Source organism: Pagrus pagrus (genome assembly GCF_965226575.1).
Source record: "Pagrus pagrus genome assembly, chromosome: 21".
In the NCBI taxonomy this organism is placed as follows: Eukaryota; Metazoa; Chordata; class Actinopteri; order Spariformes; family Sparidae; genus Pagrus; species Pagrus pagrus.
In genome coordinates this window covers 1138684-1209982 of record NC_140208.1, presented here as the reverse complement: position 1 = coordinate 1209982, position 71299 = coordinate 1138684, and the positions used below count along the sequence as shown (strand labels likewise).

General features: G+C 45.1%; 4 protein-coding genes across 6 annotated transcripts in view; 2 read left to right on the top strand and 2 right to left on the bottom strand.

Annotated features, from left to right (window-relative positions):
* LOC311250160 (neoverrucotoxin subunit alpha-like) overlaps nt 1-3998 on the bottom strand; it is a 5826-nt gene extending 1828 nt beyond the window's left edge. Inside the window, exons 1-3 of the mRNA XM_084341734.1 lie at nt 3940-3998; nt 1345-1444; nt 1-983 (exon numbers count right to left, since the gene is read on the bottom strand). The exon at nt 1-983 is cut by the window's left edge and continues 463 nt beyond it. Coding sequence (XP_084197860.1) covers nt 1-983; nt 1345-1435 — 1074 coding nt within the window. The 5' untranslated portion in view covers nt 1436-1444; nt 3940-3998. The remainder of the gene's footprint in view (nt 984-1344; nt 1445-3939) is intronic.
* Nucleotides 3999-11510: 7512 nt separating this feature from the next.
* Nucleotides 11511-15423, bottom strand: LOC311250656 (hydroxycarboxylic acid receptor 2-like). The gene is made up of 3 exons (XM_084342528.1): nt 15333-15423; nt 13984-14607; nt 11511-13118 (listed from the first exon to the last, which is right to left on the bottom strand). Exons 2-3 carry the CDS (start codon nt 14395-14397, stop codon nt 12423-12425), a joined length of 1110 nt encoding a protein of 369 aa, XP_084198654.1. The 5' UTR covers nt 14398-14607; nt 15333-15423; the 3' UTR covers nt 11511-12422.
* An 8508-nt stretch (nt 15424-23931) lies between these two features.
* Nucleotides 23932-63333, top strand: stxbp4 (syntaxin binding protein 4). 2 transcript variants are annotated; one of them, XM_084342517.1, is made up of 22 exons: nt 23932-24212; nt 24417-24490; nt 24686-24781; nt 25179-25248; nt 25945-26019; nt 32205-32290; nt 33110-33263; nt 33764-33896; nt 34714-34820; nt 35428-35653; nt 36410-36491; nt 37900-37979; nt 38880-38976; nt 39934-40058; nt 41244-41333; nt 41433-41498; nt 47857-48036; nt 50005-50121; nt 50366-50415; nt 52848-52984; nt 61316-61373; nt 62143-63333. In XM_084342517.1, exons 2-22 carry the CDS (start codon nt 24418-24420, stop codon nt 62291-62293), a joined length of 2253 nt encoding a protein of 750 aa, XP_084198643.1. In that variant the 5' UTR covers nt 23932-24212; nt 24417; the 3' UTR covers nt 62294-63333. The 2 variants fall into 2 exon arrangements, with proteins under 2 accessions (XP_084198643.1, XP_084198644.1); XM_084342518.1 differs by lacking the exons at nt 61316-61373; nt 62143-63333 and adding an exon at nt 53144-55082.
* Nucleotides 63334-70689: 7356 nt separating this feature from the next.
* LOC311250660 (hepatic leukemia factor-like) overlaps nt 70690-71299 on the top strand; it is a 14565-nt gene continuing 13955 nt past the window's right edge. For both annotated transcript variants that reach the window (XM_084342533.1, XM_084342532.1), the window contains exon 1: nt 70690-71044. In XM_084342533.1, coding sequence (XP_084198659.1) covers nt 70927-71044 — 118 coding nt within the window. In that variant the 5' untranslated portion in view covers nt 70690-70926. The remainder of the gene's footprint in view (nt 71045-71299) is intronic.

Below are 71299 nucleotides of genomic sequence, written 5' to 3'. Positions count from 1 at the left end.
TTTTTCACGACTGAATGGAGACTTCTTTCTGTCTTCAAGGAGTTTCGCTACTGAGCTCTGGTCTTCTTTACCTGCACGGATGGAGAGAAGTTTTTTCGCCATGGTCGTCTTGAGGTTACATACGTAACGATCACAACAGTTTTTGAACTTGTTTAAGTCGTCTTGGATCTGTGGAAAATTCTCCACCACTGCGTCGTCCAGAGAATCGTTGCATCTCATTTGTATTTTTCTTAAATCTTCAAGAGCGTCCTGCATCTTCCCCACTAATCCAACACTGATCTCTCTCTTCAGCTCAGCTGCAGCAGTGTCAAAGACCTTCAGAGGCATCAGCCAGACCTTCAGAGGAACAGTATCTGTTCCATTTTTTCTCAGCAGCTTTGGAAGTTCTGCATAGGTCTTCACTGCCTCTACAAATGTTGTAGGGTTTCTTTCAAGAATGAAGTCTCCGTAGAATTTGCAGGAGAATTTCTTGATCAGTTTTTTTTCTTTATCAGTCAGCTTGATGTCAACTTTACCCTCAATATTAAATGAGGGGATCTTCTTGATCACAGCCTCCATGTGGCCCTGGATGTTCTGAACGCTGCTGGCTTCTAACTTCTCACTGTCAAACACAAAGAAAGCATCTGCCCCATAAAGGATTCCTGTGACTACATGTGTTGCTGTGCCCTTCTTGATGACATCTTTCTGTTGGGCGTTTAGGGTTTCATGTTGAATCACTGATAACTGTTTGAAGTGTGTGGTAGCTTTGTACTGACACGTCACTCTGCTCTGATTCTTGGATTTCTTCGTATCATTCAGATACTTGGCAGATCCTCCAACTTCAATCAGTCCACTCATGAAACTGGCCTTCAGAGAAGCTTCAATATCCATCAGAGAGGACTTGGATTCAATGGAGTCGGATGCAGAAACTTTAAAGTTACTGGTTTTTTGAGACGTTTCACTTGTCTTCTCTTTTAGAGTATTTTTATCCCACAATGTCAAACCTAAAGAAATTGGAAAACATCAGTTGTGTCATAAAGCAGGAAATCACTGTGGACTTGGATCTTGGATCGGGCTTCATGATGTGGTCAAAGAATCATATTTCAATTATGACATGATTAGAGAGGTTAGAGAGAACGATCGATTTTGGGTCAGAATTAAAATTTTCACTGAACAAACTATTAAAATCAGGATGATGTGACATTTGTTGGGGTCCAACCAAACATGAATGAGTTAATCTGAGAACTAGATTCATTGGCCAGGGACCAGAGCAGCTCAGACATTTCCTGAACCTGTTCACAGATATACTATATACAGTACTGTTTTAAATATAATATTAGTTTATATGTCAATGTCAAGACTTACCTGGGATCAGTTCATCTTTGCAGGCATCATAGAGCATTCCTAGGGTGAAAGGTCGACCCAGGGCAGCGATGTTCATGACGTCTGAGGTCATTTCTTCAATCTGTTCAAGAGACACCACAACCTTCAGGACTTCATTTACACTTAAAGCTGCTGTGATATGTTTTTTTAGTAAAATCAGAGTTAAATAGCTCAATATTCCAACAATAATCCCTGTTATAGGGCTCCACCTGACACTTGGTGCAAAGCAAGTGTCAGGTGGTCCAGGTGTCCAGAGACCAACTAAATAAACTGGAAGAAAAAGTGATTTGAAAATATTTTTTAAAATACCAAATAAGTCTGGAGTATCCCCTAATATGCATTTTTTCTCTTGTCCCAGACCCTTGGTGACCAAATTGAACTCCAATAAAAACTGTCAAAATGACATTTAAATCTACTTTCTTTTGTATTGTTTTGTTCATAGATGTCTCTTGTAGATGGGGAAACATTTTTTTAATAAAACATAATGTTTTAAATAAGTATTATTATGCAAGAAACCCGTGTCCCACAACTTGCATGCAACCCTGTTACCTTAAACTTTTTAGCATGGTGAAAGAAGAAGAAAAGGGTTAGCCACATCATAGACTGGAAGTGACATCATTAAACAGTTTCCCAACAGCATGGGTAGAGCAAAGGTATGTCCTCTCTTATATTTTTCATATTTTAATAACATTGTCAGCCTTGCTTGAATGTCTCACTCTACCTCACACAACCCTGTTATGCACATTTCCAGAATAATATAAATACTTAAAAAAAAACTTTACTTGTTTACTTACTGTTTGTCATCTTGGTAAATGCTAACAGCTAGCTAAACAGCTGGCATAGATTTGTGAGAAAAAGCTTTAATTAGCATGTATTTGCAACCCTGTTACCCTGTTTGGTAACAGGGTTGCGCTAGCAAATATCAAATGGAACATGTAATACAAAAAAAATCCTTTTATGCCTGAGATGAGCCAATAAAGCTTTTTATAGTTTAATACCTATTATTGATGAATATGTAGCAGAAAATTGTCAAATAGAAGGTACATTTTTTGAAAGTTCCGAAGCCCAAATGTCCTCCAATTTTGGAATGACCCACATGGTGTTAGCGTGTTTAGGGCGTGTCCAAGTCCATTTGGCTCGTCAAACAGCAGATAGTCTGGGCACAAAGAGGTTGTGTTTGGTCTCTGAATTAGTCATGGGTGTGTTTTGGGCGGAACATAAATTAAACCAATCAGAGGTCTTCTCACACTCCCTTCAGGAGCCAGGTGAGCCAGGACCTGGAGCATTTAAACAGGCACTGGTCTTCGCTGAGGGACGGAGATGTGATCCTTGGCTGCTGGACCCTCTGCCCCTCCATACCACCATCATCTGTCCCATCAACAACTCTGTTTGACTCCAAGTGCAACTGTCCACCGTGGTCATATTCATATGTGAGAAGTGAACATGTAGTCTTTATTTTTATTTATAGTAGTATTTTATTCTATATTTCTATTATTCTGTTGTGTGTTCTATCTTTGCTGTTGTCTTGTTTCAGCATCTGTAAGCTGCTGTTACGCCTGAATTTCTGCGGTGAGGATCAATAAAGTCTCATCTCTTATCTCGATGTAAAACCAGGCGACCCAGGGTTCAAGTTACTCAGGAGCAAATAGGAGCTGAGCTCTCATTAAAACAGTAAAATTACACATATGTGTGGTTCACTAATACATGACCATCAACATTATTTTAATCACAAATAATGAATTTTTCAACGTAATGAGTATTTTTTACATTAATGATATAAATGGTTTAAAAGCAACATGTGGTGTGTGCACTGTCACACCTTTTCTGATTTAAAAGAATTAACTGTTGTGATCTACTTGACACGATCGTTGCAAGCAGTGGGCTGCTGAGTATGTGTCAAAGTCATAGACATTAACCACGTATAGCAATATCCCAGACTCCCTTACAAATCCAGTGATTTTAAGAGTTGTTGCATAATGAGGAGAAACTTTACAAACACTGAGAAACAGCTATTGCAAATTTTATATTGTTGGTCCCTTCTTGTAAATTCGGCATTAAATGCACTACATTAAGATTGTTTCTCACTTGTGAAAAGTGTCAGTTTGTCACAGCATTGCTGTAAAAGCTGTGTGACCTTCATGTTTAAAGTGCATCCTGGCTGCTTCTGTGTCTGAGGTGAGTCGTACCACCCAGCAGCTCTTTGAACACACTGTTTCTACTGGTTTTAGCATTTACACTAAATAAATGAACACATGACAGCAAACAAGTCAGATTATACAAATCCAGTAAACATTAACTGGTAGGCTACTGCTTTGGGGGGAAAAGAAAGTGGAGAAAGTCACCAGACTCCCTTAGAAAACGCTCAATTTTAAGACTTGTTCATTAGAAGGATCTGAATAAACTTTGTGAAACACTGTCTGCAACATATTCTTATATATTTTGGCTGACTTGTTCATTCAGCAAACATCAAGAGACGTTACATGAATGTTCCTCTCTGTAACACAGACTGGAGTTCAGAAGAAGTCTAAACACATACAGTATCTGTTTCTGTCCCCCATCAGCCCAGTTTGTTCTCACCTGGTGAAGTTGTGCAGATCGGCTGAGTCGTGTCTGAGTCTTCTTGACTTCCAACTGGAGCTGCTTGTCCGATGATTTCTGGTTCTGGTGGGCTACTTATATACTGTAAGATGCTTTCTTCCACCGACTCCTCCCATGACACACCTTGACCTATTATTTCTTTACGTAACCGACTTCAGGATTGAGACGTGTAGTCAGGCGATAATTATTCTTTAAAGAATGGGGAAGAGAGAGTAACTTAGTGTGCTGCCTTCTCTCACTCCTGCCGGACTTTTACTGAACCCCAGTATGTGTTTTAACTCTGTTCTTTATGCACATACCGCTTCATAAACCTACGTCTCAGTTACACAATCTCAAAACAATAACACAGTCTCAAATAAAAATGATCATTCATATAATAACAGTCACGCTGCAACAAACCTCGTAGCCTTGTAACCCTCGCTTTCTTTGTTTTGTTGATGAATGTGGAGAGTCAAATTAGAATAAACAAACAAACAATTAACAACACTTATCACTATATCAGTACTAACCATAAAAACGACTGCCATGTTTATGATTTATCAGTGTATTTGTCACAGCTTCAGTACCACTACACTAACTCTGTGTACCTCTGATAGAGCCTGGTGCTGGTGGCATACGATTGACTTTAAGTATCCACTCTGGATAACGTGTATAACTGCACATCATACTCAAACAACATAGAATGACATACAGGTCCTGCTCTATGTCTATAGAAATGTAATTCACCATTAAAGAAGGCTGATATACATCCTACAGGTAGCTGTGGAAGACCAGGACAGACACTGGGCAGCCCTTAATCTAACACAGTTCACATATTATTTTTACTATTTGTTAATGTAATATTTTTCATTGTTTTTACTGTCTGGAGAATACAGTAACTGTGTGAAACAGGCAGGCATAAGATACAAGAAGGCGTTCGTGTGATTTTGGATCTGATATGGCAAGTTCAGTTCAGACATTTTATTATCACAGATGGGAAACTTGATTTACTTTAGACTTTAGACTTTTATTTATCCCACATCGGGGAAATTTACTTGTTACAGCAGCAGGTAGAATTACACAGAATGGCAGAGGTAGAAGTGGTAGTAGTGCAAGATATGGTGGTGTTAAGGTGCTTATGGTGCTACATTAAGAGTTTTGGATGGAATGCAGACGGGATGAACGACCTGCGGTAGCGTTTTGTTTTGCACCGTGGGTGGAGCAGTCTGTTACTGAAGGAGCTGCTTAGGGCCCCCACAGTCTCATGTAGGGGGTGAGAGGGGTTGTCCATAATCGATGTCAGCTTGGCTAACATCCTCCTCTCACCCACCTCCTCAATGGAGTCCAGAGGACAGTCCGAGACTGAGCCAGCCCTCTTGACCAGCTTTTGAGTCTCTTCCTGTCCCTCTCTGAGCTTCCACAGCCCCAGCAGACCACAGCGTAGAAGATCGCTGATGCTACCACAGAGTCATAGAAAGTTTTTAGCAGTGACCTGCACACACCAAAGGACCTCTGTCTCCTCAATAGATGGAGACGACTTTGGCCCTTCTTGAACAGGACATCTGTGTTGTGTGTCCAGTCCAGTTTATTGTTTATGTGAACACCCAGGTATTTGTACTCCTCCACGATCTCAATGTCCAAACCCTGGATGTTCACCGGTGCAGTTTGAGGAGCCTTCCTCCTGAAGTCGATCACCACCTCCTTTGTCTTACTGGCATTGATGCGCAGGTGGTTCAGTTCACACCAGGTGACAAAGTTGGTGATGACCTTCCTGTACTCCAGCCTGTTCCCCTCTGCCACACGTGCAACGATGGCTGTATCGTCGGAGAACTTCTGGAGGTGACAGCTGTCTGTGTTGTAACTGAAGTCTGATGTGTAGAGTGTGAAGAGGAAAGGGGAGAGCACTGTACCCTGTGGAGCTCCTGTGCTGCAGACTACCACATCAGACACACAGTCGCGGAGCCTCACATACTGCGGTCTGTTTGTGAGGTAATCGGTGGTCCATGCAGCCAGGTGGCAGTCGACTCCGGCTCTTTCCAGCTTCACCCTCAGCAGTGAAGGTTGGATTGTGTTGAAAGCACTGGAGAAGTCAAAAAACATGACTCTCACAGTGCTCCCGGTGCTCTCCAAGTGTGAGAGTGACCTGTGCTGCAGGTAGATGACAGCGTCATCCACACCAATGCCAGGTTGATAAGCAAACTGCAGGGGGTCCATCTCACTGTTCACAAGGTGTCGAAGGCGGGTGAGGACAATCCTCTCCATGGTCTTCATAAGGTGCGAGGTCAAAGCCACTGGCCTGAAGTGGTTGGGCTCCCTGGGGTGCGCAGTCTTGGGGACAGGAACCACGCAGGATGTTTTCCACAGGAATGGACTGAGGCTCAGGTTGAAGATGTGCAGGAGAACTCCAAAGAGCTGATCTGCACAGTCCTTCAGCAGTCTGGGGTTGATGCCGTCAGGGCCAGTGGCCTTCCTCGCCTTGGTCTTCCTCAGTGTCTTCCTCACTTCCTCTGCTGTTATGAGGAGGCTGGGGGTGTTGATCGGACCATGGAGTGATTCCTGTTGAGATGGGTCGGGGGTTGGGTGTGTTGGTCGTTCAGGGAGGGAGTGGAGGGGGGTGGCGTGGTGTGGGGGTGGAGGAGGTGTACACAGTGAAAGCACAGTAGGGCCTGAGCTCTGGTGAGTGGGGGAGGGAGAAATGGCACAGTCAAATCTGTTAAAAAACAGATTTAACTCATTTGCCCAGACCTGGTCTCCAGATTCAGGGCCCCTTCCACAGTCGGGGCACAAGATAAAAAACACAGAATACACAAAACAAATGCACAAAAATGTTTCCTGAACATTGAATATACAAACAATAGGACAACAAAACCATGTCTAACATACTAAATCACCTGTGCAGATTAAGCAGAGTTATTGCACAAAGGACTTTAAACTCCTATTGCACTTGAACCGGTGAACTCTAGATCTACGGGCTGAGAGTTTCAAACATAAAGTAAACAGGGTGGTTTGTGCAATCTAACATAGACCTTAACTATGTCCGGAATCCCGAGCAGGGGAGAGGCCTGAAAGCTTGTTTCATGAAGAATGATGATGCAAGTGAGTCGTAAAGGTTTGACAATGTGTCCATTTTTGTTGAAAAATGCCGTATTCAAAGCTAAAGGTGGTCCAACAAAATATTAGAGTGTGACTTTATTTTGGCCGAGCAGTGTAGATGGAGGACAGATAGAGAGTCCACTGTGTGAAGGAATGCAGAAATACTAGTCTGACAGAAACTCTCTTCTGACTTCAGGCGTGTACGTTTCCAGACACAACAACAAGTGAACATTTTGTTTTAAGGAACAAGGAAATAATGAGACAACAAGGAACTTAGTGCTCTTCCTTCAATTGTATCACATTAAAGTTCAGTTTAAATGAGTTTAGAGTCCATGAGGAAATTCATTCCTGCAGTCCAAATAAGGATACAAACCTTATAGTGCTACAACGCTTACAACAAAAAATCACTCTTCTTAAGAGGAAACAAGGAATTAGGAATACAAACGTGGGAGCTCGTGGCATGAATCAAGGCAAGACTGTGGTCATAGGCTGCAGGTACACAAACGAACAAAATACTCTGGCACAGGACAAAGGGAGACACAGACTATAGGGGCTGGCACCATAGGACTCTCTTTTTTAACTGGTTATACCTGGCTGACATGGAAAGTGGGGTGTACGCGAAGGGACCGAGGCAGACGAAGCCGTACTGCTGCAGGGCCGATGACCCTGGTGATGGGAAACAGACCCACGAACTGTGGCGCCTGCTTCTTGGAGGGGATCTTGAGGTGCAAGTCTTTGGCTGAGAGCCACACTCTCTGGCCTGGCTGATATGCAGGAGCCGGTCGTCTCTTGCGGTCTGCCGCCTTCTTGACCCGATCCCCCTGTTGGATCAGCACCTGGCGGACTGCTGTCCAGATGCGGCTGCAACGTCGAATCATGGCATGGGCAGAGGGGACCGACACCTCCGGTTCATTATCTGGAAAGACTGGGGGTTGAAAACCATAAGCACACTTGAAAGGAGAGAAACCTGTGGCAGATGTTGGCAAAGAATTATGCACATACATAACCCAGACCAGGTGTTTGCTCCATGTTGAGGGATTCTGGGAGACACAGCACCGGAGGCCTGTTTCCAGTTGTTGATTAAGGCGTTTGGTCTGGCCGTTGGCCTCCGTGTGATACCCCGAGGTCAGGCTGGCCTTAGCTCCGATGAGCCGGCAAAACTCCCTCCAGAACCGGGACACGAACTGGGGCCCCTGGTCAGAGACGATGTCTTTCAGGAAGCTGTGAACCCTGAAAACACTGTTCATCATGATCTTCGCCATCGCTTTGGCGAGGGCCAGCTTTGGCAGAGCAATGAATCTAACCATCTTGGAGAATCGGTCCACCACTGTGAGGACAGTCGTATTACCTTGGGATACTGGGAGCCCCATGGCAAGTTCCATGGATATGTTGGACCACGGTCTGGAGGGGATAGGAAGTGGCTGCAATAGGCCCATGCGGGACCCAGAGGACGTCTTGTTACAAGCGCAGACCGAACATGCCTCCACGTGCTCCCGAACCCCCGGCTCCATGGATGGCCACCAGAACCGCCGGGAGATGGCGAACATTGTTCTCCGAACTCCTGGATGGCATGAAAGCAGCGAGGTGTGAGCCCATTGAATCACCTGCTGGCGCAACTCAGCAGGGATAAACAAACGATTATCTGGGCACCCACTCTCTCTTGCGGATCAGGTGATAGGCGTTGCGAAGGTCTAACTTGGTAAACACTTTGGCCAGCTGGAGTTGATCGAAAACAGAGGTCATGAGAGGAAGAGGGTAACGATTCTTTATTGTGATGTCAGTCAGTGGGCTATAGTCTATGCATGGTCTCAGGGACCCGTCCTTCTTGTCCACGAAGAAGAACCCGGTGCCTGCTGGTGATGATGAGGGACGGATTAGGCCTGCTTTCAACGAAGTAGTGAGGTACTCCCTCATGGCCTCTCTCTCCGGTCCGGAGACAGAGTATACCCTTGGGTATGGTGGAACCTGGGATCAGATCAATGGAGCAGTCGTATGGGCAGTGTGGGGGAAGTGACATGGCTTTGGTCTTACTAAAAACCTTGCGGAGCTGGTGGTAGCAGGAGGGCACCGAGTTCAGGTCCTGGTACTCGGATTCTGTGACAGGGTTGACAGAAAACAGATTAACTTCCGCTACACCCTTGCTCCGGGCTGAACCGAAAAAACAGTCTTTGCCACAGTCTTCCCCCCGCCCTTTGATTTCTCTGGATCTCCAGTCTACCTGGGGGTTGTGGCGAAACAGCCATGGTTGTCCCAAAATCAGAGTGTGTGAGGCTGATTTGAATAGGTAAAAACAAATGCGCTTGTCGTGGTCATTAATGTGCATGTGGAGGGGTTCAGTGATGTGTGTGATGAAAAATAGTTCTTTCCCATCTAGTTTATATGAGGATTTTCAATCAGGTTTTAGAGCACATCATAGCACAGAGACGGCACTGGTGAAAGTTACAAATGACCTCCTAATCGCTTCTGACAAAGGACTTGTCTCTGTCCTGGTCTTACTAGATCTTAGTGCTGCATTTGATACCATTGATCATCACATTCTACTACAGAGACTGGAACACTTAATTGGCATTAAAGGACCCGCATTAAACTGGTTTAAGTCCTATTTATCGGATCGATTTCAGTTTGTACATGTTAATGATGAGTCATCCCTGTATACCAAGGTTAGTCATGGTGTTCCTCAAGGCTCCGTGCTTGGACCCATACTATTCACCTTATATATGCTCCCTCTAGGAAATATAATTCGGAAACACTCCATAAACTTTCATTGTTATGCAGATGATACACAGTTATACCTATCAATAAAGCCAAATGAAACTAATCAGCTTACTAAACTCCATGCATGTCTCAAGGACATTAAGACCTGGATGACCTGCAATTTTCTGCTGTTAAACTCAGATAAAACCGAAGTTATAGTACCTGGTCCTAAACACCTTAGAGATGCATTATCTAATGATATAGCGAGTTTGGATGGCATTAACTTGGCCTCCAGCACCACCGTCAGGAATCTGGGAGTTATCTTTGATCAAGATATGTCCTTCAACTCCCACATAAAACAAATTTCAAGGTCTGCATTTTTTCATCTACGTAACATTGCAAAAATCAGGCCCATCCTGTCTCAAAAAGACGCAGAAAAGCTAGTCCATGCATTTGTTACTTCCAGACTGGACTATTGTAATTCTCTATTATCAGGCTGCCCTAACAAGTCTCTAAAGAGTCTCCAGCTGGTCCAGAATGCTGCAGCACGTGTACTGACAGGAACTAAGAAAAGAGATCATATTACTCCTGTACTGGCCTCTCTGCACTGGCTCCCTGTAAAATCAAGAATAGAGTTTAAAATCCTTCTCCTCACTTACAAAGCTGTTAATGGTCAGGCACCATCACATCTCCAGGAGCTCATACTACCCTATCACCCAACTGGAGCATTATGCTCCCAGAACGCAGGATTACTTGTAGTTCCTAAAGTCTCCAAAAGTAGAATGGGAGCCAGAGCCTTCAGTTATCAAGCTCCTCTTCTGTGGAACCATCTTCCTGTTTTGGTCCGGGAGGCGGACACCCTCTCTACCTTTAAGAGTAGACTTAAGACCTTCCTCTTCGATAGAGCTTATAGTTAGGGCTGGTCCAGGACAGGCCCAGGCCTGTCCTGGACGAGCTCTTAGTTATGCTGCTATAGGCCCAGTCCGGGGGACAATGACACACTGAGCTTCTCTCTCCTCCTCTCCTCTCCATCTGTATACATTATGCCTGTATACATGCCCCATCTCTGCATGTCACTGACTTGCTTCTTCCCCGGAGTCCTTGTGCTTTCTAGTCCTACAGGCTCCCTTGGATCCTGGCCGCGCCCGGGTCGTGGATCGTGGATGCGCCCACTGCTATGGCCCTGCCTGATCGTGGATGCGCCCACTGCTATGGCCCTGCCTGATCGTGGATGCGCCTACTGCTATGGCCCTGCCTGATCGTGGATGCACCTACTGCCATGACCCTGCCTGACACCCACCACTACTGTCGCTAATATTAGTCACATCTCTGTTACATACGTTCCACTACTATTATCGTACTGCATTGCTACATACCATCCTTGCCATTGATCATTGCTACTGTTATCACTAGTAATCACATTTCCATGTGCATTTCATCATTATTGCTGTAATACATCTTTGTGTACTTTCACTCCTGTCAACCATCGCTTATAATCGAATACATTGTGATCTCGTTGATCTGCTCTGTACATGCGACATCTATTGCACGTCTGTCCGTCCTGGGAGAGGGATCCCTCCTCTGTGGCTCTCCCTGAGGTTTCTTCCACATTTTTTTTCCCTGTTAAAAGGGCTTTTTTTTTTGGGGCAAGTTTTTCCTCACTCGAATCGAGGGTCGAAGGACAGAGGGTGTCGTCTCTGTACAGATTGTAAAGCCCTCTGAGGCAAACTGTGATTTGTGAATTTGGGCTATACAAATAAAATTTGATTTGATTTGATTTGATTTGTTTATTTACATAAGGATCATTCTCATTATAATTATCATAATGCACACTAACAAACATATTTACAGAAGACAGTAAAAACAAGGTGAACAATTCACCATGTGATCATAGTGAAGGTTTTTTAAACTACAGATGTCATTATAACACAATTTAGTGAAGAAAAACAGCTCCAAATAAAACTTGAATAAAATGAGAAAATTATTTTTTATTTTCTTTGCTGACTTGAAATGTCACTCAGACTGAACAGACTGCGTGCACATTAAAGATGTGTATCAGTACACACTTTCTCTCCCTCTGTAGATTTTTAAACATTCAGAAATCTGCTTTAAAAGTGGTGTAAGTTTATTTTTCATACACAAGTGTGAGAAGAACCTGATCAGCTGATGTAGTTAATGATCCGTCCACTAGATGGAGCACATTACATATCACAATCTACAGTGAACCCATGAGCAGAGTTCAGAAGGTGAACAACATAACAGAGGACAAATAGAGCAAGAAGCTTAGTTCTGATCACAATTTGACATCCAGGCTTCTCTGTGATTGAAGAATCTGAAGACGCTGCTTGTTGTTTTTTCTCTGAGTCCGACCTCGTTTTACCTTTGAAACAGCAGCAGTAGGAGAAGAAGGAGTAGTAGTAGAGTTTCATATATACATATACAAATATACAAAATATTACAGGATGAATGTTGTGTAAATGTCTCTCATGGAGACGTACTGGAGCTTTGTAACATTACTGACAATATGTGCGATACAGTAAAAGTGGTGATTCCTCAGAACTTCACATTGGAACATCTTAGAAGCAAATCAAGAGTTTAAGAGGATTAATAAATAAGGACAATCAGAATTTTTTAGGATGTTAGATCAGAAAAAGAGTTTTTCTCAGCACTGCTTGGTCCAGTCATTACAGAGCTCATTACATGGCTTCACTCCCTCCGTCAGCCCTCAAGGATTTGAGTTCCTGCTGGGTCGTCGACTGACTTCCTGACGAAGAAGCCGTGTTCTCGCCGTCACCTTTGTCCTGCCTGCAGCGGAGGGCGCGGGGCAGCGAGCTGCAGAGGGCCTTCCTGAACATGGAGCTGGAGAAGACGTAGATGATGGGGTCGAGGGCAGAGTTCAGGAAGTTCAGCCCCAAAGACACGATGGTGAGCTGGGTGAACGTGTAGAAGGAGGTGCAGTCCCACGGGCGGTACGAGCGGATGACCCACACCCCGATGGTTGTCACCGTGGTGGGTAAGAAGCACACCATGAACACCGCCACAATGGCGGCACACACTCGCATCGCCTTTCGCACCTTGTCTGGTTTTCCTATCTGCCGCCCCTTTAGGAAGCTGGAGATCCGGATGGAGCAGAACATCAGCATGGCCATCGGGATGATGAACTCCAGGACCGTCAGGATCCGGTGCATGCTGACCAGGATGATGATGGCCCGCGACGCCTCTTTGTACGAAGTGAAGAAGAAACACTGGGTGGTGTTGTGGCCGCGGCCCTTGATGTGGCTGTAAGCCAGCATGGGAACCCGAGGGCTGATCACCAGCATCCACACGAACACTGATATGAAGGCCGCCTGCCTCTTGTTCATACGGTTGAAGCGGTGGTGAGGGTGAACCACCTGGAGCAGGACGACAGTCAGGATGCATCATTTTACAGCATTTAGGGCAAAAACATGTCAGAAAGCTGATGTTATACTGTCGTTTCCTGAAGGCAACCGTGACAGGGTTCATTTAAATTAGCAAAGATAAGTGAGTATCAGGTACACTCTCGATCTACTGAGCTCAGACTCCACAATCAAAATTACATTTCAACGTGAATGTCCTTTTTTCAGAACTTGTTTTTCAAGTTTCCACTTGTACCATTGTTAATAGTAGTCGCTGCACATTTAATCCATTTATCCAATACTTTTATTTACTTTATTTATTTCACTCTAAATGGCAACATTTACATTTTTAACTGGATGTCTTGTAATTCCTTCGAGCTTCTTGTCATCAGCCCCACACTCCGGTCAAACCACCACTCCGGAAAGACTTCGACCATCACGTCAGTAAACCGGTTCAATCCTGATTCTTTCAATGAAGAAACGTTTCAAAGATCAGATCACTACCATCCACCTGTGACTAAGAACGTGTCATTCACACATTCATCTTCTCTCGTCTTGATTTCTGTAAGTCACTTGTTTCCTGTCTTAATCAAGCTGCCCTGGCTCGAGTTCAGCTTGTACTGGAGGTGACTGCTCTGTTGCACCCAGACTCTGGAGCAGTGTTCCTCCTCCCATCAGATCAGATGAGTCTGTAGACTGTTTGTTAAAAACACACTTGTATAGGTTGTCCTTCCCATGCTCGTTTGTACGTTGCATGACTTTGTGCTTAGTATTTGCACTCTGTAACTTGTGTTTAGAAAAGCACAATATAAATAAAGTTTAATTAATGTGCGCCACAGTAACCAAACTATTATAATATAATGTTTACTCATTTGCTCACCTTAAAGTAGCGGTAAATTGCCACCACAGTCATGAGTGCGATGCTGGCCGAGCGGTTGGAAAACATCAGGAAGAGGTTGATCCGGCACAAGCCATCTCCAAACACCCAGTAGCCCCTGAGCAAGGCATCGACCCTCAGCGGCAGACTCACCAGAGCCAGGAAGTCGGCGATGACCAGGTTAAAGAGGAACAGGTTGTTGGGGTTCCAGGCCTTCAGTTTGAAGCAGAAGATCCACAGGGCAACTACGTTTCCCAGCAGCCCCAGTATGATGTCAATGGTGAGGACCGGAGGCAGGATCACGCCCTCCAGTTGGATACCGACTGGCGGGCAGCCGCCGCCTCTTCCGCCGCCGGGGATCGGGGTCGTCAGGTTTGAAATTGTGGTTGTGAAGTTTCCATTTTGTTCTGACAACATTTTGGATATTCAGTTTGTGCTTGTACCTTTTATTTAATCGAAATAGACGAATCAGTGTGGTGGTGACATTTGGGGATATGGTAAAAAAAAAAAGATATAGATATATTTTTAGGTTCTGGGGGGAGGGGGTATGACCACACTGAGGAAAGTTTCTGATTCAGGAAATTTACCACTTCCTCTTTCACCTTCCTGTTTTCTGTAGAATGAAATCTGTGTCAAAGAAAAACAAAACAAAGTATTTGTACATGAAGTTTCACTTCTCCACAGCAGTGCACAACAATGCAAGTCTAATGCACCAACACCTGATATCTGTTATCTATTAGGATTTAAAACAGTTCATCAGGAAAATGGATATTAAGTAAAGTGGTTTGTTATGGTGCTATATTATCTGTTTTCATTTTAAAGTGCAGTGCTCCACCTGGACGTCTGTTTCCAGTCAAATGAATGAATTTGCTGAATTCAACCATCCTGACAACTAATCACAAATGAACTTGAAAATATCACACAGCAGATAATCTTACAAATCACAGTCAAACATAAGAACATAACATTTTCTATCAATCATCCATCCATTTAACCACCATCGAGTTTTATTATGTCAGTAATATTAATATTAATAACGTTAGCTGCTAACTATACAGATCAGCCTAACATTCAGCTAAAAATAGAAAAATACATTTGTAGGCTAACATGAGCTAGCTGCTAATTTTAGCCAATATGAAGGCTAACATTTCATTTTCTATAGTTAGCAACATTAGCCAACAATTCAAGAAATGACTTTCTGCAAACACCAGCCGAACAAACGCTGTTTATCAAGAAGGAAGAAGAATGAAACGTTCATTAAATGCATTTTACATTAAACACACACACACACACACGTTCAATAAGATGTTGTACGTTTACCACAGTGAACTGAAACAACATCCAGAACTCACCAGTTTCCTGCAGGGGCCGTTGGAGGAGAGTACGGAGGGCCGACTGAGCTCCGTCTCTGTATTTACGTCCCTGACAGGAGGACGTTCCTCGTCGAGCCTGTCGTCAGACTGTTACCACACTTGTTCTAGTACAGGCAGTGAAAACATGTCGTATGTGAGAGCAGAAATCCTGAGTGACGCACATTACTCAAGACCTTTCAGCAGGGGTCCTATTTTTAGAAGTTGATATTCGACATTTCAGGATCAGAATCAACAATCAACACAGCACTGTGAATAATTATGAATTACTTTCTAAAGTCTTTCTAAAGACTTGAACCATCATAAAGCCATCATTCAGCTAAAATACTAAACACAAGTAACATCTCGTCTCCTTCCAGTACCGTGTTGTAGTTACTGTCCATATAGAAAATAAAAGCTAATATTAATGAGGATCAGTCAGCGTGACGGTCGGCCCTGGTGATTTGACTGCACTGCACCTTTAAAAGTCAACAGGTTCAACTTGAAAACTGACAGAAGTTGTGTTGGAGCCTCAGTCGGTGCCTCAGAGGTTTGTGTGACAACTAATCAGCTAAAAAAGATATTTTCACTCATATATTTAATATTTTACATAGCAGTGGAACAAGTCGTCCAGATTTCAAGCAACAGAGAGCCAAATAAGTTTTTCTGGGTCAAAAGCCGGTCACATCGCTTCATGTGATGCGTCACTGTTGAGGCACCGCAGGTCAAACGGTGACATTTAGAAACTGTTTCCTGTTTGGGTACAAATGTACGAACGATTGGAGGAAGTTTTGAAATGACAAGATTACCGTTGTTGCCGCTGTGTGTGACACGTCGTGACATCTTCATATGAGCTGCTGATGAACGAACTCTCTGAATTACAACATGTCACAATAATATGACTCCATATTCTCTGTTTTTAAACTGGCAACCTTTTACTTCTGCTTTTCATGGTGAAGAAGATACTGAGAGCACAAAAGAAGCGAGTCTGCCACAGCAGGAACAAAAGTCTCTTCATTCACCATCATCAGCTTTTCTGAAACAAGACGATGTATTTTCGTAGCTAACCCTGAAGTCAGCTGAAGTTCCCCTGGTTCCCCTCTCAGGGATTTTTGGCATTAGATTTTGGATTATTGCAGAAAATGATCCGAAGTTTATGATGCTGACAGGTTTTCCTCACAGATGAACTCCACTTTGTGATTTTTGAAGCGTAAATTAAATGTGTAGCAGTAAAAAGCTGATGTTAGGCTGTAAACAGACGGCATCACGGTCACGTGACTGAAACGTCTCCGCTCAGTGTTTGTTTGGCTGTTTTCACTTTCTGGTGCAATAATCAACTTTCACATTAACCCGACAAAACATGTCGGCACTTAACGTTTCTACAAACCACAGATTGTTTGAAACACTTTCCTTTAGTTCACTTTTCAATTGCACGTTGTAACAACGCGCTCAGCTTCACACTTGTTGAAATGTCGGCCTTCTCTCTTATATTTCCTGTTGTATCGTATTAGTTGTCTATTGCCAGTTTAAAGAGATTTTGAACATTTTGAGCGCTGTCGCTTGTATAAACCGCTGGAAGTCCGACCCAAACAGCTGATCTGCAGCATAACACAGTGCACAGCTGCGATTTTCCTGACAACAATGTAAAGAACAAAAGATGTTAAAAATATCACGTGCAGTTCATCTTTTAGTTGGCTGAAATACGTCTTGCAGCTGTCTACAGCACTACGAGCTGACCTGATGTGCTGCAGGTCATCCAACATCCAAAGACCCAAACAGTAACGGATCAGAACTCTTCTCTCATCTCCTGGATCGTCCCTGATACGGATCCTCATGACCTCCTTTCTCTGTCCTCTTTCCCTTCCTTCCTTCCTTCCTTCCTTCCTTCCTTCCCTCCCATCTGTCCTTTAATCTCACAAACATTTTGCATCGATGACTCATAATCTATTGTGTTCTCAGTCGGATGAAATTTGAATTTCAATCTACGTGAGCTGCATTCAGCCGTCTGCTCGCCCGGTTACTTTTAGCCAGCGTCGGCTGCAGATTTCCTCCCTGTGTGAAATGTTTACAGGTAATTTATCTCTCCGGATGTGTTTCTGCGACTCCACCGAGGCGACATCTGAAGACGTCTAAGCTCCTTCCAGTGTTTTTTAACTTTAATACTCTAATCTTTCCGCTGAAGAAAGGACACGTCTTCAGCAAATGTTGCCTTTCTAGTTTAAAGTTTCATCTCCTGTAAGGCTTGTGTGCACATGTGCTTATGTTGTGTGTCTTTGCACGTGCTTATGTTGTGTGTGTGTGTGTGTGTGTGTGTGTGTGTGTGTGTGTGTGACGGACGGGTATCAGCATGGATTAGTGAGTAAAGGTAAGCGTGTGTCTCTCCCTGTCTAGGCGGATTTCCATCCCTCTCCTCTTCTCCGGTCACACACCGACCTCGTTTGAACCGTCGCCGTCGTCTCATCTCATCCCGTCTCCTCCTCCGAACCACCCGCTGCCGTCTCATGGCGCCGTAACACTTTGCGTTCAGAGTGTGTGTGTGTTTGCGATTGGTTGGTTCTTTTTTTTTTTGTCTCGGACCGTCGTGCGATGCCATTACTCCCTCAGGACGCCGAGCGATTCGATGGACTATCTCTACTCTACTGGTAAGCCAGTTCCCCCTGCGCCCTCCCTCCTTCCTCGTCTCCTTCATTCCTTCCTTCCTTGTCTCCTTTTCTAAAACCCGGCTGTTGAGGTGGTTTACAGCCTTTGTTTTTCTGCCCCGTCCTCGATCTTCGGCTGCAGTAGTTCATGTAGGTCACAGACTTCAGAGGTGAAACAGGTCTACAGCATGTCACCTGCATGTCAGAGCTGTTTTAAAGGAAGATACCAACATTTTTAATAACAACGTTCATTCAGTCCAGTTCAGGCAGCTGTTTGTAGTTTTTACCGTTTCTGTTTGAGAGGGTTATTCTGTGCTGGAGTTCTTCTTCTTCTTCTTCTTCTTCTTCTTCCTCTTTTCAAAGATTAATGTCATGAGATAAATGTGGATGTCGTCAGGTAAAAATCTTGTATCTCCAAGTTTTCTAACATCTTAGTAATTACTCTCAACGACTAAATGAGTCAGTCTTCGTTCATCGAGCGTTTCACTGCCATCATTGTAAACCAGCGTCAGTTCAACAGCTTTCTAATGTAAACTGGAATTATTCACCATTTTGTACAATAATTGATTCATAACTCGGTTTAAAAATAATTTATAGACACAGTGAAACTACTTCCAGCAGGAGTGGGCGACACAGCCTTAAAATTATATCACGATATTTCAGGGAAAGTTGCGATAGCGATATTTCTGATCTATTTAAAAAAACTGATCGCAGGCAAAAGTTGCATTAGGTGCATTGACAGTTTCCGTCCTTTTCCAATGAGTTTCTGCCTAATTCGTAGTGTGTGTATCTGTTACCACAAGGTGGCAGCAGCAGCATCATATCTTTGCCAAACAATATGTAACCGCATCAGTAATCGCCATCCATCGTTTGCTCTGTTTGTCGTGCGGAGTGCAACCTGCTCGGCCGAGTCACGACTTCTTTACCTCACCAGCAGGTGTGATCTCCTCCTGACGAGTCTCCGCAGTCTGCTCGTACTTGACAGTGCAACGAGTCTGTCGTGGTCCACATTATCGTGCCGACTCTGTTGGAGGTCTGACCTCCTGTAGCCAAAACCACCCCTGGCTCCCTGTTTAGGTACGAGATCCTTGTCGGAGGCTGACGCGCCATGCTTGTGCTCGTACTGTTGTGGAAACGCGTCAACGCATTTATAACAACATATCATATCAATATCGTAACAACAATATGATAATGTCATGTTGGAGTTGGACCCAAATGCATGTGAAGGCAGGCAGGGGGCGCAGTGGAGGAGGTTTATTTCTCAGCGATGGCAACACGAGGAAACATCGGTGAAATTCAACGACAGGATCATTAAAACAAAGCAGATGACTCGATGACAACTTAAATACAAACTAAATAAACGAGGGGGTGAGCTGCAGGTGTGGAGGGAAAGCAGGTGAAGAAAACAGGATACAGGTGCAACATACACCACAAAAACCTAGAAAACACACGTACAAATAATGTGACAGCAGCGTGACGGATACGGGGCAGCCTGAACTTTCAGCCTTACTGTCGAGGAGCATGTGATCAGGTGAACCTGAGGCCGAGGAAGTTCTGACATCTTTTACTTCATCGGTGATACCACAGCGTAAAAATACTCTTTTACACCGACAAGTCCTGCTTTTTAAATGTTATTATACTTGACTGGATTAAAATGAGCGATGCCCACTGCAGCCTGTAAGGTTGGGATGACTCTCGCTGCTTTACGTACTGCTGCTAAGAATTATATTGTCATTTATTAGTGGGTTTATATTTTGTATTATTTTGATGTAATGAATCTGTGAAGTATTTGGCCGACAGCTGTCAGGACTGTGGAGAAAAAACGGAAACTAAGTGACACAAACTGGAAATACGCAAGGAAAGTACAAGTACCACTTCCGGACAGTGGATATCAGCCATGACACAATATAAATGTTCATTCTGTAACATGTTGATGTCTTTGTTATTACCTCATATGGAGTGAGGCAGGATGTGCACAGAGACATGAAGGTAAACCGGCTTTAGCTGTGCGATGACTCCAGAATCAGCTCACTGACGATTGATCTTTTCTCATCCGATCACCGGGTGATCCCGTCTGAACTGTAGCTGCAGCAGCGTCTGTTCGCCTCACGACATGACCGCTGATAATCTGTCAGCATATGGATCCGTCTGCACCAGCAGAACATCTGCTGCGCCGCACCGCGGGGAGCCTCCTCGGTTTGTTTTCCTCCCTTGTTTTTGGGCTTCTTGTTTTAATTTGACGCTCGAGCAGACGGGAGGGAAAGCAAACAGACAGGAGGAGATTAAAAAATGAAAACACCCAACAATGCTCTCAGAGAGGCAGGTCGTCATGGTCTCTTCACTAAAGAGCTTTTTTTAAACACAAAATTACAAACATGGGATCGTTTAATGGAAGGTTTGTGTTTGAGTCTGAGGAAACTTGTTCATGAGTAGACATTATATTTATCTACTCAAGGTCAAGAATGGACTCGTGCTTTCTTCAGACGACATGATATCAGCTCGATAACAGTCGGCTGTCGAGTTTCCCTACAAGAATTTATGACTATAATCGACCCAATCATCAGAATAAATGTCAGCAATGTAAACTTTACATTTCTGCATTTTGCAAATGTACGTTTACAAAGATTTAATTCTCAGTTTTATGTTGTGACGGCACTGTGCTCCTACTCTGGTCAGGTTTAGATCTTCATCAGGTCAAACTGTTTGACTGTCGCAGCCATATTCATACACATGTCGAGCTCAGCGATGGCAGGTGTGGTTAATCATCCGAACTGACCTGAGTTACTTTTAAAACTACTTGATAATCAGCGGAGTGCATCGGAAAAATACACGAGGAGCACTAAACCAAAAGAAACGTCACCAAACTCCCCGGTTTCCCTCGGCTCTCTGGACTGTTCTTCTTTCACCTCTTCCAGACAATTATTGTGGTTTTCTCGTCGCTTCTCAAGTAGTTTATTTAGTCTCAGAGTTTTCTTCAGTTTCAGCCAACAACTGCAAACATTTAGCAGCTAAACAGACATATGATGCCTTCAGGAGTTGGTGGAGCCTAAAGCAGAGCTAAAAGGGTGAACGGACCTACATTCATCACTCCACATGAATGATGTGGAGGTTTAAACATCTCCATATTCAAACTTTCTTTTATTTCCAAATTCAGATCAGCACATTGATCCTGATTGGCTCCCCTGCATATGCAGTCAAGAGTGGTCCAATCAGGTCATTTTGCAGCATTTGAAGTAAAGCCAAGTCTCAAGTATGCAAACATATTACAAAAAACAGAAGGTAAAATATCTGTAAAATAACTGTCTTCTGCATGAACATTTATCTGAATACACCAGTGATGATTTAACATTTTTACATTAACGTCTTTCTATCTAAATAATATGAAAAAAAATAAAGTAAAACATTTCTCTAATCTCTACTCTCTTCTTGTCGGATCCTAATGTTTGTTTCAGTATTTTAATCTTTGAGCATCCGGTCGCTTTGATTTCTGAATCAACCTACAAAACCTGTAAAATAAACTGTGTTGGTGGGAGGAGGAAGCCGTGTTGGTCCGTGGTGACCTGGTGTCTCTGCGGAGGTGTTACTGTGTGTCCCCCTGGCAGCCGGCCTGTGTGTGATGTTAATCACTTGTGGCAGGTAATGCAGATTATCAGGTATTAAGTGATCAGTTAAATTGCTCCCTCGTGTCACAGCAGTAGGCTTTGGTGCATGTTGTCGGCTGTATGTGGGGCTTGAAGAGCTGCTGCTGTCAGGTTATTCATGTGCAAACCAACATTTGTTTTGCAGTGCACGCGGGGCTGGGTCGATAAAAACATGAGGATGGGTGGGCATGTTGAGTAAATCTGGTACTGTTCAACTGTCTCGTGCGTGTTTTTTGCACCTTACGCACCAATTTGGCGACACGGCTCATGTGATACAGGGTCACGTACTGTACTTGGTCGTTGGCTGTGTGATAACGGATAGTATTATTTCAAATTAAGCCTCTCGGGAGAGATCAGAGGGACCTCACCTTCACCTTGGACTCTTTATTCATCCCCTTCGCTGTACATTATCCCTTATGTAACACACAGTATATGTGACCTCACAGCTCGCTTTACATGAAAGCGACAAAAGAAAGATGACGTCAGATCACTCAGGAAGAAGCTTGTGTGCACAAACATCCCGTTTTAAAAAAGAAAAAATCAATGTGTACTTGTGGACGAGACCTTCATGTGTGGCAGAGCAAACAGTAGACCTGAGAGCTGCAGCACTACGAGTTAGCTGGGTTGTAACAGAAGAGAAGAAGCTAAAGCTTGGCACACCTGTTCCCCAGCAGTGTGTACCGGCCCATCTACTCTGTCAGATCGTCCTGCTACTTAGCGTTCCAGCTTTAATCTGCGTCTGACTGTTTGAATCCCTGCCTGCTGCCTCGCTCCCTGATCCCTGACTGGATAAGTTTACAAGCAGCAGTCAAACACAAGTTTTAACTTTCCGTGCCCGCTCTCTGAGTCGTGCTTTTGAGTCCAAACCTGATAATTGTTTCCCATGAAGTCATGAAGGTGATACATGTTGCACTTTGTCTACTTAAGCAGGAACCTCTGCCTGCACCCAGAGGGTCCTATTTGTCCATTTCCTTGTCCTGTGAGCAGACGAACCCGAGCAGCCTTAAACCAAGCTGGATCAGCATGGCTCTTATTCCGACTCTCTTCCTCCCTGGGGCGGTCCGAACTGTCAGGATGGAAACAGGCCGTGGGCCGTGATGATCTCAAAGTCTGCTGCTTTTAATCCAACCTCCCTCTTTCTCCTCCAACGATGATGACAGTATTTCTGCCATAGGCAGTACGTGTTTCAGCAACAAAGCCGAAAAAATGACGCTCATAACAACAAAAATGATTTGGAGGAGCTACTGGCTGCTGCATCTTCATGCGCCGCTGTTGCCATGGCATATCTGTGGTTTATTCAGAGTGACCAGAACAAGTCTGAGAAGATGCCTTCCTGTTGAGCAGAGCTGTTTCAAGTCTCAAGTCAGTAGAAACAAGAGTCAAGTCAAGTGCTACTAGCTTACTGAAATGTTAAGTCCAGCAGTGAGGTTGCTGCTCCTGGTACCGCTCCTCTAATAACAGTGCAGGCTGCAGGGTAGGAGCACTGGTTGGTAATGTTGACCTATGAAGCACCTTGTCCGTGTCCATGTCCGTGTCCGTGTCCGTGTCCGTGTCCATGTCCGTGTCCGTGTCCGTGTCCATGTCCAGGTAATGAAGCAAAGTTCTTTGTTATTTAATGATCGATGGAGAGAAGTTGTGAATAAATTGCAAGCATCCACGCTTTTTTATTTCCATCGGAAAAATGGCAAATTGTGATATCATCAGGATTGTCAGTGTTAGGCAAGAGAAACGACAACCACTGATGACGTGTGAGGGTCTTTAAGGGTTGTCACACTTCATAGGGGGAAGATTTTAACCACGACCCCTCGTAAATCCGTTCTGAGGAGCAAAGGGGGCACTCGAAAACAGAAATTGGAAATGTGATTGAGCCCAAATCAAACTAAACCCGGTTCAGACCACAAACCTTGTGCCTCTACAAGTTTTTTTTATCTCAGGTTGTCTGCTCGGGATGACTCATCACTTTCCACGCCTGGAGCAGGCAGACTCTGGATTGGAGGACTAGGCTGACGATGTACGAGGGGAGGAGGATGTGACCTCATTGGATGCGGTTTGGAAATGACAGTCCTATCAATGACGAGGATTCGTCAGTGAGGCGGTGGACTCCCAGGAGAGAGGCTGAAAGCTCTGTTGAAATATGAGAGATCTGGACCACGAGGATTACTTCATAACGCAATTTATACCCTGCGAGGACTGTAACGTAACGCTGGAGGACGGATGGGAATCAGATTCTCCTCAGGGCCCCGAAAAACTCTCGTTCCGGCCCTGCAATGTCAGTCTGTCCATGACAATAGATGCTGTCTCTACAAAAACACTTTGACACACACACACACACACACATGCACCCACATACAGAAGCATCTGAAACACTCAGTCGGGCTCTGCTCTGACGGTGAGCTGAGCCTCGGGGCAGGACCAGCAGACAGCAGGATCATGCTAACCACGTCTGAGGAATCCATTCAGCTCTAATCTGAACCTCCTCACCCACAAATCTCTCTGCACGCACACACACTCGGGACCTGTCGAAGACACAATCACTGCTTTGTCATGTTCCTTTGATTGTTTCTGATCACCGCTTGTGTCTGTTGGGGCTTCCTTACATCCAGGTCAACCGCACGGTTCAGGCGACAGATTTTATTGGTTAGGATGTGACTGGGTGGAGGAGGGAGGAAGGGAGTGGGGAGAAAATGACAAAATCCTGTGATGATTTGATTATTTTGTGCAGCAGAGCACCGAGGAGAGAGAGAGAGCGGGAGAGGCTTTGGATGTTGATATGTTTTTGAATCTGTTGTGTTTTTGCTTGTTACCAGGATGATCATGGGCCCGCACGGCATCAACCGAGCCGTCCAGAGGCTGGAGTTCAGCGACTGCAAGAAGGGACTCGGTGAGCATCTTCCTCCTGACCCGTCTGACCTCTGATCATTGTTTATGTGGTCTCTGCTCAGCGTGCAGCAAACTGCTCGTCTATGAGCAAAAGACAGCCGTGTCACAAAAGTATCAACAGATCACTAACCTGTGTGGGTGTGTGTGTGTGTGTGTGTGTGTGTGTGTGTGTGTGTGTGTGTGTGTGTGTGTGCAGGTGTGAAGATCATCGGAGGTTACCGAGAGCTCACAGGAGAAGAGTTTGGCATCTACATCAAGCGGGTGGTCGGTGGTGGGCTGGCAGCTCAGGACGGTAGGCAGGTTTTTTGGGTCATACTGAAGAAAGAGACAGTTATTGTTGGTTGGTCTGTCTGTCTCTCTGTCTGTCTGTCTGTCTGACTGTCTGTCTGACTGTCTGTCTGTCTGACTGTCTGACTGTCTCTCTGTCTGACTGTCTGTCTGTCTGTCTCTCTGTCTGACTGTCTGACTGTCTGTCTGTCTGACTGTCTCTCTGTCTGACTGTCTGTCTGTCTGTCTCTCTGTCTGACTGTCTGTCTGTCTGACTGTCTGACTGTCTCTCTGTCTGACTGTCTGTCTGTCTGTCTCTCTGTCTGACTGTCTGTCTGTCTGACTGTCTGACTGTCTCTCTGTCTGACTGTCTGTCTGTCTGTCTCTCTGTCTGACTGTCTGACTGTCACTCTCTGTTCCAGGTCGGCTTAAGTCAGGTGACCTCATTTTGGATGTCAATAACATCAGTCTGATAGGAGTGACCAATGAGAGGTGAGTTTGACGTGTGTTGTGTCTGCAGTTTACTGGCGCGTGTGTGTGCTTGTGCGTGCGTGTGTGTTTGTGTGTGTGTGTGTGTGTGTGTGTGTGTGTGCGCTATGCTAGCAGCCCCTGTGGACAGCTGACTGGCTCGTCCATCATGAGGTTGACACTTGTAGTTTTGGATAAGACACCTTAAAGGTCCAGTGTGCAGGATGTAGACCTGCTTCTATAATGATGATTTTCATTCATGTAACTATGAATCGGTGTGTTTTGTGTTTTGTGTTTTGTGCTGTGAGAATGAGTCTTTATATCTTCAGAGGGAGCAGCTCCTCGTCCACAGAGAGACATGTTTCTACAGTAGCCCAGAATGGACAAACTGAACACACTCTGGAGAGGGACTTTCCTGTTCTGCACGTTTTTTAGTGGCCACACTGTAAAAAATAAAGGAAGAATGTTTTCTCATTAATTTAACGTAAATATACAATAATCTTTTTTACATTTGGAAAAAATTTAACTAAAAACACATCAAACTACTTTTTGTTTTCGTTGATTGAGAGACCTCTAGTGGCAGAACATGCATCCTGTAAGGTATTCATGGTGAGCAGTGAACATAGTAATCAAACCAGTCAGTGAACGTTTGTGGTGTTTCGACGATCATTCGTTCAGTTTTCATCAGTATGTTGAGATCTCTGTCCTGTTCCCTGACAGGGCGGTGGAGATCTTGAGGACGGCCTCGCTCTCGAATCACATGGCTCTGCTGATCGCCAGAGACGACGAGTCCAGGTGAGAAAAGAGTTAAACCTCACTGTGGTTCAGTCATGAATGCATTTTGGGTTCGCTGGACCAGTCTCCATGTTGTGTTCTGTAATCTGAGGACACACTTGATGATCAGAGAGCAGTTCAGACTGCAGAACTGTAAAGTCACGAAGCAAACAATTTATTTCAGCAAGATTATCCACAGGCTGTTTTCTCTGTGTTGTAGTCGCTCTGGATTGGATGTTGTGTACTGCAGTGAGTGACACAAAAGACACTTTGAAATTCATTACGAACGATCATAGCATCCGATTTGAATCGTACTTCAAACCAGCTCCAGATGTGGTTTGGATCCGATCGCATTTCTTATAACGTCTTCACAATAAAAGCCCTACGTTAATTAGTTATGTAAAAGCTTTTATTTTGAAGCTGCATTAACATTAGAAGTGTGAAGATGTGGATGTGCGAGCCCTCGCAGATATAATTGTACTCTGAATGGGATGATGGCCCTATTTTAAAGTTAATAATCTGACTGAAGCTCAGCTGTTAATTCTGCACAGTGTCGCTAAATCTCGTCTAAGCCTCTGTTGCTATTGGATCCCGGGTCCGCGAGGGATAAACAAAAACATCATGTCCGACAGCGCTGACGTCGTTCACAGCCTTCCATTAAGTCTGAAGCTCTGAAGACATTTCGATTTTAAAAGAAAGAAGGACAACTGGACAATAGTCTGGTTGGTTGTGAGGTCTGTAACAGAGATCACGTTTGATGGTGAGAGTCGGTTTGATGAATCGATGCGGGCGGCGAGGACTGATTCGTGGACGCTGGTCCGGCTCGCACGAGCAAGAAAACACAAGACAAAGACAAAGATATGAGACAGTTTCTCCCACTACAACTCCACAAAAACCTGACTGGTATCATCGAGATGCCTCAGGTCTTTTTCTGGTTTTATTATGTTGTTGTTTTCAGTTGTTTGAGGCCTTCCTGTTCAGAAGCAACATCGACATTGATTTAAAAAAACCTTCATCATACACCAACTTTTACAACTCAGCCTGGATGATTGGGGAGTGTGTAGAGAAGAGAAGTCAGATTTTCTTCATAAAGATCGTGTTGTATTCCCGATGTAACAGTTCCCCGACACCAGCTGACGTGTGGAGGAGCGGCAGGTGTTTTTACCTGAAGCTCTGACTGCCTTTGGAAATGAAGCATGTGAGCGGTTTGATCCGTCCTCGGTGTAAACTCTGGGATGGATGTGTGTCTGACAGGCGGCGTCCTGCGGTTCACCAGCGGGAGGTAAACTGACCTGGCACTCTGATGTCCCCTGTGCTTTTCCACGTCAGCCTGCCATGTCAACGCAAACTCGCAGTGACACAATAAGGACGCTCCGCCGGCCGTCTGTCCGCGGGGTTTCTGCTCGGGAGAGGAGTCGAGCTGGTCGAGGAGTCGAAGCAACACAAGGATCAGCAGAAACAGCAGCTGCAGGCCCTGGTTGCACTTTTCACCGGCAGGCTGCGGATGTTTTTTGGGGTTTGGGGTCATCACAATTTAATCGTGCCGCTCTTCTCGACTTTCCAAATTTAACTGGACTGAATGGATCAAATTCTGCCAGTCCAACGAGTCGGTTCTGAGGAGTTGTGATACTCAAAGAAATGTATCCACCGTTTTACAGCCACTTCTTCCACAATGTAAGCTCCTCTGGTCCAGTGCATCACGTGATGTGTCATTTCACCGTTTGGCCGCCATGAACGTCGGCTTCACAGCCTGGCGGCTCGGTTGTTTCCCGTAGCAACAGGGATTTTGAAAATGGTGGCAGGTAGCAGAGGAGAAGAGACGCTGCCTGAAATGAGCCGTTACTCAACAGTGTGACGTGGAAACGAGATGAAGCAACACAGAAAACATCAGCTGAGTGTTTTATACTTCAGATAGAAAGTTTAATTACAGCACATGATATCAGGTGACGTTCTGACAGCTTTACTCCTCCTCCTCATACTCCTCCTCCTACTTCTACTACAACTCCTCCTCCTCCTCATACTTCTACTACAACTCCTCCTCCTCCTCCTCCTCCTCCTTCTACTCCTCCTCTTCCTCCTCCTCTTCCTCCTCCTCTTCTTCCTACTTCTACTTCTACTCCTCCTCCTCCTCTTCCTCCTCCTCCTCCTCATACTCCTCCTCCTCCTCCTCCTCCTCCTCCTCCTTCTACTCCTCCTCTTCCTCCTCCTCCTCTTCCTACTTCTACTTCTACTCCTCCTCCTCCTCTTCCTCCTCCTCCTCCTCCTCCTCCTCCTCCTCCTCCTCCTCCTCCTCCTGCTGTCTGTACACCATCTCTTGTACCGACAGAGTAAACTTGTCATCATGTAGAGAAGATGAAGGTTGTGAGTCAGTGATCAGCCAGCAGACTCATTAACATATTGGACCTGTGAGGTTCTGCTCTCGTCTTCTGGACTCTGACAGAATCTGACAGATTAACTGGCTGCTCCTGGTTTTGGCCTCTTTCCATACTTCAACAGGAGGAGTTAAGATGTTTGAGTTAAACAAACACAGTGTGTGTCTCCTCCCTGAGAGATGAAGTCCATGTGTCTCCTCCCTGAGAGATGAAGTCCATGTGTCTCCTCCCTGAGAGATGAAGTCCATGTGTCTCCTCCCTGCCTGTCGCCTTGTGTGTCTGGGTCCACCTGCTCTGCTTCAACGTGACAGCGTGTCCTCCACAGAGACGCCAACACTGTCATCCACAGAGACGCCAACACTGTCCTCCACGGAGACGCCAACACTGTCCTCCACAGAGATGCCAACACTGTCATCCACAGAGACGCCAACACTGTCCTCCACAGAGACGCCAACACTGTCCTCCACAGAGATGCCAACACTGTCCTCCACGGAGACGCCAACACTGTCCTCCACAGAGATGCCAACACTGTCCTCCACGGAGACGCCAACACTGTCCTCCACGGAGACGCCAACACTGACCTCCACGGAGACGCCAACACTGTCCTCCACGGAGACGCCAACACTGTCCTCCACGGAGACGCCAACACTGACCTCCACGGAGACGCCAACACTGTCCTCCACAGAGACGCCAACACTGACCTCCACATCCTTAAATCATGACCCGAGTTTGATCCCTGTGATTCCTGTTGGCAGTTACAGTAATATTTTATATGTCATGATAGAAAAACACCTTATTATCACAGAAATACCTCATCTGTTTAATTCTGACATCAAACCAGCGTCAGAATTAGACCGTCTTGTTTCAGTGAAGATATTTCTTCTGAACTGTGGAGGTTTCATGAGATCACATCACCTGAATTTGTCTTTTGTCGTCTGATTCTTCTTTCAAAGACGACAAATGCTTTTTAATCAGTTCAGACACACCTGACAGAGTCTCCTGTCCTTCAGTCGGAGGTACACCGACTGACTGATGGTTGCGTATCGATGGAAGTCGGTCGTCGTGTGTTCTGATGGTTTCCGGACGTGAAATGTTGGAGGAGCATGTAGGAAGTGAGCAGATGTGTTCCCAGCTAACAGCGGCTGATGGGGAGCGTCTGTGTTGTTGTGACTGACTGCGGAGGAAAGGTCGTCCCTCCCTTCATTTCCATCTTTAATATTACGAAACCGAAGCAGCAGCCAGTGTGTGTGTGTGTGTGTGTGTGTGTGTGTGTGTGTGTGTGTGTGTGGAAGCAGCTTTGTGCCGACACGTCAGGTACTCACCTCAAAGCTCGACCTCCATTGTTGTTTCACACTTTAAACAAATTATGATTATTCTGTGCAGCTGCCTCGCGGCGGCACAGCGGGTCACGGCGAGGACACTGCGATGAGATCATGCAGGGTGGGTTGGATTTGGTTCTGGTGTCCTCACAGCTTCAATGGATAAAAACAGAATAACACACGTGGAGTTTAAGCTCATTGATGGAGTTTTGTGAGTTCAGGATCGAGCCTGGAGGTTTATGTCATTTTTAAGCTGTTGTCCCGACACGAAGAGTCAGGCGGGTCGCTGGATTCTCGGGGGGAAACTCGTTCGGGACGCGGCAGCTCGGCTTCGTGCTGGTGTTAACAGACGACATCACGTCACTCCCGTCCGAGCTGCTCTCCGCCGGCTCTCTGTCCGTGTTTTAGAAGTGATTTGATGATTTTTACTGATTACTTTTAAAGCTCGTCTGGGTCGTGCCCCAAGTGACATACTGCAGTAAAAGCTGACCCCATACGAGCCTGATCGCAGCCTCAGAACCTCGGGTCGGGCCCGGGTCCACGCTCAAAACTAAAAGGTGACCGCGCTTTTTACCTCGACCCACCTGAGATGAGGCTCGCAGAATCAGCAACTTCTTCTAAATCACTTTTGAAACAGTTTTCATCTTTCTAACTTTTCATTTTACGTCTATTTATCTGTTTTTTATTCCTCCTGTGATTTCTTACCGTCCTTCACTGCTTTTGTTTGTTTAATTTTAATCTCTTTATGATCCTTTATTCTTTTTACTGCTCTTAATCTTTTTTATGTTTTCAGATTCTCTCATGTGATTTGGTCCTATCGTCCTTTATTTGATTATATTCTCTTTTATCTTTCTTTCTTTCTTTCTTTCTTTCTTTCTTTCTTTCTTTTATTTAGTTCTGTCTGTTTCATTCCTTTTTACTTGTCCTGACTCAAACTGACCTTTTGTTTCTACATTTTTCTGTTCTGCCTTCTTGTTTTATCGTCAGACGAAGCTTCCTTGTGTTTGACTCGACTGTTTTTTCTGTCACATCGTCTTCCTGTCAAAACTCTTTTAAAACTTGTTTTTAAAGGTGCTACATGAATAAAGTGTATTATTGTTCGGGGCTGAACAGTTAATGCATCACTTTTCAGATATGTGTTTTTTATGACTTACTCGGGCGTTGTGTCCAGGGACGGCGGTGTTCAGCCTGTCAGCTGGTTCACCGCTGAAATATCTCAACATCACATTTATCTGCCTCAGAGGATGAAACCTTCTGACTGTGGTGATCCTCTGACTTGTCCTGCAGCACCAGCATGATGACTTTTTTATTATTATTAAATACACTACAACAAAAAAAAGAAATACTTTTGTTTTTCCTCCCGTTTCTCACAAGTTGAAGTCAGAGATTAAAGTTTTTCCTGCACAAAAAATAATTATTTCACAGATTTTGTGAAGAAGTTTGAAAGCACCTGACAGGTGTGACACATCAAGATGCTGATTAAACAGCATGATTAGTGCACAGGTGTGCTTCGGATAGGTGACTAGAGACAGCCACTCTAAAATGTGGAGTTTGATCTGTTAGTATTCATTTATTTATTCTGTCTGTGCCAATTTTTCGGATGAGAATCTGCTTAGTGTGAAAAGCCTTCACGTGGACGAGTGCTCTGTGTTTCTGGTGCTGTAGTTCTGCTTCAAACTTTATATTTCATTAAACGCTGTTATTTCTGCTGCTGCTCTTTTCGATGGTCGTAGTTAAACGTGTCGTTGAGATAAAATTGTGTCACCAGGAACTTGAGATGAAACATTTTAAACACTTCGAATCCAGAAGTTAAGTTTCTTAATAAGACTGTGATATTAACGCAAAAACAGAAGAAAGCATGTCGAGTCACAACGGTCAGACAGTGTTTGTGTCTGTGACCTCTGACCTCTGTGAATCCTGTTATGAAGGCATTAACATCCAGATCAGACAGAGATGTGTGAGCGAGCAGTGACCTCAGGTTTCCTCTGCGTCCATGTGAGGGAGACAAACACTCACAGATCATCCACCTCACCGATCACACCACTGTGAAAGTACATCTCATCAGCCTGCACTCAGATTTAAGTCTCCAGGATAAAAAGACCTGAGAGTGAGGAGGAGCACAGTTTAGCTTCACAGGTGTTTTCAGATCAGCTCAGAGACAAATAAATACAACATAAATATATCAAACATCTTATTTTGAGGGAAAGTGGAGAGATTGTTGTTAATAAACCTCATTGAAACCCTAAACTCCAAAACAGTAAAACTTCAGATCTCCTCCACCTCCAAACGTTACAGCTCCCGTCAAGACTTTCATCTTTCTTTAAATAAAACAAAGGGATCTTTATTGAACATCTTCACCTTTTATATTTTTAAAATGCAGAACTTGTAATGTAGTATTTTTACATTTTGTCAAATTTGAATATAGCTGGATTTTCTTTCAGAAAATGTAATTTAAACATGACGCGTGTGTGTGTGTGTGTGTGTGTGTGTGTGTGTGTGTGTGTGTGTCCTTCAGGAGGGAGTTTGCTGAGCTGATGGAAAAGTACGGCTCCAATAATATCACCGCTTCAGGACGAATCTCTCCCCCTCAGCTCTCCACAGGTACGACACCCACAAATAGACACGTTTTATATCCTGATTGTTGTGAAATTTCCTCTTTAACATGTAAAAATCAGTATTTCACACGTGAAAATAAAACAATGTCACATGTGAGCTGGACGTTTTCATGACAAAGGACATTAAATGAGCTTTTTCACATGTGAAATCAATGCTTTCACACATTTTCACCTGTGAGCTAAAATTTTGATGTCAACATTTGTGATGAGCCTCATCGATTAGACACATTTTGAAAAGCATCAACCTGAGACTGCGCTTTAACTCCTTAAGGAAAGTAAAGATGGCACAAAATGTCCTCGTTTGTCCTGAGCTGCTGCTTCAAAACTGACGTGATTTACCAAAAATGTCCTGACTTATAAATAAAATGCCCTCATTCAGCAAAAGTGTCCTGATTTTCCAAAAATGTCCACGTGTCACTTTTTTTTTTGACGTTATAAAAATGTTATCACTTTGCACAGAAAACTTTTTTTTAAAAGTACACTTACTTTCTCTGACATTCCAGAAAACTTGACTTTCTTTGTGAAAATGTCATAACTTTTCCAAAATGTCCTCATTCTCAAGGTTTCCAGGCGAAGTTTGTCCCCACAGAGACAGCAAAGAGACACTCACAACATTTTACTCCACCACCTTTTGATTTTAGCTTCATGCCACAGGGGGAAATCTTTATGATTAGGAAAGTGATCCGATTGAACCTGCTGTCACTTTTCTCCACCTCCACCTCCACCTCGCTCCCACTCTTTCTATTTCCCTCTCCCTCCTCCTCCTCCTCCTCCTCTTCTTCTTCTTCTTCTCGTCTCTGTTCAGGGAAGCTGACAGACACGGCCTCCTCCTCCTCCTCTTCCAGATCAGAGAGCCCCCAGCTCCTCAGTCCTAAAGAGGGGGTCACTGCCTACACCCATGCCCCCCCTTACACTGCCAACCCCACCTACACCGTGCACACGCCCACGCACGCCTTCAGGTAGGCTGCAGCAGATTTCAGCTTTAACGCCTTCTGTGCGAGGCCCCAGCTGTTGTGTAGAGTTACGGATCACGTAGGTCGAGTGAGGAGCCAGCAGAGTTTGTCATTGTTTGATTACAGTCAATATAAACTGAAGAATAAATTCATTTTAATCTAAAATTGTATTTAAATGTCGTGTGTAGACAGCACATTCATCAGCCTCACAGCGTAAATAAAGAGCTCCTCTCTGAAGGTATTTCTTGAAGGTGGTTACATAAACTGTTAAATTGTACGTCTGCAGCATGGGAACACCAGCAACTGCTAAAAATAGTGAGAAGCATCTTCAGCAATTTCACAGAGAAGTGTGGGAAGACCAGAGAGAGGGATAGAGAGAGGAAGAGGAGGAGGAGGAGGAGGAGGGTTGAGATTCTGTCATGGTGGGATTGAATGTGAGCGGCGGCGTGGCTTTGTGGTTTTTAATCATGCTTACTGTCAACCCGACTCTCTGTTTCTCTTTCCAGTGACAGTGTCATTCAGTTGATATGCGTCGCCAAGGGAACAGGCCTGGGGCTCGTCATCAAGGGCGGAGCTAACCGCGCAGAAGGACCAATGGTGTTCATTCAGGAAATAGTGCCTGGAGGAGACTGCCAGAAGGTCGGCGTCCTCACCGAGTGCTTTAACATGAACAAAAGTCATTCTGTGATGTAGACGTCGTCGCGCTTGGACAGAAACTATAGAAATTAAATGAAAACAAAGATAAACAGAGGGCCTTTAAAATCCAACAAAATAGAAAGAACTTTACCAAGAAAGTGCCGATAGGGCTTAAATACCAACAACACTGTTAGACATAATATCACTCAATGTAGGCCTGATGATAAGAAGAGGAACAACACATCCTCAAACCTAAACGACTGAATCGGTAGATTACCAGTGACTCCCAAAACAACGTGTGTTCAGAAGACCGGCGACAGACCTTCACCGTCACGTTGGTAACATGTGGTGTTCCCCCAGGCTCTATTCTGGGACCACTTCTTGTTTCGGTTTTGTCCGCTGTAGACTGAACCACCACTGTTATGCAGATGACACTCGGGTTTATGTGACAACTCAACAAAGAAGTTAACTTGCTTCATTGAATGTGATTTGTTAACTATATGATTTGTTTCTCAGATGTGAAGCCAAACACTTCAAAACTCTGGTTCTTCTTATCTTGTGTTGTCCTTAAAAAGGTCAAACCTGCTTATACTTCATTGTGTTACGATCGGTGTAATTATTGTGAGCTAGAGCAAAAGCCAAACCCATGTCTTCAGCTGCTACACAATCCAAATTCTACACGTTTACCAGAAAAATGTAAAAGTGGGAACCAAAGTGTGATTAAAGAAACAGAATATATTGCTGTTTCTCTGTCCCAGTGGCTCAGTTTGCCCATTGAACACGAGGATCTGAATGTTTCTGTGTATTTGTGCTGTTTCAGGACGGCAGGCTGCAGGTCGGGGACCAGCTGGTGTCCATCAACAAAGAGTCCCTGATCGGAGTGACGTATGAGGAGGCCAGGAGCATCCTGACACGCACCAAACTCAGGTCCAACACACCCGGAGACTTTTTCAAACGCGTAACTTATTCAAGATTTAAAAGAAACAAAAACAGACTTTGTCTCTAAAATAAGATGCCGCCAGAATGAATGAGACGAAAGCTATTTGTTAATTCATGACTCAGTTTGTGTGTAGAGTCATTTCTTAGTCATGCTCAAGATACAAACCTACAGTGATCGTCTTCTCTCAGTGGTAGTCGTGGTATTGTAGACATTAGTTCAATATTTTATACTTACACCTCCCAATATTCTCATTTCAGTTGATTTTATTAAGATGTTATAGTTGGAACATGATGGGAAACGGTCACTTTTGAGATTTTGGTCTATTTTGCGTCTTCTGTCTAAAAAAGGGGAAAGAAAACTTCCAAAATACACATTTAGGTGTTTATTTAAGTTCAGATTTCTGTTCTAGACATTTACACAAATATTAAATTAGCCTCATTTGCATATTTTTACGTAAAATATCGGAAAACAAAATGAATTGTCTGAAAATTTAGTTGACTGGTGTATCATAGTGATATATATAAGTTAACATTTTTACTCTGTTCGCCTGAAGTGTCTCTCCTGAACAACATCTCCTTGTCCCGTGGGTTTCAGACCGGACCCCACGGTGGAAATTGCCTTCATCCGGCGGAGGTCGTCCTCCAGCTCCAGCAGTGGGCCTCACAGCCCAATCTCCCTCCAGGGCTCCGGCGGAGGAGGTGGACCCCAGGCCAGGCCCCCAGGGCTGGGCGTCACGCCTCCACAGCCCGCCGTGGTAACAAAGATCACCTCCAGCCGAAACCCCGCGAGTGAGACTCTGCCAGCAGTCAACGTCAGCCAGGTGTGAGATCCAGTGCAGCCTAGACATCCAAACAAGGCCCCCATCAGACCGATCACTGGTGGACAGCGTCTGAGTGACCTCTTGTGATCAGATCTCACCTTTCCACTCTATATGCAAACAAACATCACAGGGACAAACAGACACAATGTTTTTTACAGAGGTTTTTTTTTTAAAGAAAGAACTTCACTAAATTTGCTGAATTTACAAGAAGAAGACAACGCTTCACAAAGTTTGTTAAGTTTTCCTCATGAAACAACTCTTAAAATAACTACATTTGCAAAGGGAGTCTGGTGATGTTGTGGTTACTAGTTCAATTAAACAGCATGTTCACAAACATCTGCTGCTGACATCGGCAGGTTAACAGAGACCTAACATGTCATTTACATCACAGTGAAGCACCTGGAGATCAGCCACTGTGGCTTCTCCTTCTTCTTCTACTACACACCACTGTAACAATGTGGTCTGAGCGACTGAATCTAAAAATGCATCCTCAATGCGTCACATTCACACCTGTACTTTGAGCACCTGTCCACCTGTGATTGGATGATGATACCAGGTCTGAACAGGGCTAAGGATAATGTCTTTATAGTCTTGTGTTTGATCATCAGAAGACCCTCTTAATTAATTCACTTGAAAGATGTTACACAAGCACCTTAGGTCATGTCAGAACAGAGGGCTCAGACCTCAGTACGTCAGTCACTGGATCAGATCGTGGCCCATGAACACACTCTGAATCAGTCGTGTTGATGTTTGCAGGTGCGAGTGTCTCCAGCCAGAACAGAGCAGACACGTGTCCCCTCCCCGCCAGAGAGCGACAGCCTCCCCGATACAAACCCTGGTACGTACCTGTGATCTGTGATCAGACTGACGAGTATCTCTCACTGCAACGTGACTTTTATGATCAATCAGCTAAATTAGCATGCACTTTACCAGAAGAGCTATTTATTTAATATCATGCTTTTTTTTCATCCGACCTTCATCAGGTAAGCTAACGTCCCAGGTTTTCTTGGATGTGTTTTAGCTCAGTGGGTTAACGTGCATGCAGCAGCTTCCATCCGACTGTAGTACAGATATCAACCGAATTTCAAGAAAAGTCATCAGATGCTCGTGTTGTTCTCCAGTCGCTGCTGTTCAACCGTTTCCTGAAGAGATGATGTCATTAAAAGAGGTCTATGTGATGGACCTATGCCATTTCTGTTCATTTATTAATGTGAGGAAGGTTAACGTCTCCTCAACACATTTTATTAGCAGAAGAGCCCAACTTTTCAACCAATCAGAGGCCGATCTGACGCACAGGGGGAGGGGCGCAGGAGCTGTACCTCAATCTGTTTCTGTTCCAGTATGTCAGGATATCAAACGCTATAAAAACACCAGGTTTCAAATATATGCAGACACTCATGCCTGTGCACAGACGCCCTGCTGTGAAGTGTAAATCTGATCTGATGGAGAGGTGATGCAGGATGGAGCGTGAGGGACAGATGGCGTGTTGGTTGGCTGCCTGTCGGAGGAGGAAGTGGGGCAGGTGGGAGGTCTGGCCTACGATTGGCTGGAGAGGGTGTGAAGCATCATCACATCTCTGTGTGAGTGAGGGATCCTGAGGTCTTTCTCCATGTGTACATGTGGATTGTTGTGTTTGCCGTCTGACGTCACACCTTTGGACTGAAGTGTGTTTCCGTAACAGACGCAGGAGTCTGAGGGCCGATACGCGTTCAGGACGAAGGGGAACCTCCAACAGTCGCTTCAGTTTACCAACACCAGTAAACCAGCTGGGATTTCAGATAATTCAGCTCATTTGGGATTAAGAGACGACCACTTCTTCAGCCGGAGGGAGCTCCACACCAACATGAGAGTCATGAAACAAGACATGTTTAAGGCCCCGCCCCTCCTACCACAGAGCAAGACACCCCGACTGAACGAGACAGAAAACCACTGACATCAACGAGGCCATGCTATCATGTTATCTGTATGTGGTTTTGTGTCTCTTTGTGGTTGTTGTTGTCTCTTTGTGTTGGTTCTTTATCTCTGTGCTTCTGTGTCTTAGAAAAAGATCTCATTTTGGATTAGCTGGAAATTGTCCCAGCGTCTTGTCAAAGATATCCCAAAGCTTCACGCTCAAGAATGTCAAAACTGCACGGTCTCAGGTCAAAGATACATCCAGCGCTGCCGCCAGAGAAGAGGCAGATAAAGGACGGACGGACAAACGCTGCTAATTGAGTTTATTTTTAAAAATCTCTGTCTGTCTCCAGAACCTGCCAGCAGTCAGCCACAGCAGAGGAAGTGTTCCCTCAGCACCAGCTGTCGCCTCAAACTGGAGCGGGTGGAGCAGGTGTGTGTGTGTGTGTGTGTGTGTGTGTGATGTATTTTTAATCTGAATAAAGAGCTGAGTCCTGTTATCTTCTGGTACAGTGGACCTTTCAGTCTCATTGAGGCTTTCTGAAACATTTTACATTAATTGATTGATTGTTTAGTGATGAACAAATTAATTAAACAAAAACAAAACAAACTAAACAAATGTATAACTGATTAATAATGAAAATAATCAACAAATCAGTCAGTATTGACAATAATCATTAGCTGCAGCTTGAGTCAGTACTGTGTCAGTGTGCTTTATCGTCTTATAGTTGAATATGAAATTGTTTCATGTAGTTTTTATAAATGAAATACTTTGTTTTATTATTTTTAACTGGTCAGTAAGATTTAAACCTTCTGACAGAGTTAAAATGATTATATGGTGTTAAAATATTACTTCCATATCAACAGTACTTGAGTAAAAGTCTTAATGTATCTGATAGTAAACATATCATAAGTATAAGTAAATGATACATATATTTGCATGTATGTATCTACTGTACTGTGTATTCTGGGTTGGTCAGTTTGTTTGTTTTTTTATCTGATTACTGATAAAATAAATTAATTAATTCATGTGCTACTTTGGCTCTGATGCAGCATGTAATCTGCAAAGTAACTAGTAACCCTCAAAATACCTTGAGCACAGTACTCGAGTAAATGTACTCAGTTACGTTCCGACTTCATGATTTAACAACGAGCCTGGTAGGTCAGAATCTGCCCCGAGGCCACAGGTGCATCAGCCAATCAGCTGTCACCAAGTTTAAAGAGATACAGGGTTTTTATTGGATGGTGACAGGATGCATGAGGTCAGTGTGTGTTTGAGGGGCGTCACCACCAACAGCTGAGTGTGTATTGATCTGTGTGTGTGTGCGTGCAGGCTCTGGATCTGCTCGGTCTGAAGCCCACAGAGGCTCAGCGGCAGGCGATCAGGTCCAGACTAGGAGCTGATCCTGCGGGGACGGTGGCCGTCACAGGTGAGACAGCTGCACCTGACTTTACCCTCCAGTCACTGAACCTGCCCCCTCTGTTTACCCTGAAACAAACCCAATGTTCAGTTACATTTACTATCGAGCTGAGCGTCTAAACCCTTCAGTCTTTTAGATGACCTTCTCCTTCATGCCTGAGATTTAACTACTGAGAATTTGTTGCTTTGTTGTTTGCAGATGTGAAAGAAATGCTCAGATATTTTACCAAAATAAAGCTACGCAAAAGGTTTAAGAATACTCTGTTGTAAGTGAACGCTTTGGATCCCTCACTGGGAGAAGAAGATCATCACCAGACTCCCTTAACAAATGTAGTGATTTTAAGAGTTGTTTCATGAGGAGAAACTTAACAAACTTTGTGAAACAGCTTCGACAGATTCTGAATCATTGTCTCCTTCTTGTAACTTCAGCATTAAATGAAAACAGTAAGTTGTTTGTTTCCTTGTACAAAGTGTCAGTTTGTGGCAGCATGGCTGTACCAGCCTGTCTGCTTCTGTGTCTAAAGTGCTAAAGTCTTACCTGCCAACATTTAGCAGCTGTTTGAACACACTGTTTACACTGATTTCACCATTTACACTCAATTTATGAAAGAAGAAACATTTTATTGATCTAAACATGTCACACGTTACAAACACACTAAGCAGTAACCAGTATAGGCTACTTCTTTGTCCCCAGACTCCCTTAACAAATGTGTCAGTTTAGTGAGTTGTTGAGTTGGAGACACTTTATAAACTGTGTGAAACTCTGTCTCTGACTGATTCTGACTGATTTGTTCCTTCTTGTAAATTCAGCAAATGTTCTACATGAACTTCTTTCTGTCTTTGAGGAGAAACATGGAGTCTGTTTGTCTCAGTGATGTTTATTTGCATACAGTTTAGGGAAGTCATGACGTTTTATAAAACCAGCTGTGACCACGATGTGTATACCAGTGTGTATTTGTGTGCACAGATTTCGAGAGCGTGATCAGGGAGCTGTTCAAGCCTCAGCTGGAGGAGTTGGCCGTCACCCAGCCGGGCTCGAGGTTCACGTCTGATGATCTGTGCAGTTTGTTGGAGTCACCCACAAACCAACAGGTAGGAGCTCCCTGCAGCACATGACAGGAAGTGACAGCATGAGTGTCGTTAAATCCCTGTCATCGCCCTGTTGGGTCGTTAGCTGGTTCACGTGGCGGGGTTCTGGTCCCGACCACTCGATGTGGACGCTCTGACATCGATCTGTTTTGTGTGAACCGTCCCACCAGCAGGGAGTAATGATTTTCTTCACTGCCGGTGTCACACAGAATCAGATCAATAATCAATCACAGCCTGAGAGCAACACACAGGAGAAACCACTGTACATACTGTTACTGACCCAGCGCCACACACACCGCTGCTGCCAGATACTCACCAGAACACCAGATGTGGATTAATCCACCGCAGAACAAGAAGTCCATTCATTCCCACAGAAACTGTTTGTGATCGCTCGTGCTTTTTTAGTCGCTGCACAATTTGCCTCGAGGACTTTTTGTTGCAGATTTCATACAGACTGACTGTCCTCATCAGAAAAACAACCATATAGGTCATCTGTCAAAGCAGCTTATTACAACCCATATTTACATTTCTTGTTAGGCGGCGACCTCTAGTGGCTGTAGTAGTTATTATGGCTGTAGACCGAAAAGAGCATGTCGGGAGGAGGTCGGGATGGACGATGTGGTTTGACAAGCACAAGACTTTGATTCAGGAGTTTGCTGTTAGTGTCCCCTGTGAAACCAGAAGTTATTTTAACTTTACCTGAGTAATGTAGGTACGTTTGTAACTGAAGTTACAGATGTAACAGTTGTTTTTACCTACATCATGATGTTTTCCTAAACTTAACCAAACTGGTTCATCTTTTAACATAAATCGTTCACGAAACTGACCAACCGTCACATTTATCAGCCAGCACGCTGTATTGGACCTGTTTTTGTCTCCACTACGCTCCATGTGCATGTAAACACACAAAACATTGCGGTGGCATTTTTATACATCTGTGAAGAAATGCATTTTCTTGTGTTGAACACTTACAGACGCAAAACAAAACTGTGTGAACACGAGAAGTTAACCTGACATAAAAAAATGTTTTTAAGTTATTGAGGAGTGTCTGAAGTCGATGACAGTAGAGAACAAGGGTCACTTTTTTATAACTTTATAACTTTTTTATAACTTCTCCACCACTGCTGATTAATTGAGAAGGTGTTAAATGATGTAAAAATGAAGACATTTGTGTTCATCTGTGTGCAGCCGTCACTGTCGGACTCGGACGACCTGGAGGAGATGGAGAGGCTGAGGAAGGAGCACATCGAGGCTCTGAGGGAGATCAAGAGGCTGCAGGTGAGACGACGCGTTCGTCACTGTGGCTGCACAACGTACTTCCTGTTCGCTTGTGCGCGTACCTCCGACTGACTTCCTGTTTGTTGCTGACTTGTTCAGGAGCAGCTGGTCGAGTCTCAGAGAGTTCACCATCAGATGGAGGAGGAGCTCAGCCGAGTGAAACAGGTGAGTCACACCTGCTGCAGGTTCATGAACGTGACTCTCAGTCAGACTGCTTCAATATTCAGGTTGTGTTGATGTCGGTCTTGTGGTTACAATTTGAAAAAAAGTACTGTATTCAACTACAATTTCAAGGTAGTTGTACCTTATTTGAGTATTTTCATTTTATGCAACAGTAAACTTTAACTCTAGAGATATTCACTTTTGTTTTTCTGCACACAAACAAAATATTTCTCTCTGATTCTCTCACAAACTTGTTAAAATGTGTTAGTGTTAAGGTTTGTGTGCATAGTTACAGTTTTTGTGCGTATCGAGAAAAGACACAATGTACTAAGTCGAGCCCAGTTTGTACGAGAACAACAACAAAAGAAAGATCATGAACTAACTTTCTGAGCCTCTGCAGCACCGATCAGATCTCAGCACGGGACGAACAAACCTGCTCCTACAAACATTTGCATACAAACATCCTACTTTCCCATGATGCTTTGTAAACTTCACAACAACAACATTCATGAAGTGTAATTCATGCTAATGTGTTCAGGACGTGCTGATGTGGACTCTGCAGAGGCTTTCAGAGTTTCTATTCTCATCTGCTCGGAGGGTGTGTGTGGGCTTCTGTAGGGGCGCTTCTTTCAAAATAGATCTGCAGGTGAAGCTCCACACACACACACACACACACACACTAAAGTGTGTGTGTGTGTGTGTGTGTGTGTGTGTGTGTGTGTGTGTGTGGGAGGCTGAGGCGGACTCACACAGCAGCAGGACTTGCAGTGGGAGGCCACCATTGAATCTTTTCCGGGCTCTGAAGCGGTTCCTCCTCTGTGTGTGTGTTTGTTTGTTGTGAATCATATCTGAAGGGTCTCAGCCTCTCTGACTCCCACTCTGCCACCTCTCAACTTTCATCCTGTTGCATAATCCGATCAATATCTACATTTAGAAGCGGCGAACAGATGTACTGCAACAACAAAGACTCGGCCGGGACATTTTCATATCGGTGTTTTGGACCCGAGGATTATTAAGAGGATTCACTTCATGTCATGAACTTCCTGCACTCAGGTTGATGTCCTGCGAGTTGCTGCAGCCATTAAAAAAACAGATGATAAGATTATAAAAAACAACACACTGCTGAAGATTAAACCTGTGGTGGCCTACCGGCCGGCTTGAGACCCCATTTTTAAAAATAAAATCTATGTCCAACAGGATGTTTTGTTCAACCCTGAAGACAGACAAGGACAGCTCTTCACTGCGTTACGTTAAGTTATTGCGTTACTTTGAATTCTCGCTTCTTAAAATTTCTGTGCCTGGCTACAAAGTTATGTTTCAGGTTAGGGACAGAAGATGGTCACAGTAAACAAAAAGGCAAACTTTAAAGGTTGTGGGCTCTATCTTACGCCCAGCGGCCACATCGTGTAAGTATCAAATGTACCTGCGCCCACCTGTGCGCCCCTGGGCTTGTAGGTCTTAAAGGTGTGGTCGGGCGCACTGATGGTGGATTGCTCTCTTGAGGCAGCAGAAAGCAACAGGAAGCTGCTCTAAAGTCAAAGGTTGTGTCCTGCTATTTAAAGAGTGCAATATTCAGATAGTAAGATGTGTCTCCACAGGCGGGTTCACACCGTGCACACACTGATTTATGATTAGAGAAGCTGCCTTCAGCTACTTTAAACATTTCCACGAATGCAGTTATGTCACTGTAACAAATATCTTCGCTGTGAAACTAGAAGCTGTAGTATTAAACTCTCCAGAGGAAACAGAATTAAACTCTTATCTTCTGAAATAAATGTTTATGTTTATCAATATTTTCCTCTAAAGACGTATTTCACAAACCTGCATCCCTCCCACTATTGATCAGATTGACCCGTCCCACCTGATCCATGGACTGAGATCCGCGCATCATCTTCCTCTCATATGCAGTCAAACAGAGCTGTCGATGGGACAGATTGTGAAATGGTAGGAAAGATTGTCCAGCAGCAGACGACCACATCCCCGTCCCTCAGTGGAGACGAGTGCAGCTGCTTAAACGCTCCAGATCCTGATGCACCTGGCTCTTAAAGGAGATGGAAGATGATGTTCTGATTGGTTTAATTTATGTTCTGCCCAGAACACATCCATGACTAATTAAGAGTCTAAACACAACCCCTCTGCACTTTGAGCCCAGATTATCGTCCGTTTAAGTGGCAGAAGGGAGTCGGACGCCCTCAAAGCACTTGTGCCGTTTGCTTTGGCCCCTGCACCTTAGATCATTTGAACACAGTCCTTCATATGTAACATTTCTGAATTTAAATGTCTAAAATGACGGGACCTCTTTTGATATATTTTGTTGAGTTACATACTTAAAATATCCTCCAGAAGCACTCAAACACTGGCCTTTATACTGACTGTGAGCTCAGCTTCAGAGGCCGATCACACCCGTGATGCATCGCTACAAAACACGTCTCCAACAAAACCCTTGTTTTCCTACAGTACAGCACACCTGAGTGCGTTAATGCACGCTCCTGCATAACCTAAAGTGCATTTAATATTCTTCCTCTGAGGGTGGCATTTTACCAGCGCTGTCAAGGCTTTCAGTGGAATCAGCAGCTTAGAGATTACATTAGTGTTACATAACAGCAGAACAAAGCAGCAAACTGCCATGAATACAGATTCGAGCATCATTTCTCAGTGAAACCTCAGACTGCCGGCTTCAGGGTGGAAACAGGACGTCCGCCGCTCCTTTGTTCTGCCTCTCGCTGCCCGGCTGAAGGTTTTTCTTCCATTATGTTTCCTTTTCTGGTTAGCAGGAGGATGAGCAGCAGAGGGGAGGTGGTTGACATAATCCCGTGTTAGAGCTTGAGGTCAGGCTTAAAGATGGGGGGGGTTGGGGGTCCCACCAGACCCCCGAGGCCACAGCTGGAGGGAAGACAGCTCCTGCTGAGATCCATTAGTTACCCAACCAGTCGTGCACAGACGCACTCACACAGTCACTCCACCAGCTGCACTTTAAACTCATCTATACATTTAACGGCCTGTGACCCACTTCACTGTGACACACGCACACACACACACACACACACACACACACACACACACACACACACACACACACATTGTAAATGAACTGTAATGTAGCATTAATGTACGTCTCTCTGACAGCACACAGTCATAACTCATCTGCTGGAAACTAGTGTGGTCATTTATGGAAACACAACTAACTTTTCGGGCCCCGGTGCATCACACAGTTACAAAAACTAAATGAAGCACACACCAAAGAAGCACTGGGAACACAGGCAGGAACGCGAGGAACACAGGCAGGGACACAAGGAACACAGGCAGGAACACAAGGAACACAGGCAGGAACACGAGGAACACAGGCAAGAACACAAGGAACACAGGCAAGAACACAGGCAGGAACACAAGGAACACAGGCAGGAACACAAGGAACACAGGCAGGAACACGAGGAACACAGGCAGGAACATGAGGAACACAGGCAAGAACACAAGGAACACAGGCAGGAACACAAGGAACACAGGCAGGAACACAAGGAACACAGGCAGGAACACAAGGAACACAGGCAGGAACATGAGGAACACAGGCAAGAACACAAGGAACACAGGCAAGAACACAGGCAGGAACATGAGGAATACAGGCAGGAACACAAGGAACACAGGCAGGAACATGAGGAACACAGGCAGGAACACAGGCAAGAACACAGGCAGGAACATGAGGAACACAGGCAAGAACACAGGCAGAAACACAGGCAGGAACATGAGGAACACAGGCAGGAACACAGGCAAGAACACAGGCAGGAACATGAGGAACACAGGCAAGAACACAGGCAGAAACACAGGCAGGAACATGAGGAACACAGGCAGGAACACAGGCAGGAACACGAGGAACACATGCAGGAACATGAGGAACACAGGCAGGAACACAGGCAGGAACATGAGGAACACAGGCAAGAATCCAGGCAGGAACACAGGCATGAACATGAGGAACACAGGCAGGAACACAGGCAGGAACACAAGGAACACAGGCAGGAACACAAGGAACACAGGTAGGAACACAGGCAAGAACATGAGGAACACAGGCAGGAACACAGGCAGGAACATGAGGAACACAGGCAGGAACACAAGGAACACAGGCAGGAACACAGGCAGGAACAGGAGTAACACAGGCCGGAACATGAGGAACACAGGCAGGAACACGAGGAACACAGGCAGGAACAGGAGTAACACAGGCAGGAACATGAGGAACACAGGCAGGAACACAAGGAACACAGGCAGGAACACGAGGAACACAGGACTTCAGTACTCAGGGAGAGATAACTAACTGAAGAGAGGAGGCTAACTGGCGACAGGTGAAACTCATCAGAACAATCACAGGGGAGGGAAAACAGTTTCAACCTTGAGTTGTTGAGACTGAAGTCGAGGTAAACTGGATGTGTTCTGGTCAGTTCTGATCTCTGTTGGCTTCCGTCCGCTGATCATCTCCATCTGTCTGTTTGTGCCCTTTTTTTTATTGTCTTTTCTTGGAAGAGCGATCTGCAGAATTAAAAAATTGAATGTAACCCTGCTGAGAACAGTGAAGCTAACAGATGGACTGCTCTCACTGTGTGTGTGTGTGTGTGTGTGTGTGTGTGTGTGTGTGTGTGTGTGTGTGTGTGTGTGTGTGTGTGTGTGTGTGTGTGTTCACGGTGTGTGTGTGTTCACGGTGTGTGATTTCCGAGTGGTGTTCAGAAATAAGCCCGTCTTGTGTGTTCCTCATGTGTGTCCTGTTCGCTCTCACCACATATGACATCACCACAGGAGGAGAGTCCAGGCTGCCAGAATCCGGTCTGCTTCATACGTGTGTGTGTGTGTGTGTGTGTGTGTGTGTGTGTGTGTGTGTCTGTGTGTGTGTGTGTGTGTATAAAGGCTGATTATACAATAATAGAAAACACTTCGGGAGCTCACACCTCCGCCTGAGCCACAAAACGCTGGTGGAGAAAATATTCAGACATTGTTTAGTAAGAAACGTTCTTGCTGATTTTGGGAGACTGTCGGCTCATGCAGAAATCCTGCCTCATCAGCAGAGGGAGTTTCCCACCTGTCATGAACACACTTGAAGAGCTCAGGCTCAATCACATTTCCACTTTTTACCCCTGAAACTCAGGACAGATTTAAAGGGGTCGTGGTTGAAATCTCCCCCTTTTGAAACGGTGAAATGTAAATGAAGTAAACGTCTGTGGACAGCAGTTGTGTCTCCAGTGGTGTAATAGTGCCGAGTCATTCTCCGTCAGTGTTTCCTCCTGGGCTCAGAGCTCCTGACTCATTTCATTTGCACAGCCTCGTTATCTTTTACTACCACTGAGGATCACTTTACTGTCCGGTGAGAGCAGCGCTGCAGGAGCTCCAGTGTTTACTCCAGGCTGGATGGTTTCAGTTACTGGTTTCCAGTGTTGCAACAGTACTGGGAGGGGCTGCTTCCCAGTCACCAGGGGTTACAGTGTCTTAATTGTTGCGGGTGTCTGTTTCACCACCCTGACAGTTATGTAACTTCCACTCGAAGGGGCTGCTGTTCCTCTCAGCCTCACACACTGACTGAGTGAGTCACTAAAGCACCGACACCTCCTCACATATCATCAACTGGACTTTATAGTAATCAGAATCACTGACAGAATAAAGCATAGACTTGTAGCCACAGCGCTAACACAGCGCTGTCTGTCCACCTCTTTGACTCAGCCTGAAATATTGAAACATCTACTGGGTGGATTGTGATTCAGACGTTCATGTTTCCCTCAGGATACATTACAGACGTAATATGTTTTCATGTAAGCTCCATCATCAGGTCAACATTTTATAGGAGCAGTTCACCTGACTTTCCATCAGCATGGTGTCCAACACTGGTGTATGAGCAAACACCTGCAGAACTGGTGACAGCCCCACCAGCTGCACGAACAGAAGTATAAATTCATAATTATAGTGAGTTGAATAATTTCGTCCTCAATGAATAAAAAACAAGCTCATTTTACTGTTTCTTTCCTCCTCTGTCCTGTTTTGGTTTCCCAAATGTTGCTGACCTTATCAGAGACAGAGATGTGAGGTGACGGCTCGGGTGAGTCCTGCTGGGACTCAGCCTGCTGATCCAGTGAAGCCTCCTTCAGGCCAAAGCAAAGAGCTTCGTCACACTAACTCCTCCTGACACCAGGAATTCAAAATCATGACTCCAGCACCTTGAAAGATTTATGAGGGTTGAGAGGCTCTGAGCGTGTCCTGAACACACCACCGAGGCCTGCCGATAGTCTGCTGAGTAATCTGTGAGCTTGTTGAGGTCTGATGATGAATGTCTCCTCTGTCCTCCCTCACTTCCCTCCTTCACCCTCTCCTCTTCCTCCTTCCTCCGCCACAGGAGGTAAAGCTCGGAGTGGAGGAGAGTCGGGCTCTGAGGACTCGGATCCAGCTGGCCGAGGCGGCTCAGAAGCAGGCGAGGGGGATGGAGATGGACTACGAGGAGGTGATCCACCTGTTGGAGGCCGAGATCGCCGAGCTGAAGACTCAGAGAGTGGATCAACCACCGTCCACCAATAAGGTGACGACACGACATGAACTGCTGGTGGCCATCTTTGTTTCATCTTTGTCTTCAGGAAGCTGAAGTGAACTTCCAAATGTGGTTCTTGTGCTGGTTTAATGACAGAGGAGACCAGAAACGACATGTTCGTGTTCATAAGCCGAGGGTCATAAAGAGAATAATAACATGAGGCTTCAGAGGCGGAGTCAAGGAACCGAACAAAGACTGAAGGGTCGTTACAGGAGAGTCTGATTGTTTGTAGGACAGTTCTGCAGCCGTTATCTCGCTGATGATTTCCCAGCATCCCCTCTGCTTCCCCTCCTCCCCTCCTGGTTTTGGTTTCTTCCTCCATCATCAACAGTGAATCTGGGTCAGTGTTTTTCTCAGTCTCATTCGGTGACAGGTTGTTTTTTTCATAGACATCTGGCTAGCAACCAGCAGGTCAGCGCCGGCAGGCTCGCTGCTGAGCCGACGCCGCGGGGAATCAGCTCTCACAGATCTGAGCGGAGAAGAAGCTGCTTTCTGCTGCGCAGTAAATATTATGACGTGTTGAGAACAAAGTGCTGACTCTGGGAAGTCGTTCGTCTGAGAGTGTCAAAATATTATGTCCACAATCATAATCATCATTTAGCAGAAGAAATCCATTTCCTGCAGCGCTGCACTGCATTTACAGCCCGTGACAGCTGAGCCGGTTCCTCTTTACAGAACATTTAGGCTGAGACTCAGTTAAACAACAGCTCAGCCATGAACTCAGTCATCGTCTCCTCCTGATGATATAAAGTCAGGCTCAGCCATCATCTGCTCCTGATGATATAAAGTCAGGCTCAGCCATCATCTGCTCCTGATGATATAAAGTCAGGCTCAGCCATCGTCTCCTGATGATATAAAGTCAGGCTCAGCCATCATCTCCTCCTGATGATATAAAGTCAGGCTCAGTCATCATCTCCTCCTGATGATATAAAGTCAGGCTCAGTCATCATCTCCTCCTGATGATATAAAGTCAGGCTCAGCCATCATCTCCTCCTGATGATATAAAGTCAGGCTCAGTCATCATCTCCTCCTGATGATATAAATTCAGGCTCAGTCATCATCTCCTCCTGATGATATAAAGTCAGGCTCAGTCATCGTCTCCTCCTGATGATATAAAGTCAGGCTCAGCCATCGTCTCCTCCTGATGATATAAAGTCAGGCTCAGTCATCGTCTCCTCCTGATGATATAAAGTCAGGTGAAGTCTCGTAGTCCACAGAACATTTCTGGAGCTTCACAGTAAAACAGAGTTGCAGCATTCTGCTGAACACCTGAAGCAGCTGGAGATGATTTAAAACAGAGAAACAACCAAAGAAACATCAGATGTGTCCAAACAGCTCGTCTGCTGTGGTCACAGTCTGCAGAACATGGAAGTATGAAGACACCTGGTTGGAGACGGAGCCCCTCAGTGGTGCATGAAGCCAAGAAAAGCTTGACTTCCGACTTCTGCTTTAGCTGAAATAGTTCAATCGTGCGGCTCTTCTAGAGCTTTTATCAAACTATGACAGTCAAACGAGTCATTTCTCAGGGTTTGATCCACTGTTTTACCGACGCTTCTCTCATTAAAAGCTTACGGGAAAAGTCTCTCCGACCCCGAGTGCATCACATGGCGATGTAATGAGACGGTTTGCCGTCTAACAAAGTCGGCTTCAAAGCCTGGCGCTCTTCTTGGGAGCTTCCTCCAGAAGCCCTGAGATCCCAACTGATTTGAAAAGTCATTATTTACACCCTTAAATCTTCACTGTAGCTGCTAAGCTAAAAGCATTAGCATGCACCTCGTCCTATAATTTGAAATAAAATAAAAACATGTTCAAATGTTGTTTCCTGCACTCATTAAATATGTTCCTGATAATGCCCAACAAGTCGTCCATTAATAATTTGATAATCGACATGATGAGAGAAACACTAAGCCTTCACTTCAAACGGTTACACATTGACAGAGCTGCTCTGTTTCCTCCCAGGAGGAGACGGACGAGATGAAGAAGAAAGTCGCCGTCCTGGAGTGTCAACTACGGAAGAGCGAAACGGCCAAAAAGGGCTTTGAGATGTCGACAGGAAAACTGCTGAGCTTCGTGGAGGTAAACAAGACAGACCAGAACCAGAACCTTAATTCTGTGAGAGCAAACCTTGTGTTCAGTGAATGAGCCTCCTCACAGGATGTAGACTGGTACATCTTCCTTCTCCGATGATGAACACACCGTCCCTCTACCGCAAACACTCACTAGAGCACCGACTGTGGATTAATCCGCCGCTGAAAATAAACAAACGCACCATCCTCCTGTGATAAAAAACTTTTGTTTTTGTTTGTTTGTTTTTCTGCAGAACGTCCAGGAGTTCCTGCTGGAGGGCCACGGACCCACCAAGAGCTACAGGTGTGTGTGTGTGTGTGTGTGTGTGTGTGTGTGTGTGTGTGTGTTGTGAATGAGTCATTGTCAGCCCGCTGTTTGTTAGCGACATGGCGATTATATTAATGACTCTGAATTAAGTGAGTGTGAGTTGCTGAACACTGTTGCCCTTAGCAACCACACCTCTGCATCTCCTGCGTGTGTGTGTTCTCAAGATGTGCATGTGTGTGTGTGTACAGCGTGTTGTGTGCATATGACAATGTCTGTGTGTGTGTGTGTGTGTGTGTGTGTGTGTGTGTGTGTGTGTATCACACACCTCATTGGAGTGACATAATGAGAGATCCTGCAGAGAGTGGAGCCCATTAGCCTAGTTAACACACACACACACACACACACACACACACACACACACACACACACACACACACACACACACTCAGTGGCCCACTTCAGCTCAGGTAGGACAGCAGTTAGCTCCTGTTAATGGCCGCCTGCAGAGGGCAGTTGTGTTATGAAACGTATCGACCTGCGGTGACAGTGTGAGGTCAGACTATCTGATCGACTTCAACACCACAGAAGAAGAAGAACTAATAAAAGTTGTCTTCACATTCTGTTACTTTCTTTATTCCTTAAGTTTTTCTTCTTTTGCTTCTTTTCCGTCCTTTTCTGTCTCGTCTTCCTTCCTTATCCGTCCTTTGTGTGCTTCTAGTTTTTCTTTGCTTTCCTTCTGTCCGTCCAGGATTACTTGTTTCTTTCATTTTTCCATTTTTCCATTTTTCCTTACTTTACTTTCTTTCTTTCTTTCTTTCCTTCTTTCTTTCTTTCCTTGTTTCAATAAGTCTTTTATTTCTTCCATTCTTCTTTCTTTATTTACTTTTTCACTCCGTCCTTCATTTTTGCTACTTTTTGTTTCATCCCTTCCTTTTCCTTTTCTTTTCCCATTGCATATTTTTTTATTTCTAAGCTTCCTTTCTTCCTTTTCACTTCCTTCTTTTCTCCTTTTCCGTCTCTCCTTCCTATTTTCCTTAAATCTTTACTTTTTTCCTGTCTTCCTTCCTCTTGATTCCTTACATCTTTTCTTTCTTTCTTTGCATCTTTCCTTTCCTTTCTTTTGCTTCCTTCATACCTTAAACTTGGTGACGAGCATTTTATCGTCTTCGCTCATCGGTTCTTTCTCCTGATGTTGTTCTGATGTAACTCACCGTGTCGTATTCTGATCCTTCAGTTGAACAGCAGGAGTTATCAGCACCTTCCTGCCGGTTGTGTAAGTGTGATTCTGTAAATCGGGTCAATCGGTCATGTTATTAAGTCACCTGGCTCTGGCACCCCCTGCCTGGTTTCCTCTTATTTCGGTCCAGGTCAGTAGGACACCTCCGCTCACCTTTCATAAGCGTTGGACCCCCTGCTCATGTTATGCTCTTTATTCACCTGTCCTCCTGTTTCTAGGCCACTCGTAAGAGGGAAAGTAGGCCGTGTTGAGAGCGGCAGACACGAGGCGTTGTTCTGCTTTGTTATGATAATAAATGGCTCTGATCTGCCCGTTCTCTCCGGTTAATGAGCTTCTGGGTACCTCTGAATATCACTCTCATTAAAGCCATTAGTCACCCTGACTTCTGCTGTAATAACACGGCTCAGAGAGGAGAAATATCTCTCCAGAGAGAAAATGTCATAAGTTTGTACGAGCTGTGAGACGACAGGAAGCTGCGTTCGTCCCGTCAGTGTTTTCCGATGGAGCGAAGCGAGCGGACTCACATCTCTCGCTAACAGCTGCAGCCATGGCGACGCGGTCACTTCAGCAGCTTCACAAAGTGTTCGCAGCTCACTCGATCCTTCAGACGACTGGAGGTGTGTTTACTCATCAGACAGATCAGCTTCACTGCAGTTATCTGAAGCTTTGAGTGCACACAGACGAGTCGGGCTGCTCCTCAAACCACTGAAACATCCATCTGAAGAAGGCCAAAAAGATTTGTTTTCTCTGACAACCTGATAACAGTTTCCTGCTTAAACCACTAAATATGTCTAAAAACCACTCAGCCTTTGTTCTGTATGTCGTTGAGTTGTGTTCTCACATTATCCCAAATGTTTCCAACAATGTTCAAACAGAGAAATCCTCCAGTTTCCTCAAAGTAACGGTGCGTTTCATTTGGTCGCCTGTCGCTTTAACTTCAGGAGAGTCAGAAGTGAGGAAGGAAGTCTGCGTCTTTATCCTTATTACTCACAATAAAAGTCATCCCTACAATATTGATATCGAGGTATTTGGTGAAAGATGTGTCTAGCGTTTGAAGGGCAGCTCTATCAGGTGATGGGTTCGATGTGAGGAAGTCATCGGCAGCCCGATGAAGACGAGTGAACATGAGTGTGAAGAGCGGCTGCTTCTCTCTGTGACGGCTCCGTCTGTGACTGTTTGTAGTCGTAGTTGTTCACTGACGACTCTCGTCCTGTTTTCTCTCTCTTTGCAGCTCCGGAGACGTTAAAGTTGGAGCGTCGTCTCAAGGCCTCCCTCCTCGCTACAAAAAGAGTCCCTGGACTTCAGCCACGCTCGCCCAGGAGGCGAAGGAGCTCACAAGGACTGTCAGAGCCATCCTGGAGGTCGACTGTAAGTGATCTCAAGTCTCTCTGCTCGCCTCCACGCATGAAGGTCTGCATGTCCTCGTCCTCCTCCTCCTCCTTTCTGTTTCTGTGCTGACCCGCATGAGACTCCCATCGGACGACACCAAGCTGATCCTGTTGTGAGCAACTGTCCTCCCCGTTTCAGTGCTGACCTTCTAGAAGACCCGACTGTAGGAGAACAAAGTCAGCACGGCTCTGAGATGTCAGCAGGAAATCAACAAGCCAACCTGTGAACCTGAACTCTGTCTTCCCTGACAACTCCTCGTCTCCTCAGTACCTGCTAGCAACGGACTCATGTCTTAACTCTGCATGAAACACTGTTCGGTTTCTGTCAAGCAGCTCATGTATCAGTGCACATATTCTGAATAGTCAGTACAAACTGAACAGTGGCTTCATTCCAGTGTTTTAACCTGAATCACGTGGAAAATAAATGCTTATGTGCAGACATGCAATTTAATCATAGCACTTAAAAACATATCATTTCAAAATGGACGCTTGAGTTCATCTCTTGAGACTCTTGTACAGGTTAATACACTGGACGGAGACCACTGTAAGGTTGAGGGTCGACACCAGCGTTTAAAGGTTTGCCCATTGGTCACCTTATTGACTTTCAGATGATAGTGATGGAACCAAAGCTGTCGGCTTCACTGTGTGTTGAGAAATGTCTGACTAATAGCAGCTCTGAACTTTTATGCTCATACCTGCCAACCCTCCTGATTTTCCCGTCTTCTGGGGTCACAGTTCTCCGTGATTCTCCAGATTTAAGTAAAATGTTATTTACCCCGACACGGTCACCAGTCGCTGTAACTTCAGGAGACACTGAGACATGACCTCAGTCAGATAATGAAGCAAGTTTGACCGCAGAATAATTTCTGTTTACTCTCTTGAAACAGCCAGATTACTTCACATTAGCCGTAATCTAGTGAGCAACGACACGCGAGGGCATTCAGGTCAACCTCTGAGTGAAGTCAGCACTCAGCAGAGACTCTGGTTCTGGTTCTGGTTCTGGTTCTCTGTCTCTGTGAACCTCGCGGTCACCTCCGGATCACTGCTGCAGTCAGGCTGATAAACAGGAGTGAAGAAGTAATCTCTGAGCTCTCCTCCCGTCGGTGAACAGCTCCGGATCAGAACAGAATCTGATGAGACTCCTGGTGTTTACTCCTCCAGAGCTGGAGGCTCGGCCCACACAACACTCAGCAAATGTCTTTTGTTTTGTTCTGGTTAAGAGTCCCCGAGGCAGAGAGTCCAAGATGGAGGAAACTATTAGCTGTGTGGTTTGTGGACAGTTTTGAGTCGATGATTCAAGCTTTTCAATAAACTGTGTGAACCTATCGTCCTCCATGCTAACGAGCTAGCAATTAGCTACACAAGCATGTTCCAGGCTGGCTGGCATGTTAGCAGTTAGCCGATTTCAGCTTGTTTTCTCGCCCTGAAGTGACCGAAAGAAGTTTTAAATTCATACTTTGAATAAAGCCAGTCAGATGGGATTGTCAGCCAAGATATTTAAGGCTAAAAGGCATCAAAATCACAGCTATAGTGCCAGAACAGGGGTCCGATCATGGGTAAAGTGATCAATGGGCAAAACTCCCAAAGCGTTGGTGTCGTCCTGTAGGTTTTACCTCACCTCTGTCTCTTTATCATCAATAATTACCATTTAACAAGCAATATAAAGCAATATACAACTTTACCGTCACAATATCATATGGTTGCCATTTACTGTAGCTTACGTTCTGTCCCAGAGCAAGTTAACACAGCTAGAAGACAACTTACTGTAGCTTTCTGTCTGTCTCACTGTTATTTAATCAATGTGTAGCTTTGTGTCCGAGTGGCTGGATGCTCGTGTTCGTGCAGTAGATTAGCCAGCGAAACAAAGCCTAGCAGCATCACCGAACAATACGGGAGGAGAACAGCTCGCTCACCTGCCAGCACGAGGTCAGGACGGACGGAGGGAGGCGGTTAACGGAGCCGCGACGTTCATACGGGAATACAGAACAGCAAAGATTAACGGACAGTTCCAGCCTGATGGGACGCTTTAGACGCTTTTATCATGTTTGCAGTTATTTGCTGTTTGTCCTTTATCTTTTTCTGAGTAAATATACTGAAACAAACACATCACGACTTGTTCTTTGTAGAGAAGACCAGCCATGTGAAGATCGGTCAGACAGGCAGCCTGGAGGCTCGGAGCTGTTTGACTCCGCAGTTTGTTCAGAAAAGTTAGGATCTCACGACTTTCACTGACACATATATTTCGGTTGATTTGTGCCAGTAAAATATCAGATGATATTTTTTATGAGGCATGGACAGTTTGCATTGGTCCAGCAGGCAGGATGTGGGTTTTTGACACAGTCACCTAATTTCCCTCCGTCAGTGGGAGGACGTGGGCGCAGTTACATAATTAACAGCCGAGATGCAGAATCACAGACGTCCTCCATCGTCCGCTGAGTCCTGTTAGAGGAACCGAGGAGGAGGAACGAAACCGAACAGCACCGAGAAAGTAGGTCAGTCTGGTCCAGGTCTCACAACTGGTGTAAGTCTGCTGTGTGTGTGTGTGTGTGTGTGTGTATGTGTGTATGTGTGTGTGTGTGTGTGTGTTTGTTACAATCACCTGTGGCTCATCTGCATCACAGCCCTTGTTGCCCTGGAAACATAACGCTTGTAACTGCAGGGACCTTTGCCTTCTTCATTCATGGCCGCACACACACACACACACACACACTTTGCCTGACAGATTGCGTGTTAAAAAAATCAGCGTTGGCTCAGACCGATCAGTTTCAGACACATCCAGTTCATTCAGTTGCTGTTTGCAAGCGGCGACTCGGACACTGTTACCATGGCGACCGTCTCTCTCGCTCTCCCATCACTTGCAGTCAAACTCGGCGATGACACACACACACACACACACACACACACACACACACACACACACACACACACACACATACCAAAATACATTTTAAGGCTAATGAAGGCTGTCTGGGTCTCAGGCTTCTCCTCAGCCTGCTGCTGGTTAACGTGTCACAATCAAACAACACAGCTTCTCCTTCCAGCTCATTACGAGTGACTCGCCGTTCATAACATTTAGAGATGAGTGGATGTAACTTCTTGAACCCTTCCGACCTTTAACGGCTCTTTATGGTCTGTGCTCTGTGTAGCAACGGAGCTCAACTGAGACCAAACTTCAGAGCTTCGACCCAGATCATTTTCAGTGACGGTCAAACACGAACAGAGAAACTGACAGTACAGATAAAGAAATCAGTCACATTACAAAATGACATTTAAGTCCACGAATTTCATTTAACTTGCAAAATTCTGGGTAAATTAGTTAGAAAACCTAATGTAAAACGGACATTTACATAAAAATAGGTAAGAAAATATGATTCAACTCGATGAGAACTAGAAAAAACAAACAGAGAAAGAGGAACAAAATAACAGAACATTAAACATTAAACATTAAATGACACACCGCTGTAATCTTATTTTTGTCTGTCAACAAATCCCTGGTTGTAAAATGTAGAATATCACATTGATAAATAACAATAAAAAACAAGACGAGGAAAGATCATGAGTGAAAATCAAGTTTCAAAGACGTAATATAAGAATATAATGTATGTATGGATGTGATGAATTGATAGAAAGATCATAATCTAATGTAGATTATTGTTGAAAAGTGTTCTCTCTCTGCAGTCTGGTCGTCTGTTTTCCACCAAAGTGAGTCACTTTTAAAACGTTTGTCTCACACTGTGATGCAGGTCTGTGTCTTTGTGTCTCTGTTGCCATGACAACTGCAACTGGCATAATACACCTACACCTGGTTTATAAAAACACACGTTTAGATTTGATTGACATTTGAGATCAGCCTCGTTACTTCAGTTTGATGCATTTGAGGTGAATTATGGATTATTGTTATTTGGCGTCATCGCACGCCGCCTTCCCAACATCACAGACTGATGTCGACCTATCAGAGCACATCACGCACAGCAGACGCAGCGAGACGACACAAAGACGTAAAAGACGTGAACAGACAGAGAGGGAGGCTGGAATGGGGAGAAAAGGCGTGTTAGTGTCTCGTATCTGCAGAGAGTTTCTTATTTTCTCTCTTTGTTGTCCAAAGTTTGTTTTGCTGTGATTAAACCTCGTGTTCAGACTCAAACCAACAGTGAATGTGTCTCCTAACAGGATATATAGTGAAATGTCTTCTTCCACTCCATGAAGCACCAAATGTGGATTAATCCGCCGCTGAAAGTAGTCCCAAACAAAAGCACTATGTCCTCCTGTCTGTTTGATAAAAACTCCAGTGAGCAGCTGAACTGAAGATGAAACTACAGACGAACATGTTGCTCTTTTATGGGATTTGTTGACAAAAGGAAAATAAAAAAAGAATTATACTTTAACATTAGGAGCGGTGCCACTTTAAAGGAACAGTCCACCCAAAAATGTAAATCGAGTCATCGTCTCCTCCTGATGATATAAATATATATAGAGCGGCGGTGACAACCACAGTGACCTTCTGAGAAGTTCAGAGATGTTCAGCTACAAGCGCTCAGAGCGTCAGAGAGGCTGGGCGCAGTGCTTTTAGTGAGCAGCATGCGGCTCCTCTCAGAAAACAAATGAAAGAAGTCGCTGGCGTTCAGGAAAAACTCCTACGTATGTCTGCAGCAACAATTTCACACTGAACTCAAGTTAAATCATCAATCAAAGCTCGTTTCGATGTTTCTATAGATCTCCAGCGGAGCGAAGGAACACAGGCCGCTGATCTGTTCATTACATGAGCACTCAGAGGGAGCGGCCGAGGTGAAGCGATGGAGTTAAATCAGGCCTGATGGAGTGAAGGGAAGTTCACGCAGAGAGCCAGTGTGTGTGTGTGTGTGTGTGTGTGTGTGTGTGTGTGTGTGTGTGTGTGTGTGTGTGTGTGTGTGCGTCCTGCAGAGGGAGATCATCACGTTTTCATCAGACACTGGACGAAACATATGTTCACCACCAGAGAAGCAAGTTTTCTCCTCACGCTCCAAAACAATACGATCGAGCGAGACGAGACAAAGACGTAAAGACGTGAACAGACAGAGAGGGAGGCTGAACGGGGAGAAAAGGCGTGTTAGTGTCTCGTATCTGCAGAGAGTTTCTTATTCTCTCTCTTTGTTGCTGCTCGGGACGCTTTACCAACCCAACATGTGGCTATTTGACGTCCTGGGAATGAGACTCAACTATCAACTATCTTTGTGGTGCGTTCAGGAACAGCTGGGACAAATCCTGCTGACTCTACCTTTAACTTTAATAGTCTCTGAATTACATTAATATGACGTGAGCTTCAGTTAGCTTTGACCACAAATGTCCTTCAGAGGGAGACTTTTTACTCTGAGTACATGTCAGAGCCTGTACTCGATTACTTTTCCTGGAGTAAGGAAGCTGAATCAGTACTTCTACTTTTACCACAGTCTGTTTTTACACAAGTACCTGAACGTCTCCTGGAGGACAGACTGTGTGGACTGTTGACTCTTCTGTTAATCTAGATGGATAAACACACGGGTAAGGAGAGACGTTACTCTGGCCAAACACCAGAGAGACATCGTTCACGCTCCCTGTTTGATGCTGAAGGATTGATTTTAAGAAGACGTGACAATAAACTGAAGAAATGAAAGAAGTTTGGCTGTGGAGCCTCTTCAGCTCTCTAACAACTCGACCAGTTGGAGATGTTGCAGAGACGATTAGTGGAGGAGAAACTGGGGATCAATAATGACACTTGAGTTTTAATTAAGTAGCCTCTGTGGGCGTGAATGTTGTTTCCCTGGAGACGGATGCTGCAGCAGCAGATCAGTCTCTGCTGCGACCTCGAGGACGGCGTCTCATCGCTAACAGGCCCCAGCCACAGTCTCAGACAGCAACACAGTCAGCTCTGTGAGAACAAGTGACCAGCGTTCTGTAGAAATATTAATGCAAAGATCGTCTGCACAATACTGCGCGATCTAAAGAAACATCTGCCAGGTGGGTTTTACAGATCTGCTGATAATAAGTCGTGGATCTGTACAGTTTCTATACAGGAAGAACTGCTGCTGTTTTGTTCTTTCTTATCTCCGGCCTCGTATCTTATGAAATGCTTCCTAGAACTGAGTTCATTCTGCAGACGGCACTAGACCGTCCTGGTCCGTGTCTCACATGAATTTGTCACTGGCTCGCTCGCTATAATGACAAGAAAATATTGTTCAGAGGCGTCGATCATGTCTGTGGAGGACAGGATATTTAAAGCTAACAGGCTAACGTCAATATTAGCTTCTCCCATTCTGATCTTGGGATGACGTCAAACCCGAGTGGACCAGCACGAGTCTGGATCCCAATCAGGTTCGCTAACGTTACACAGTATTCTTCCCGAACAAACACCGAGCAGCGTGTCCACAGATGTAGAAGTTGGACAGAACTGTGTGTGAGACTGATTCAGCGAGACACAAATAAGACAGAAGTGCCGACAGTATGTTTCACAGCTTTGGCGGATGTTGATAAGTGGAGCAGCCGGGGCGGGTGAGGTGCTTCTGACTTTCAGAGTCCTACTTCAGGGAGCGTTCGGAAAGTTCGGCCTCCCAGTTCAAATGCTACGCTACATGAGAAGTCAGAGAGTCACAAACACAAGTGGACTCAGCTGAGGTAGATAGAGTTTCAGGTTTTCCAGGAACCTCGCAGCCCTGTGAGTGACCTGTACATTACTGAAAAGTTCCTCTTTGACAGACGTGTTTCTACCACCTGACACCTGCCTCTTGTCCCTCGGCCCTCCTGTCAACACTCAGACTGACGGGGTGAAACCTGGTCCGTGAAACCTACCGCAGAGCTTCACAGTTTGTATTCACAGCCACACAAAGCAGCTTCTCGCCTCAGATCAGGTGTCTTTGTTCCAGCGGTGAGAACCACATCGTTTTCCTCGTGCAGACACACGAAGGTTAACGTGGCGAGTCGCGCACAGGAGCCTTTGACTTCCTGTGGAAAACACAGGAGACGATCGAAGGCTCACAGCAGTGAAGGAGAGTGAAGAACAGGAGGAGAGACAAAGTTCACCTGGGAAATTTAATGCATTATTACAAGATCATTAAGAAGCAGAGTCGATCACGACGACTCGTCATTAAGCTCATTCAGCAGCTCATAAAACTCTGTTGTCTCCACTGTGATGTGATCATCTTGTTGAGCTGCAGTCGGTGAAGGAAGTCTGCTGAATATGGAAATAAAAAGCTAAAGTCCTTCTCACACTGCATCTCCAAGGCGGGAATCTTGCGCCGATATTTCCACCTCGCCGGTGTGAAAGTAACAGAGGTGAGTGTGGGGACAGTTTGGTTCTGATCCACCAGTGGAGGTAGAGTGTCGGTCTGATGACGTTCAGTCTGACAACTAACAGATCCTTCGCTCGTCAAATAAAAGAGAGATGTCTCACAAAGCAACTGTCCCCAGCAAAGAGAGCCAGGCGGTGATTCTGTGACGTGATGAAGAGCAAAAACCTTTAACTCACATGTCTTTTGTACTTATTTCGAAAAGTCAGCTCCACCGTCGGCCCTCCGTTGCAGCGATATTGTGGAATCTGGAAAGCAAACGTTAGCATGCTAACACAATAAACACGGTCACATCCAACCTCAGCATGTCAGCATCGTCATTTCAACCAGGTTAGCATGCTGACGTTAGCATATTGGCATCGTTCTCATTAGATTGAGCAACTTTTATTCAAAAAAGCAACAACAAACTTCTGTCCGTCAGGAAAAATGCAGGAAATACACAAATGTGAGTCTCAGTTGTCGTGTCGGATCGCTCAGTTGGCAACTTCTGCCGCTGTAATGATCAGTTTTCTCTGTCCACCGTTTTATCTGGCATCCGTTCTTTACATGTTATAACACGTTGTTCATCGTGGATCATGTCCGACCCCTCAGTGGCCCCCGGTCACTGATACAGCGTTCATCACAATCCCTCTTTCTTTTCTCTGAACGTGTGAAATGTTTGGTGTCAGTTGACGAGCTCATGTCTGCAGGGCAGCATTTGAGACTTGGCCCCCTTTTGTTCGCTGAAACGGGGTTAAGAGACTTTTCATCCGGCGGCTCGTACAGTAAGTGGAGAGATCAGTGAGATACAGTGGAAAACTACAGTAGACATCGCTCTCAGGCTGACGGGGCGGCGGCTCGTGGAGAACTGGAGCTTCTCAGGGAGAACAGGCTGGATGGAAACTGGAAATCTGAGGAGAGTGTGGTGATCTGCTGGCCTGATTCTGTCTGATGGCTCAAACCAGGACAGATGTGGAAAAGTGACGCTAATCCGCTGAAGGGTTCAATGACTTCTTATTTTTCCGTCTCTGCAGGTCTTCCTTACGGCTGGGAGGAGGCCTACACTGCCGACGGAGTGAAATACTACATCAAGTAAGACGAGTCGGACGTTTTCAAACCAACTCTTGATTGTGGTGTTGGAGGGCAGAAGTTAAAATATTACAATATTAAAACGTCATTTGACCTCAAACTAAGTACTTATTCCTCCCTGGAGAACTTCATGAACAGCACGTCATGAAGTAGGACCGGTCTCATAGACCTGCAGCTACTCTTGTTATGATTTTATGACTATTTATGATTATGATGAACTTTATTGGACACATCTACATGGTCAGTCAATGAAAGTAGGATTACAGAGGATAATAATATAATTAATTCATATACAAGTTCTGAATTATGAAGCATTAAAGATTTCACAGTAGAAAAACACCAAATTTTGACTGACTTCTTAAAAATTGTGCTAAATTGATGCATTCTCAGATAAAGTAAATGTAAAATTGGGACTTAAATGAGTCACAGTGACACGTCAGGCTCCTGAATCAAATGATGCACGACACTCGATGCTGACAGGAAAAACTAGATTAAAACAGGAGAGTCAGGCGCCTCGAATATTGTTCTTTGAGGGTTGAAGCATAATAAAGAGCTGAAACTAAACTACATCCTGATTGAAAGCATAAGCGCAGTCAGCTGATCGGAGGCCACTTCCTGCCTGTGAGCAGAGCGTTTGATGAACATGATGCCAGTCTGCAACGGGAAGGCAGAAACACTGAGCTCAGCTCCCTGAGAGGCGCCTGAGGAGGGGTTAGTGTGGTGATCAATAACACTCAGCCAGCGTCTTGTCTTGTGTTCTGACCCACGACAGTCACATGACCCAGACGACATCATGGAGCCTCCCTGCGACGAGCGGCAGCGGCGCCCCGGGGCCTCCTCCGCCTCCTCAGACCTCGGAGCTGGAGGGAGACGGGGAGGCGACGGACCGAAGGCCCAGCCCGTCCATCGAGACGGAGATGTGAAGACCCACGGCAGAGCCTCTTTACTCTTACTGTAGCCTCACCTGTACTCACCTGTACTCACCTGGGCTGTTTGTTAAAGCTTCAAACCCACAGAAAAGTTTGACATGGGAAATCTGCTCATTGTTATCTCATCACGCTCGTGTCTGTACATTAAACATGAAGCTCCAGTCAGCAGCTGATTAGCTTAGCTTAGCATAAAGAAACGGGGAAACAGCTAACCTGGCTCAAAATCCACCTCCCAGCACCTCTAAAACTTAATAATGAACATGTTATATCTCACCTCAGCATCACAGCAATGCTGGAACAGTTCATAAACACAGTTTTATTCAGTGACAGAAACGTGGAGCAGGCATGAAGAATAATCGTGTCAGAGTCACCGAGAGTCGCAGGTTTCCACTGTTCCCTGATAAACTCTCAGACTTTTACTCTCAAGATATAAAATATTGAGTAACATGTTCATCATCAAACTTTATAGCTGCTAGTAGATATTTTGTCACACAAGGACGGAGCCTGTTTCCAGTCTTCATGCTAAGCTAAGCTAACTGGCTGTAGCATCATATTTCCCAAACAGACACAGAGCTGGTGTCAATCTGTCATCAAACCTTTCCTGAGATTGTCGTGGGGATCCCAAAGCTTTTAAAAGTAACAAGCGATAAGTGTAAAACGATGATATTCAGACGTCCATGAAGGTTAACTGAGGCTTGGTCTTCTCACCCAGGTGTGTTGCCTGGTTGTAAAGACGCCCGTCCCTTTAGTGCGAGGTGTTAACATGATGGGAAATGTTTCAGAATAAACCTCCGCTGTAACTCACCAGTGTTTCAGCCTCACTTTATAAAACTGCTCCTTGTTTTCTGCTGGACGGTCTCACTCCCAACATGACGAATACAGCCGTCCTCTTAGTTTTACGCTGTAATTACCCCTCGAGCATCACTTCTTCAAGCGTCCTCTAGTGCGGATGAGTTTGGACTGTTCAGGGTCCACGTTTCGTTTGTGATCAGGAGTCTGGAGTGATTTGCTCAAAGTTATGTCACATAATGTAAGACAGCGTAACCTGAGTAGTTTTCACATTAATAACAGTGTAAAAGTCTGATGTGACTGTTTCAACTGTTCTGAATGAGGAGCGAGCGTCTGCAGCAGCAAGCAGCCGTCCAGACAGAAGCTCCAGGTCTTCTTCTCTCTCTGGCCTCGACGATAATATTCACCATATTTTTGTCTCCTATAGATGATGTCATCACTCACACCCTCCACGCCCTGATGTCATATAAAAACAAACAGACAGTAAACAACAGTACAGCCACAGTTGCCAAGATGTTGTTGTCATAGAGACGAGATGCAGGTGCAGCATTTTTCCCTCTCAGCACTCCTGAGAGCACAGTCAGCACTTTCCTGCACAAAACTGTGTGCGGACTCGGGCCGATGCTGGATGTTCTGCATCAGTGCTGAACTGACACCGGCACCGATCACGCTGCTGTTTGACGAGCTGGGAGTGAGAGCGTGGTTTTTACAGCCTTCTTGAATTGTCCTCTACGTCTCTAATTAAAGAAGCTCTTATGTTGTGTTTACTGACAGTCGGATATTTGTGTGCAGAGTTTAAGTATGTGTTCATATTTACAGCAAAGTGAACTCATTCCAGTTGAACAGGTCAGTAGATTCACTCGTGGGGTCAAATTAAATCAACTTCGAGATGTGAATTTGTGGCCGTTGACAAAAAGAAAACTTTGCAAAGTCTCGAAGTCGCCGATCTTTGTTTGGATGGAAGAGGAAGCTATCAGAGCTCCTCTGTCAGAGTATAAACTCAGATCTTCTCTCATCTGGACGATGTTTAACAAGCCTGAGACGATAAAAATGGAGAGACTGTGTTTAGGTTTTACTGTAGTTGAAATAAAACATATAAATGTAAAATATTTTTCAATTGATTTCATTTCTTAAATCTGAAGAAGCCGTATTCTGAGCAGGAGTCAAACCTTCAAGGGTCGTTTTAAAATCAGCGCTGAGAGGTTTCCGATTGTATTCAGGCTCGAGCGTTTCTCTTCTTCAACCCTTCAGTCCGCCTGAACTCTTTATATGAATCACGTTGCTGCAGCTCCGGTCTTTGTCTCTGCTCAGTTTCCAGCCTTCACCCAGGCTCTCGTCAACCTCGCGGGCTGGCAGACAGAGCGGTCGGGGTGTTTTTATTCCCAGCGACAGGAAGACCTTCTTAGGGGATGAAGCTATTCTGAGAAGGTCCACATTCCTGCTCTGAATTGTTCTTCGGGGCCACAATGGAGCCTGAAGTTTGCTGCCACAAGCTTGTCCAAACTAACAAGAAGTGTTTTTCCTCCCTGCAGCAGCTCCAGAGAAGAAGAGCTGAGAGCAGCGAATCCACACGTCAGCGGAGGTTCTCTGTAGTTACAACGGTTTATTTTTGACCTAAAACAGCTGCTGGAAAAATGTTTTTATAAGACTGGAATATGTTGAATTTAAAAACTGGTGAAAACCAGAGCGTGACTTCAGCATCTGATCCGCTGAAAGCCTCAAAATAAGATTCTCGCTTTGAGCTTCTGAGCTTAAAAATAAAAGTGCAAAAGTATTAACAAGACAAAACCCGATGAACTTAAATATAAAACAGTTCTTCTCAAACACAGCGGACAACATTTCCTCAGTAATTAGATGTTCTTCAGGTGTGAAACCACATGCTCATTTAAGGTGACATTGTTTCTTCTGTGCTCTCATTAGTTTTGATCATTTAAACAAATGAGTTTAAATCTATTCTTTATTTTTTAATATTTCATGTTTTTGCATTGAGGGTTTATTATGTACATGTTGCCATTTAATGTACAGTTCTTGTGTTTGGATGTTTGGAAACACACTTAATGTAAATATGAGTGAGTCAGAGCCCGATCACCAGAATAAATGCTAATGGAGGTTTAAGTTTTTATGTTGAGACGATGCTGTGCTTATGGTCCAGTTAGGTTTAGGCACGAAAACCACTTGGTTCGGGTTAGGGTCAGGAAATGTCCCTCGTCTTATTAAAAATATCCGGTGGTTTCATGCTTACTAATGTTAAAATGCTGTCTTGAACTGTCTTGAAGCTCAACTCATATACATGTAACATGAACGTGTAGAAATGTTGGTTGATTTGTACGAACAGTTGGAACCTGGTTTCTGCACAAACTTAAATTGCAAACATTTTATTCTGGCTTACAGCTGCAAATAATGCTGAAGCTACTGTAACAGTTCATCAAATACAGTATTTATTTATTATTTATTATTATTTGTCTATTCATCTGAACATCTGTGCATCAGTGTCATTGTGGATCAGCAGCGCCTGCAGAGTTCTGGTTCACCTGCAAAATGTCAAAAAAGACACAAAATGATGAACGACAACACAGCGCTTTTCACCAAAAAGTAGTCGGGTCTTCCTCGGCCCGTTCTCTTTCCACAAAGACACTCTGGCCTCCTGTGGTATCAGAACTTTCTACCCGTCCAACCATAATTCACCTCCATATGGCTGCAGGTGTGTTTGTCAGCAGATCGCTGTGGTTTCTGTCAGAAATGTAAAAAAGATAATAAAACCGCTGCAATGATTTGATGGCTGAGTGTGTCCTCAGGAGTCGTACTGTACCACGTACCAGTTATTATTGGACTGTAACGTGTTATGTCACCAGGATCGATAGAGACATCAGCTGTTTCGCACTCTTTCCATTCGCTGAGGGATTCTGAAGCGACGCTCCTCCGTTGTGTTCCTCTGCTGACGTGAAGAACAAAATGAAAAGCTGTAATAATAACATTATTCTTCTGTGTAGCTTCGGGTGAGGAAGTCATCAGGGGGAATCATTTATTAGAAAGCTGGTGTGCAGCGTTGGTGCTTGTGGAGTGAGAGTGTGTGATGTGAATGGTGTATTTATAGTGTGTGCGAGGGCTGGAAGCTGAAGGGCCGAGCCAATATTCTTCCTGCCCGCGGCTCCGACCATTGATTTCCCTTCTCACTAGCAAGTGTAGCTATAAATATCTGCCGTGCACGGACACACTAATGACATGACACACACAACACACACACACACTCACGTACACCTAAACACAAACCTGAATGCACGACCGTGTTGGCCGGCGTGGCCTTGTTTTTACTGTTGTGACATTTCTGACAACGTGGCCGCTTGTTTACGTTTGAAGTGAAGATTATTTATCATAATCACGAGTCCACAGGGCCGGACTGCTGTTTTAATAATTGTCTGTCCTAACATTTGTCCCCCGTCCTTAACGTGCAACCTTAAAACAATACAGGACCAAAATTAAGACAAATCTTTCGGGAAAAGACGTGTATTGTCTGTGAGAGCGTGTGTGGTTTGTAACCTTAATGTTGCTCAGCTAATATGCAAAAAAAAAACATTCACAGACAGTCTGTGCTTCATCAGATTGTCTATGTGAGTTCAGATTAACTAAATTCAACCTCACGCAGAGAACAGATGTTGGAAATAGATCATTTGTTTTTTGTCATTGTTCAGAAGAGCTACACCAGCTCTTTGATGCAAAATTCAAAATGTCTGTGGCGCTCTGGTGACAGAGCTACACACATCAGCTCCACCACAAATAATCATTTGATGACCTTTTAATCAGAATCATGTTATAAACCTGGATCGCTACAAAATCCTTCTAGATCAGCGGTTTTCACAATGTTTTGTGTCCAAGGCGCACGAAAGGTCAAGACAAAATGTCAGTGCACACCTTCACACAGCCTCCACGCCTGTTATCTAATCACGTCGTACATGTTTAAGTTTTGTCCCCTTGAGGCTTTTAAAAGGATTTTTTAGGACATAGATTTTGCCTCGTGCAGAACAAAGGATACAGTCAATTAGTCCACGGCTGTAACAAACTGCCGAGACTCACCTGGACTTCTTCGCGGCGCCCCGTGTGCTCCGCCACACCATCCGGAAACCGCTGCCCTGGATTATATGTACAGTAATGTGCATGTGTGCATTTTCATTCGCCACAAAAGCGAGGAAAGATGAAAAGATGAAAGAAAGATGACGTCAACGTGGAGAAGATTTGCAATTTGGATCATAAATTATTTATGCAACGCAGCGATTTATCCAGATGACTTCCCCCGACATGCTCCAGACTCCGCTGTCTCCATCCTGACCACGTCTATCGCACAAAATCATTTCAAGTCTCGTTCAGTTTCCAGGTACGTGTACTCTACTTAAGTACTTCACACTTCCACTCCACTACATTTATTTGTGTACTTTGGTTTGTAGTTTCTTTGCAGATTTATTGCTGCATCAGAGCCAAAGCAGAGCATTTTTAATTAATTTCTTTTATCGAGAGTTGGATGAATTAAAGAAACACTGATTCCAATCATCAGTAAATGTTTCTGATCCGATTTCAGGCGGCTCACGTGCACATGTTGATATCTAAAACAGGACTCAAACATCAGGAACATCTTTCCATCGGTATAAAACAATGAACTTGAGCTCCACTTTCTCTCAATTTTACACAGTTGAGAAACAAATGCTTTTACCGACAAGCCTCAGTGAATGTTAGAGAGAAGTACTTTGGAGAAATCGTTGCCCCCTGAACTAAATGATTTGGTACGAGCAGCTGCTCTGACCTGAACCTGTGGAAACAATGTTGGCGGAGAGAAGCTGAGACATGAGTAGACCGGCGGAGGCTGCTCAGGTGTGCACACATGCAGGCCTGATCTTTACTTGCGTGTGAACAGTTGACAACCAAATCAGTGGAGCGAGTTACACAACCTGCAAAGCCTCTTTTCCTCGATTCAACCTGGACAATTCAAAGGTCACAGACTGCATCAACAGCGCCGTCAGGATTGGATTAGAAAGCTCGACCCAAACAGATCACGGTTAGTCTCTGATCGGCCGCCTTAACGTCACTGATGATGAGTTTAACAGAAAACCCAAAATGATTCCAGTTACATTTCTTTTATTTAAGTTCTCTGTGACGAGATTTCTAATTAATCGTCTTGTTTTCTACGTCTGAAAATAGTCCTGGCTCCGCTGCGTGGAGTCTTAAGAGGTACCAGGAGGTCACGGCTCCGACTGAGCCCGTTCAGGCCAGCTTTGGTTATGTAAATCATCATTTCAACCACGTAATGGTTAAAAACCATCGCAGGCACAAGGCTCGCACTGGGATTACATGAGGATAGTGTTGTTTACAGTGTGTAACTGAGGTCCGATTACCTCCTCAGCAAGAATCAGACTGGAGACAAATCCCATCGTTTGAGGAGGAAAATCCAATTTAGTCTTCTGGAAGTTTCACAGCAAGATTCTTTGTAGCCCGGACGGAGAGAGATACACAACAACAACAACACGGTGCACGACGTCCATCCACAACAAGGTTTATTTATTCTTAATCAGCCGACTCACACATGCCCTTTTATTCCCTATTGATTTGAACATTTTATTGATCACTTCTAAAGCGTTAAATGGCCTCGCTCCAAATTATATAAAGTATCCATGGACCCTCCCTGAGCTCTCTGGGATCATTGGATGCAGCTCTACTGGTCGTTCCAGCTTGTGACTAAAGGCGACTGGGCCTCGAGACTGTGGAGCGAACCAAACACACAGCATCTTTAAATCTCCCCACCCGGTGTCTGTGTCCGATTCTCTAACCTCGTCAACGTGAGCGCTGCACAAATAAAGTTTCATCCATAACAAGACTCAGTTGTCCATTAAATGTAGAGCAGAGCTGGATCTCCAGCAGCAGCAGGTATGTTTAACAGGTGTTGTTATTAATGTGAGGGCAGATACTTATCGATGCACTCCAGGTGATGACACCAGGTGATTAGCGAGTTAGACGTTGAGTCACCGGCGTGTTCGGCCCGGTCACGGCTCTGAAGCAGCAGATCGGGCGTCTGTCCTACTTTCCACCTCGCAGGTCGTCACAACATCACTGTGCTTTAGCGACGCGGTTGCTAAGGAGGTTTTAATGAGAGCGAGGCCGAGAAGGATTTGTGGAGGCTCCTTCTGCCTGTGTCACCTTCACCCAGTCGCCTCAGCTCGCAGGTGACAGGAAACAAAGAGTCTTCAGCGGAGCTGCAGGTGTGATTGGTGACGTTTCCTCTTCCTCTTTATACATTCAGGACACGTCTTAGTTTTTACTGTCTGAGGACTTTTCCCCTCATCATCTCCTCCTCTCCTCTCCTCCTCTCCTCTCCTCTCCTCTCCTCTCCTCTCCTCCATCTCCTCTCCTCTCCTCTCCTCTCCTCTCCTCTCCTCTCCTCTCCTCCTCCCCTCCTCTCCTCTCCTCTCCTCCTCTCCTCCCTTGTTTCCTCCTCTCCCCTCCTCTCCTCTCTCCTCCCCTCCTCTCCTCTCTCCTCCTCTCCTCTCCTCTCCTCCATCTCCTCTCCTCTCCTCTCCTCCATCTCCTCCCCTCCTCTCCTCTCTCCTCCCCTCCTCTCCTCTCCTCTCCTCTCCTCTCCTCTCCTCTCCTCCTCTCCTCTCCTCTCCTCCTCTCCTCTCCTCTCCTCCCCTCCTCTCCTCCTCTCCTCCCTTGTTTCCTCCTCTCCTCCTCTCCTCCTCTCCTCCCTTGTTTCCTCCTCTCCTCCTCCCCTCCTCTCCTCCCTTGTTTCCTCCTCTCCTCTCCTCTCCTCCATCTCTTCTCCCCTCCCCTCCTCTCCTCCTCCCCTCTTGTTCATTTGTTTTCCTCTGTCTGGAGCACATGAGCTTCAATGTGCAGGGGGAGGAGAGCCGGGGGGGGGGGGGGGGAGCGCAGGGGGGGAGCAGGGGGGAGGAGCGCAGGGGGGGGAGCAGGAGACGCGGCCTCTCATTGGTTGAAAGTAGGTCAGGCCGGCCCACTCGTGACACAGCGTTCCACTCTGCAGGCTGCGCGCGCGCGCGTGTGTGTGCGTGTTATTTGATAATCATACGAAATAAAGGAACAAACTCTGAGATATAATAAAATGATGAGTGGAGCTGAACGTGTCGCTGAGTCTCTGCAGTAAAACATCAGACTGGTGTGTGTGTGTGTGTGTGTGTGTGTGTGTGTGTGTGTGTGTGTGTGTGTGTGTGTGTGTGTCTGCAGCTTCCTGCTGTTGATGTCTTCATGTTTCATCTTTAATGATGACGTCATTTATTAACAACTGAAGATTATAATCCTGCAGCTGCTGAAACTTTATGAAGCGTTTAACGTGAAACTGAACTAAAGTTAATTAACTTCACACATCAGAAGAACTATGACGACATGAGTGTGTTAATGGAGAAAGTGTTTATTATTCGTGTCTGTCGTTTGTTTGTATTTACTTATTCGAATCAATCAGTCAATCAATACATTAACAGTGATAGATAATAGAGAGAGAGAGGGGGGGAGAGAGAGAGAGAGAGAGAGAGAGAGGGAGAGAGAGAGAGAGAGGAGGGTGTGTGGCTCGCGGTGTGACGTCAGCAGTCCTCACACACGGGATCGGTCCGCGCGCCTCCCGCAGCCCGGTCAGGCACCGCCACACGCGCTCACAACACGTCCCGCACAGATTCTTGTTTCCACCGCAGCTTTTTAATTCTGCGGGTTTTTAATTGGACCGTTTGTCTTCATGTAGCCTTCAGAGGACGCTCTGTCTCTGTCTCTGTCTCCTCCTGCTGCTGCCGGTGTGTTTTTACCTCTCGGTTGATCTGGACCTCAGGCTGCCGCTGCCAGGAGGCGTGATGGAGAAAATGTCCCGACATCCCGTCCCGCTGCACCCGAACTTCCTGCCTCCGGCCACGCACGGAGTCCTCAAGTCTCTGCTGGAGAACCCGACGAAGCTGCCGCTGCAGCATGAAGGTGCGTGAAGCCGCTGCGTCACAGCGCGATACCTGCCCAGCACTGTGCCTGTCCACCTGTGTGTCCCTGTCCACCTGTCTGTCTGGGTTCACCTGTCTGTCCCTGTCCACCTGTCTGTCTGTGTTCACCTGTCTGTGTCTGTCCACCTGTCTGTCCCTGTCCACCTGTCTGTCCACCTGTGTGTCCCTGTCCACCTGTCTGTCCCTGTCCACCTGTCAGTCCACCTGTCTGTCTGTAGCCTCCTGTCTGTGTGTG

Coding starts and splice junctions, on each gene's coding strand:
- LOC311250656 (XM_084342528.1), bottom strand. CDS start 14,397: ATGTTGTCAGAACAAAATGGAAACTTCACAACCACAATTTCAAACCTG. Junction 13,119..13,983: donor CAATTTACCGCTACTTTAAG/GTGAGCAAATGA, acceptor GTCCTGCTCCAG/GTGGTTCACCCTCACCACCG.
- stxbp4 (XM_084342517.1), top strand. CDS start 24,418: ATGATCATGGGCCCGCACGGCATCAACCGAGCCGTCCAGAGGCTGGAG. Junction 35,654..36,409: donor CAGCAGTCAACGTCAGCCAG/GTGTGAGATCCA, acceptor TGATGTTTGCAG/GTGCGAGTGTCTCCAGCCAG. Junction 40,059..41,243: donor AGTCACCCACAAACCAACAG/GTAGGAGCTCCC, acceptor ATCTGTGTGCAG/CCGTCACTGTCGGACTCGGA.